Source organism: Magnolia sinica, chromosome 5 (assembly GCF_029962835.1).
Source record: "Magnolia sinica isolate HGM2019 chromosome 5, MsV1, whole genome shotgun sequence".
In the NCBI taxonomy this organism is placed as follows: domain Eukaryota; kingdom Viridiplantae; phylum Streptophyta; class Magnoliopsida; order Magnoliales; family Magnoliaceae; genus Magnolia; species Magnolia sinica.
In genome coordinates this window covers 19132679-19204767 of record NC_080577.1, presented here as the reverse complement: position 1 = coordinate 19204767, position 72089 = coordinate 19132679, and the positions used below count along the sequence as shown (strand labels likewise).

Sequence of the window (72089 nt, the reverse complement as noted above, 5' to 3'; positions counted from 1 at the left end):
CACTTAAAAATGAGTTCATTTCATGTCATTTTAGCTGCCGTAATTGTGTATTAGAAATTCTGTTAAGGATTAATTAGTCTTAATAAGCCATGATTTATTTATGATATTTAATTAATAATCTATACTATAGATAATGCAACCGAGTTTTTGGTGTTTATTGGGCCCACCTGAGTTTTGGATGCGGCTGAAACTTGGTCTGACCCCTCATCCAAGTGGGACACACACAATGGATGGGCTGGATTTGTGAACGACATTTTCGTAGGCCCAATAAATCATTATAAATGTTTTAATGGGAGAGTAACCCCTCTCAATTGTTGTATGTGGTGTGGCCCATGACTTGACTTTTAAGCCCGTGACCCACCATGGAACGGTGCATCTAACTGATGGGGTAGATGTTGGACACACATCAAGGTGGGCCCACATAGTTTGATTGGAGGAAAACTTTAAATATTTAAAAGATATGAGAAAATATTTAGAATTAAGTTCAGTGTATTTTATAAGGTTCATATTTCACTACAAGAAGTCTACGATGACTTAAATTTTACCCTCGTCTTTTCAATTCTTTGATGCGAGTAACCCATTCAAATTTGTATTCCTATCTCTGTAGCTTGCTTGCATTGTATTAATAGGGGATGGTGCAAAATGAATTTATAAGGCATATTGTGATTGTTCTTTATTATGTGAAATTCATACCATATATTTCTTGGGTCAACTCATGTTAATTATTAAGTTAAAGATAAGTCAAATTTAAAAATAAGTGGATCATAACATAAGAAAATTTGTATAACCCTAAACCAACCTAACATGACTTGACCCAAACACACGTGACTATTTTGACAAAGGTGGAGAGACACTCACACTATAAATAGGCCGGGCTTGATTTTCCGGTCCCTGGGCCAGACTTGATTTTTCCTGACCCCATGCGAGAATAATATATTACCGAGGCATATTTGCTGCTCTCAAGATTCAAACATAAGACCTTCCGCTCTAATACCATGTCAATCAATCATTTACTCTAGAAGTTTATGCTGTCAGAGAGTGTGGTGTATTAATGAATATCAAGGGACTTTATCACTCCACTACATGGGCTGACATCTTGTCAATATGGCCAAAAGGTTATGGTGCTACTCAATCATCTTTGACCCAAATAGAAAATATGTGTGTATGTGAATCAATTAGAGTGGTATAGATATCAATTTCCTAAGGTGCCGCTTATTTTTTTGGTTTTGCTGACTGTGAGTTTCCCTGCAAAACTTATAATTAGGGGGTGGCAATTAGAGTGGTATATCCAACCCATTGCCACCCTTTACCTAGAATTGTGTTTGGTGCCATCCTAAATAATGCTTGATTTAAGAATTCCTAGAGCCATGACCCACCTAAACCCAAATTCTGATGTTCCCACCAAAATGCCTATTTTTATAGCCTTTAATTGGATAATCAAGATGGACCCATATGATGTAAGTTACAAAAGAATGACCCTTGTTTAGTATAATCGAAATCCGTTTCGCATTTCATGGTTAGCATTATCTGGCAAATGCGGTTTTTTAAGGCAATGGAATATTAGAGGTGGGCCCCACATGATGGATAATCCAGATCAATGATCATATCTTCTCTAGTATATATAATGGATATGGACCATTTGTTTTCTTAATGTTTGTTAGGTATAGTTATAATAATCCAATCCAAGTTATTTTTAAGAGAAACGGTCAATCAAAACTGGGGTCCTCGTGCAAATCCATTTTACGGCTCAAGGTTCTTCCAATGTCACCCTTCTGCCCCACCACATGATGATCCAGACGGTTCATGTAGGTCAACTACTATATCATCAAAGCCGATCATCACAGTTGAACACTTGTTTCTGCGTCACTTTGATGAGATCTCTCATAACTGAGATAGTTTCACACCAACCATTCACGGTGGAGACTTAGGTAAACGGTCTCGATCATCAAATGGTGGGGCAGAAAGGTACAGTCTCTTTGAGGAGTTTTTGCCTAGCGTGGACCTACATGAAGGCCCACTAAATGAACCATCTGGACTGGGCAAACCATGAAGATCAGCTGGAACAATAATCAGGATGGTCCACTACCTAATACGAAATGTTTCGCATCTGGTCCCACCATGAGGATATCTGGCACAAAAATCAGGCCATCGACAAGAGGGTCCACCAGATAAACGGTCTGGATCAACAATATGTGGGCCCAACAGTATGGGCTATAAGGGGCTGGAATAAAAAGGGTAGTGATTGGAATGTTTTGTATATAATCTGGTAAAAGATGTAGGGAGGAGATGAGGGTTAGCAATCATACCTTGGAGACTTCCTCCACAACGTTGTCTTTGTTAGACTTTCCAAAGGAGTTGATAAGCTGACCAAAGATGACTGTCATCATAGGCATGGAAAGACCATTCCCAATAGCACCAATGGTCCCAAAGATCATCAGCAACACATCCAATCCATCTGCAAATGAGAAGAGCTTGTGGAATGGAACCTTCTCATCTCCACCCTTCAAACCACCATCACCTTTCTCTAATGATGACCCCTTCAAAACACCATCACCTTGTTCCGTTGATGACCTTTCTTTCATCTCTCTCTCTCTGTGGGTTGTTCTGTCTTTATATATCTCACCTGTTATTGAAGAAGGAATGGCAAGAAACTGTAAGGAATTGAGACAAAAGGAAAAGAGAAGGAAAAACATAAAGACATTGCACCATTGTAATACACCCTTCTAATATCTATAGTACAAAGTTGCACCATTGCTAATACAGTACTAGTAGAAAGTTGCACCATTGAAGTAATAACAGATGTAGAAGAAAATGGTGCATCTATCAACAGGGGTGTATTGCAAAGTTGCACCGTTGTAGAAGGAAATGGTGCATCTGTGAAGAGAGAGAGAGAGAGAGAGAGAGAGAGAGAGAGAGAGAGAGATGGGTACGCCACATACCAGGAAGAGGTTGTGATTGTGAACTGGAAATGGACGGATATAAAACGTGTTGGGCAGACTGCGATATATATATATATAGCGCGCATGTCTACAGAATCAACTCGTCTTGTGTTTTGCTAACAACCAAAGACGATGTGGCCACTCCATCTTCCATGAGTTTGTTTTACCTCATGCGACTCAGGATCCATCATCGTGTATCGCCACTCAATAGGGTCCACATACTGAGATGGTCTAATGAATTGAACCGTCCATATTTTCGTTGCTCCCGTAAATAAGCCACCACCACATAATCATGCTAATTGATGATTCTAGCTTTTGATATTTGGATTTGAACGCGAGCCATTGAAAATTTTCTTTTCTTTGTTCTAAATTCATCTATCAAATGACGATGGTCAAGATCATTCTTATCAGTTTAATTTTCTAATTTTGTCCCATATAGCATAGAGGCCAGAACATGGACAGTTCCGATCATCGTATCACTCAGAATGTGGGCCCCAGTAGGTGGTGATGCACGCTGGATCCTGTCTGCCAACAGAGGCATAACGAATTCTTCCAGGACCTTTTCTTAGTGACGATCTGACGTGTCATTTTCTGCTGCCAACTTAATTCCCATTCCCTTCTAGGATCCAGACCGCCCGTTTGGTGGAGCTATCCGGGGATGGCCTACTCCAGAAAGTCAGACGAAACGGATGATCTGAGCCATGGATATGGTAGTTTGGGATGATAAGGTGCGGTCACTGGGAAGTGGTAATGCAAGAAACTAGTGGCTCTGATCTGAAACTGTACCTGATCTATGGGCCCCATGTATCCCACCATGAATGTGCAAAATACAGCGATCAGGAAATCTTAACCATCCAATGAGCGCAAACCTGCAAATTGCAAAAGCAAGCAACGGTTCACATGTAAGCAGTAATAGTCCTCTAAATTTGAAGTTCAATAACATTCCATACGTAAATTTCCGGGCTGTTGCCCATCCACGATGGGGCCTAACCGCTCAACGGTCTAGATCTCGTTTATATGTGAAAGATACAGCGTTAGATAATTAATACATTTATAATTTTATTGCTCTTTAATCATCGAATGGACGCTTGCATGATTTCAGTTTTAAAAAGCAGAAGAGAAGGGACGTGGTTTGGCCAGTGACCCCAACACTAGCCAGATAGATGATGTCAAAGCTCTGTGGATCCCAACATGATGTATGTATTTTTCCACGCCGTCCATCCAGTTTTCCAGCTCATTTTAGTAAATGAGCCCAAAAATGAGGCCGATCCAAATTTCAAGTGGACCACACCAAAGGAAAAGGTGGGATTGAAGGCTTACCGTTGAAAACTTCCCGGGGGCCACAGAAGGTTTGTATCAAGCTGGTATGTGTGTTTTCCCTTCATCGAGGTCTGTGTGGCCTTATGAACAGTTTGAATTGACAAATAAACTTCAAGGTGGGCCCTAGGAAAGTTCCAACGGTGAGCGTCATTATTCCCACTTTTTCATGTGATGTGGTCCACTTGAGATTTGCATATACCTCATTTTTCTAATAATATACTAAAATGACCTGAAAAAATGGATGGACGGCGTGGATAAAACACATACATCATGTCAGGGCCCACGGAGCTTTGACATCAGCTAGCTGGTTGGCATTGGGGTCAACAGCCAAACTGCGTCCGCAGAGAAGCAGACACGTAGGCTCCGCGTCCTTTGCAAAGCCTGTCTTGCCTACCTACTCTTAAACATGTGTGCCAATGTGTGAGACGTGTGTGAAATCTAAGCTTTCCAATCACGTGGGCCCCACTTTTTAGGTCTCTTCTAGATCTGGTCGCAGCTTAGGTGGGTCATGATGTATAAAACAAACACACCTAAAACGATTTTTTCGAGTACTGTCCATCTGCTTTTGGTACATAGTGGCCCATCTTAAGAGTAAAATGATCTAATATTTTAATCAGAATATTAAAACAGCGTGGCCCACCTGCTGAAAAGTGCAGATGTAATACAGGTGAGGCATATTAGAATACATCATCAGATATTGCAATAGGATACGCTGGGACTTTATCATTTAGGTTCTGGGTCATCTTTCAATGATCCAAACCGTTTATATGATGGGCCTCAACATTAGTGGGATATCTCAAAAGCTCTTACGTTGGAATACTTCAATCTATATCATTTAGTTCTTTTCCTTAAACACACAGACTATCTACTTAACTCTTGAATAATCAAACGTATGAAATTATACTTAAACATGCGTTTTTATTTTGTGTATCCTTATTTTGCTGTGAGATCCACCCTATAGACGTCTTGGATCATTGAAATTCACGCCGATCCAATGGCTAAAGTCTTGACGTACCCCATTTTCATATGTCCCGATTTATTCTAGCAAATCTCCCACCGTTCAAGCTAACAAATCCAAATGTATTATTGTAAGCTTTAACCTGTCACGACTGCACGCGAGTTGCCTGTGGGCCCGTCTACATGAAGTTCCTGCCGTCAAAAGCTACGTGAGGCCCATCAAGATGTTGGCGAGAAATCCACACCGTACATCAGATTTTCCAGCTCATGTTAGGTCACGACACTAAAAATGAGCCATATCCAAAACTTGGTGACCACACTTCAGGAAACAGTGAGACGGAAATGCCCACCATCGAAGCCATCCAGGGGCCTAACATAATGTTTATATGCCATCCAAACCGTTAATAAGGTCATTCTAACCGGGATGATCTGAAACCAAACCACTAGCCAGATCCAAAACTTCTATGTCCATATAAAGCTTTTTGATGGTGGGCGTTCCATCCCACTGTTTCCTGTAGTGTGGCCCAGTCGAGATTTTGATCCGTCTCATTTTTTGGGTTCATGTTCTAAAATGATCTGTAGAAACCGATGGATGAGGTGGATTTATCACGGACAGCTCAGTGTCCCTAGTTAGCTTCTGATCACAGAAACTTCCTATGGGCAGGGATGCAGGCAACTCGTGTCGGTTCACCGCAACTTAAGCGCCAGTCTTAGTCATCTAATCACAACCGTATCATTAGAGAGGAAATCATAGATTAACCGGCTAAATAAAATTTCTGAAATCGATCAACACATAATACTATTATAATAAAATAAAGGAATTTTTCTATATTCCCTCACAAGCATCCCTCCAACCTCCGTAATTCATCATCTCCTCGCCTACTTACCTGGTGATTAGGCCATTATGGCTGGAGCGAATTAGGTACATTCCTTACCGTGGAGCCTACCCTTGATGTATTCATTCCATATCCATGCCGTCCATCCGTTTTTTCAGATCATTTTAGGAAATGATCCCAAAAATGAAACAGATCCAAGTCTCAGATGGACCATACCATAGGAAACAGTGGTTATCAACCATTAAAAACTTCTTGTGGGCTGTCAAAGTTTTGGATCAATATGATTTCTGTTTTTTACCTTCAGACAGTTCTTTGTGACATTATCACCAGGTTGGATGGAAAATAAACATTACGGTGGGCCCTGGGAAGTTTTTAATGGTGTGAAGTTCAATCACCACTGTTACCTATAGCATGGTCTACCTGAGATTTGGGTGTGCTCCATTTTAAGCCAGGAACCCAACAAAAGATCTTAAAATAAAAATGCATGGACGGTATTGATACAGAATACATATATTAAGGTGGGCCCCACAGATAGGGCCACACTGTCATTGCAATGAGGTTGGGCCGCACCTAATCCGGTCCCTATTTTGGCTAACCTGAACCATGTCGCGGTGTAGGTACCTAGCCTAGGGGTGTACACAATCCGAGCTAACTCGGTTAGCTTGCTTGACTCGAAAAAACTCGATTCAACTTGGATCGAAGCTGAGCTTGAGCCGAGTCAAGTTTTTGAGCTGGAAAATGAGTTCGAGCTGAGTTCGAGCTTGCCCCAGCTCGACTCGACTCGGATCGAACCCAACTTGAATTGAACTTGGATCGAACTAGTTCGGTGACTCGGTTTACTTTGATATTGATGTTGCTCTTGATGTTGCTCACTAAGCATTTGATGAAATGACTCAACAAAGTGTGGCTAGTGGCAAGGAAGGTATGTATATGGAACAAATACTTTTTTTGTAGAAGGTGTTTGATGAAATACATGTAAAACCACTACTGTTGTTTTACATACAGTGAGATTTTGAAGGTACAGTTCATGTGTTTGTGAAAATGCTACACAGGTGAACTCAGCTCGATCATCGCTCTAACTTGGCTCGAATTGGCCCAAGCGACTAACCGAACCAAGCCGAGCCAACCAGTCAGGCTCAAGGATCAAGCCGAGTCGAGTTTGAGCTAGGGTCAGCTAGTGGCTGAGCCGAGTCGAGCTGAGGCCAGCTCAACTCAGTGTACACCCTTGACCTGGCCTCGGTCTCGACTCAGTGTACACCCTTAACCTGGCCTAGGTTACTTTGGCTAACCGAGAATGATGTGAGTGAAACTTTCATGAGATCCACTCCATCCATCAGGTTCACACATGACAACACATGTATAGAAATTCACCAGAGTATAGAGGAGATTCGCATCATACATGTCAAGATGGTAGAAACGTTTCAGGCAGGTCAAACCCCGAACATTTTCCTACCCAAAAATCAGGCCCAGCCACTCATCATGTGAGGCACAAGTGCATGTTGGATATAAACAACGGGTCATATGTACGAATGGCGCCCTACCTGAAGAGTCAAACTGACCTGATTTTTTCGAAAGCGGATTGGCTGGTGTACCACACACCAGCTATATAGCTGCTGTAGGTACGTGTTGTGTAAAGATGAGCGTTCCTCCAGCTCCGAGTTGTACGAACGTTTCAAAAGAGATCAAAGTTACATGCTCCACAGTGATGGATTTGTTATATCTATACTGTTCATCTATTTTTAGAGATCATTTTAGAGCATTATCTAAAAAAATAATCATATCCAAAGAAAATCTAGACCACACCACAAATAGCAACGGAGATAATGATTTTCACCGTTAAACAATTCGTAGGGCCCACCATAACATTTATTTCCCATCCAATTTTTTCATAAGGTCACAAAGGCCGGAATAAAGAGGAAAAGCAAATTTCATATTGATCCAAAACTTCTGTGACCCCAAAAAGGGTTTCAATGGTAGACATTCAATCCCTCACTGCTTTTTACAATGTGGTCCACTTGATAGTTAGATCTATCTTATTTTTTGTCTCAAGCATTAAGACGAGCTCGTCAAATGGATGGACAATTTGGATATAACATATACCTCATGATCAGAGCCACATAACTTGTTGACATCAATACAGCAGCTATATAGCTGGTGTGAGGTACACCAGCCAATCTGCTTCCGATTTTTTCAGCCAGGCCATGTTGACTTCTAATGCGGATTGCATCCTACCTCGCTCGAACTGTAATCCGTAAGGACAAGGCTCTGTGGGGCCCACCGTGATGTAAGTGTTTTATCACCCCATTCATGTTTTTCTTAGATCATTTTAAGGTACGATAATAAAATAGAAGTAGGTCCACGGCTCCAGTGGACTATACTAAAGGAAGCTGCAGTCCTAATGACACTCACAGTTGAAACCTTTCTAAGGGTCACCATGTTTTTATCATCCAACTTATTCATAAGATCATGTAGACGTAGATGAAGTGGAAAAAAAAAATATTAGCTTGATCCGAAACTTCTCCCACAACCAAGAAGTTTTTAACGGTGGACGTTCAATCCTCACTTTGTGGTCTATTTAAGCCCTATATATGCCTCCTTCATACATTAAAATGATACAATAAAAGTGATGAACGGCGTGGATAAAATACTTACGTCATGTTGCCTTTCCCCAAATAGCCTGTCCGTACGGATTACAGTGGCGGGTGTAGGCCGCAATCCGCGTCCTGTCGACGTCTGAACCACGTCATGGTTGTTGGGTCTCACGTACGTGTGAAAAGTAGGCAGCTGTGAATCCCCCCTATCATTTCTCTTCAATCATTGGAATATCATGAATGTTGTTGGGCAGTCTACATTCCTTTAACAAAGCAGGTTGGCGTTAGAGAATAGAACTAAGATTGGCCTGCATCAAAAGATTCTGTCCTGCCCTTCTAACGAGACACGAGCGAGTGAGACATGCCAACATGGTACACGTGTCAATGTCTATGTCTGGCCATTCATCAAGTGAGAGTCACCATATAAGGAAAGGGCGCCGACTAGGTACTACCCTGCCTGTTCGGCGCTCGGGACACGTGGAGGCTCCAAGGGTCACTGAGGGGCCACCGTGATGTATGACTCTTATCCACACCGTCCATACCTATTTTCATATAATTCTAGATTACTGAACTAAAAATAAGACAAATCCAATCCTCAAGTGGACCACACCATAGGAAGCAACGTTGCTAGAGAGGGACGGTCATGTCAGGGAATCATTGGAACCCACCCCATAAATATGTTTTATCCACGCTGTCCATCTATTTTTAGAGATCATTTTAGGTCATTATCCTCAAAAGGAGTCATACCTGACCACACCATACGAAGTAGTGGGGATTGGACTCCTACCGTTGAAAACTTCCTAAGGTCCACCGTGATAACTTCCTAAGGTCCACCATGATGTTTATTTACCATCCAATCTATTCATAAGGTCACATATACCTGTATGAATGAAAAACATAAATATCAGCTTGATCCAAAGCTCCTGTTGTCCCAAGAAGTTTTCAACGATTGAATTTCAATCCTCACTGCTTCTTGTGGCGTGGTCTACTTGATCTTTCAATTTATATGTTTTTTTGCCTCATGCCCTAAAATGATCTTTCAAGATGAATGGACCGCATGGATAAAGTATATACATCACGGTAGACCCCACAGAATCCCTGACAGGACCGTCCATCTCTAGCTAGGTCCTGGTGGGGTAGTACCCAACCCGCGCCCGGTTCACTTATCAATGCCCTACACTCGATGGACACTTGACACCCATGCGATGAGGTCTACGACGCTGATTTTGGGATGCCACGTGTTCAAGGTAGGCCCCACCTGATGAACGGATCGGATCTCTCAAGAAAGCGCCAAATTGGCAAGTGTGAAACCTCTCACGAGTGGGCCCGGCATTCCCGGGTTGGAGCACATGGAATGACAGACAATGTAGGTTGGTTCCGTAGGAGGGTGTGGGTAGTCTTCACGAAGACTTATTTTAAAGAGTTTCATTGTATTTGGGAAAGAGTGGTACATCCAAACAGCACCTATGTAAGGAATGTAAACTCATTTTGTGTTATTTTATTAATTTTATATTTTACGTTTCTGGGAAACGTGTCTGTCATAAACGATGGTGACTACGGAATTGCCAACGATTTGACTTTCATGAGATTGACTTCCTTTTTATTATTATTTTTTTTTTTCTTTTTTGCTTTTTTTCAAATTCGGCTTATCATCTCAAATTTATCTCTACTATAAGGATGTCGGGGGACCACCGTGATGAGTGGGTTTTATCCACGCTGTCCATTCATTTTTTCAGATCAATTTTAGCGGATGAGTCCAGAAATGAAACAGATCCAAAGCACAAGTGAACCATACCACAGGTGGTGGTGATAATGACACCCATTGTTGAAACCTTACTAGGGCCACTGAGACGTTGATTTTTCATCCAACATGTTCATAAGGTCATATGGGATGAATGGAAAACACAAATATCAGCGTGGCTCCAAAAGAAGTTTTTAATGGTGGAAGTTCAATACCCACTTTGTGGTCCACTTGAGCATGTTATCTGTCTGATCTTTGGGTTGATAACCTAAAATGATCTGAGAAAATGAATGTACGGCATGGTTAAAACCCATACATCACAGTGAGCCCCACGGAGCCCTGCCTGTGCGGACTATGTACCCCCTACCTATTCTACATAATGCTGGCAGCTTTGGACACTTTTGCCCTTGAATCTTGTCTTCAGTCTTAGTTAAGCAACGGTAAATTCGTGTTAAAACTGTAGCTGTTGGCAAATATGGGTTAAGATTTCACCACACAATGTACGGCTTAGATTCAACCAACTTCCTTCTCTTATGGTACAAGACTCTGGGGAATTCATCATGCTGTACATATAAAATCTACCGCTCCTGATAAAAGACTCAAATGGACAATGTAGAATTTCTTTCAAAACTTATAAATTCACAGTGTTGCCCACCTGAGTTTTTATCAGGCTGTATTTTGTATATTCTCTTAATTCGGTGATGATTTAGATAACTTGATAAATGGGATCGATAAAACATAAACCCCATGTTAGCCCAAACACAAACCTCCATGTGGTGTGGCCCATCTGAGTTGTGGCTTTAGCTTATTCGTGACCTCATGACCTAACATCGACTATATATAAACTGATGAGTGGAGTGGACTTGACATTTAAAACACAGTGGGGCCCACAAACACAATAGTCTCTCTCCATCTTCATCTGTCACCTCTCTTTTTCTCTTTTTATCTCCTCCTCACACCATCCTGCAGTGCACATGCCAGACCTTAGTGTAGCTAATAAGTTCATGTAATATCAGGGCTGCCTGGTAGGTAGGCCCTCAGTCGAGATGGGATGGCTGAACAATTCATCAGGTAATTTTTATTGCCATCATCCAATAAATGCCCATCAATAGTCTAATTAAATAATTGAATTAGTGTAAATTTAAATTTATGATCCATCTAAAGTAGGGCCACTATAAATGGTTTAATTTAAATTACTAACATACTATAAGTATTTGCCAGAGCACCAAGGCTTTACTCTTTTAAATATGATAGTACCTTGAGCGAGGGCTGTTATCATACATCTTATGCTATGTCTCCACGCGTGAGGACAGTGCAATTTCAATTTAAAGCATTGTCCCACAAGTGCAATAGGCATTCCTCAAATAGGTAAAGCAAAAGCCAAATTGTTAAAGAGTTCAAGTAACGTAAATGAGAACTTTAATTTATTAAATTTCCACTATAGAAAGTGAAACTTGTTAAATTATTTGGCTTGAAACTTAGTTGTTAGCATGGGTTCATGTTGTTGGGTGTACTAGAGCTTTTTTATAGCTCAACCTAAATAGAACATATATAACCCCAAGTGTCCAGGTAGATAGAGAGATCATGAGCAGGGATCATGAGCGTTGTCTATGATTGAAACTGAAATAATTCAATTGTTTATTCAGTCATTTATATATAAAACATGGTGATTTGTGAAAGGAAGGGGTTATCTTTTTAATTAGTTTTTTCTTTTAAACCTTTCAATCAAAAATGACTTTTTTTTAATTATCATGATAGTAGAGACCTTTCAATTCACACAATGTGAGAGTAGAATGAATTTAATTGTATTAACTGAAATAAAAGTAAAGACTTACAATAATACCTTTTGTCAATCTGGCATTTGTGGCGTCAATGGTAAGGTGATAGATCTATTTTTTTCTAGATCCAGCAAATGTGCGTAGACAATGGATATTATACTACTAGAAAATAAGAGAAAATGCCATCCTTGCAATCTAGTGTTTATATTATACTACTAGAAAATAAGAGAAAATGCCATCCTTGCAATCTAGTGTTTGGTGTAGATAGAAGGGAATTACACTATTCCTAATCAAAGCTTTTAAAAAAAAAACAAAAAAAAAAAAAAAAAAAAGCAAAACAAAACAAAACAAAAACAAAAACCCCAAAAGGATGAGGAGTATATTTCATGAAAATGAGCCTTTACAAGACATTCGGGCCAAGGCCAGAGGATCAAGCCCAGGCTGAGACCTATCATAAAAGGAGAGGGAAATATACAAAGGGGGACTCTACTTTAGGATTGGACGGGAATATGATGAGTCTTTCGAACCGCTCCAAGATCTACCTTATCTAGCAGAATCAAGCCCCTAATTGCGAAAGATCAGACACATGATGGGCTAGGAATGAAGTTTGCAACTTAGACCCCAAACGGGCCATCCCATCCTCCGGGCCATTCCCTTCTCTTGGCACATGGCCGAATTTGAAGGACCCGGAGGACCTCAGCCTATCTATTCTATTCAACCAGCACTTCCAGCACCAGTTCAGACCGGACAACCCGTTGAGAAGAGCCACCATATATTTAGAATCAGATTCAACCTCCACCAGACGGATGCCATACTCCAAACAAAGAGTTAGACCATTGTAGATGGCCCTGAGCTCTGCTCTAGTGTTAGCTAGATGCTATAGCCCACCGAGAAAGCGAAACAAAGTTCAAATTCTTATGTCAAATCCGGTCTAATGTAGTAATGTAGACAAGTTATCTTAGTCTAAGATAAACCAAGACAAAATTTTCAAAATAGAATAGAAAACATTGCGCTGTAGATTTGATTTGTGTTGAGTTGGCAAAGGCCTGAAGCTCTTCTATCTTACTTTTATTTATAGGATTTTGAACCGGTAGTTGAAGAGAGATCATCATGTGAACCAGTAGTTGAAGAGAGATCATCATGCCCACTCCCCATCTCTAAGCCTGAAGACAATTATAGCCTATCAAGCAACCCGAAGTATGTTGTTCGTTTGTTATGGGTTGGACATTGGTTGTGCACACGTTTTACTCTTATTACGTAGATAAGAGTCTCTTGAGAGATGCTACATGTTGGTATCACTATCATTTTCACTACATAGATGCGTGTGGTATGTTGTGAAACTTGGACAACTTGTCCCGGTTGTTATTCCGCCCAACGTTTTCAGCGGTAAGGGCTCCTATGAGATGCTAAGGTGCATCGGCTAAATCCGTCACTTACCATAGTGTTCAGTTGATCCCTAACATATATTCGCAGCCTAGGCTGTAAATAAGGTCACAAAGACCTGGATAAATCGACCACACATATCGGCTTGATCGAAGCTTTTATGGTCCACAAGAAGTTTTAATGGTCAATCACCACCCTTTATCTGTGGCAGGGTCCACCCAGGATTTAGATGTGCTTCATTTTTTAGATCATGGCAAAAAATGAGCTGTCAAGACGGTTGGACAATGTGGATGTAAGGCACATGCATATCAGTGGGCTCCATAGTCAGGGACCTGGATCCACCGAAGCTGCAGCCACTTTTACAATAGGCTGCGCGCAAAGTCAAAAACGGATCAACGCTGCACGTTCACTAGGGCCCGTTTGGATGTACCCGTAAGTCGGGCCTTCATCAGATCCAGATTGTTGAGCGTTTGGCGGATATCGGAAAATTGAAACCGTAACAAGTGGGATTTTGTTTTCCCTTCTTCTCAAACCCAAATCAGTACTGGTTTCCTTACAACGTGAGTTTGGTTGAGAACATCCCATGCATTTGATGGAAGCATCACACCAAGGGATGGCAATCCGTTGAGCCGGGCCATGGGTCATCTGGCTCCGCTCACTTATGAGGCAGGTCGGGGCAAGCTGAATGACTAGCGGGTTTGGATCCGGATATAAAATGTGGCCCATTTTAGTAAATGGATTGGACTCAGATGGACCCACTTATATAAGTTAATAATGGCATCTCTGGGCCCACTTACGAGGTGGGTTCAGTCATGCTAAATGGATAGTAACTTGGACTCTGGATATAATGGCCCATTTAAGTAAATGGGTTGGACCCGGATTCAATTCTACCCAACCAACCCATGGAGGTTATCAATGGACTGGGTGGCCCTGTAGGTCAACTGACTCTGCCAGCTTATGATACAGGTTCAGGCCAATCTAAATGGGTAGTTTGTCGGGTAGACAATACAAAATGTGGCCCATTTACTCAGGTTCTACTCTACCTGACACTCCCATTAGTTTATCAATGGGCTTGGCCAGATAATCACACCCCAACACAATCCAAAACCCGAAACAAAATGATAGAAGATAAGTTTCAACATATCTGTGTGTAATTATATATCTATTGATTGGCCCCATATTTCATTCTTAAACCTCAGTTGGGTTGTGAGGGATAGGGTTGAGCTGGTTGAGCTATATTATAATTAGATGGGTTGGGCATGGGTTCATGTTTTAGGACGTGGCACCGATACATTCCTAGCATGATTGGATCAAAAGAAGGTGAGCAGTAAATTGGCCATAACTTTTCATCCGGGTATCATTACGGGGCACATAGCCTATCAATCTTTACTGCAATGAGCCATCCGGGGTGAACCGATACACAAAATAGGTTGTGTCTGTCCATTCTCTAGAAAACTCACGCTTTTAGCTTAAAAACAAATTTTTAAAGAAAATTACTATTTTTAGTAATTCCAATTTTTGTAATATTTTCTTATTTTTAAAGTTTAGATTTTTTTTATAGAAATAATTTGTAATCATGATAAGACTCTTCTAGTAAATGTTTATTTGGAATTTTTATTTTTAGAAATTAGTCTTTAGAAGTGTTTTACTATAATTATGTTTTTTATTATAATCCAGAGAAGCTCGGTGGATTCAAAGTAGTTATCCTATTGAAGAAGGCAGTAATCAACCTCATCACGTCCATCCTTGCTCGATAGGTGAGTTAGGTCCTTACAAAGGGTAAGGTAATTGGCTGAGGGTATGGTTTGGGTTCAGAGTCAGCTGACCCATTTCCACCCCTAATTAAAATGGCCCCTAGTCACTACTTCACGAGGTCTTGGAGTAATGCTACAAAAACATCTGTATCATCATGACCATTGATACACCATTTGGATGAGCCACATCCCAAAAATCAAGGAGACTGGACCATGATAGCCATCCGGTTGTGACCAGTCCACATTGATGGGATTTCCTCCTCATGGCTCGACCGGTCGAGGGTGGTGTTCGACCAGTCGAGGCCTGGCTCGACTCGAAGTCTAGCGACTAATTGTGTTAATTCTTCCACGCTGCTCGACCAATCGAATGTGCCGCTCAACCGGTCAAGAACCATTCTCGACTAGTTGAGGTTATATAGATTCAGTCCGGATTTGGTGCAAACTGCGTAAATTTGAAGCGGTTTCGCAAGAGGTGGGAAAGGGAATTTCCTAAACTATAAATAAGGGTCCCCAGGGCTTTTCTAGGGAGGGCAAGAGAGTTTCCTAAAGCTTTACAAGGGTTTGCTAAAGGTTTTAGGGCTATCAAAGGATGAGAGAAAGAGAAAAAGAGAGAGGAAGCTTTTGGAAAGGAGGTTCTGCTCGTAGAGGTGATCTACTTTGCAGTCGACGTCTCAGTGCTTCTACGTCCTCGTGATCGGTGAGATCTCTCCATTTTTCATTATTCTCTTATTATTCATCCGCTCCTACGTGAGTGAAGAAGGTTTGATCCAAGCGGTGTGTGCTTGTGATCAGTTGTAACGTTCTACTTCATAGTGAATTATTGCTCTGGATGAGGTCCCGTGGTTTTTACCTTTTTAAGGATTTTCCACGTAAAAAATCTCTTATGTCGTGTGATTTGTGCTTTAATTTATTTCATTTCTTTATTATATCCCATAATTCTGGTGTTTTAGGAGGCGACATCCTAAGGTTTTTGTGCAACGCTTCCAACACACACTATTTAAATAGCTTGGCAAGCACCTTTGGTATTCTACGTGCCACTTTGGAAAGAAAGGGATTGGGTCATCTCTAATGGTGCATCTCCCTCAGCCGCTAAGACCATGAAGATGAAGTAAGAGGCTTTTGGATTTTGCAATCTCATTCATCCTAAGATCGCCTCCTTAGATAAAAAGAAAGAAATTCTTCTCTTGTCGAAGCAAACTCGTATCTTTTGTGGCTCACCTTGTACCCACTTTTCTTTCTTGGTCCTTATTTGGGTTTCTCATGAAAAGGTGGGATTCATATGTTTTAACCATATGTGTGGGGTTATTTTGGTCTTTTAGCCAAGTAAAAGGCCCAAATAGAGTTCTAGCAACAATTGGAGTTTTTTTTTTTTTTTGTGGGAGAAAAAGAGGAGAAAGAATATAGATAATGTTTTATAGAAGAGGAAGAATAAGGGAGAAAAAGACGAGAAAGAAAATAGAAAATGTTTTATAGAAGAGGAAGAACAAGAGACTTTTGCGACTAAAATCTTGGCATTCATGTTTATGAGGGTTCATCCACAACATCGCTTTCTTCAATTGTCTTCTTCAAGGGTTATGTTGGGGTTTTTCTAAAATCCCTAGTTGGTGTGGAGATTCCTTTCTTTTGTTGTTGCTTGAAATCAATCTTTTAGGCGATGTATTTGAGCATTCAAAAGAGATTTTCTTGATGATTATATTTTCATTATTATTAATATTATAGATTTGTTCTAGACTAGGTCCAGTGGTTTTTTCCCATCACATCGGAGAGTTTTCTATGTAAAAAATCTCAGAGTCTCTTGCATCCTACATGTTGGATGATTTTCTTGTTTGTGTTAAAAGTGATCATCATCTATTAAATCTTTTATATTGTTTATCCCATTAATTTGCACATAGAAGGGAAAGATGTGTGGCTTCCTAATAAGTGGTATCATAGATCCAAGTTGGTTCTAATTATTTTGTGTACGAATCATGGAGGCTAACATAAGTCGAATAGTTAGTTTGAATAAAAATAGTTGAATGATTTAGAAAATCAAAGTGGAAGACTTATTGTATTATAAAAACTTGTGTGCACCTGTGGAAGGTGATCATGCCAAACAAAAAGATATGACCAATGATGAGTGGAAGAAATTAAACCAAAAGGCCGTTCGGTTTGTTTGACAATATGGTTGGATGACAGTGTCTTTCATTATGTATCCACATAAACTTCAGCACAATCACTTTGGAAAAAATTGGAAGGATTGTATGAGAGAAAGACAATGGATAACAAGGCTTTTATGATTATGAAGCTCATGAATTTGAAGTATAAAGAAGGAAGCTTAATTGCAGAGAATTTGAATGAAATTCAAAGTATTGTGAATCAGCTCTCTTATATGAAAATGATGCCAAATGATGAATTGCAAGCCTTATTACTACTCAATTCTTTACCCGATAGTTAGGAGACCTTGATGGTGTCTTTAAGTAACTTCACTCTAGATGAAGTTGTTACCATAAGTCAAGTAATGGGAAGCTTGTTGAATGAGGAAATAAGAAAAAAATAACGGGAAGCTTGTTGAATGAGGAAACAAGAAGAAAATCTTCGATTTCCACTCAATGAGATGCACTTGTCAAAAAAAATCAAGGGAGAAGTGGTAATTGCAACAAACTATGCTATGACCAAAATGAGTGCCAAAAGCCTAAAAAGGAGAAGAAGAAAGAAAAAGGGAAGGAAAAGCAAGAAGAGGAGGACATAACTGCGGTTTTTTTAAAATGATTATATTATTATCTTCTCGGGTTGTGAACAGGCATGTCTCAATCTCACATGTCAACATACAAATTGGGTTGTAACACTGGCGCTTCATATCACGCTACTCTGCACAAGGACTTCTTCACATCTTACAAGTCAAGGGGCTTTGGTGTTGTGAGGATGGGTAAGAGTGGCTATTAAAAATTTGTAGGGATGAGTGATATGCATGTTGAGACTAATGTTAGTTGCATGTTGGTTCTCAAAGATGTGAGGCATGTACTTGATATTCCACTTAATTTAATTTCTATGAGAAGATTGGATGCATAAGGCTACAACAATAATTTTGATAGCGGACACTGAAAGCTTACAAAAGGATCTCTTGTGGTGGCAAGAGGCAAGAGGTGTTGCACTTTATACAAGACGCAATCACAACTATTTAAGGCCGAGGTGAATACAATAGAGAATAATTCTTCTACTGATCTATGACACAAGCAGTTGGGTCACATGACTGAGAAGGGTCTACAAATCCTCGAGAAGAAATAGCTCTTTCCCAACATAAAAGGTACGCCTTTAAATAGTCACGTACGTTCATTACTTGGTTGGAAAAATAACATAGAATTTCATTTCAAGCCGAGCCCTCGACACATCCAAGGAAGCTTCCTTATGCTTTATTAGATATATTCTTTAGGGTTCCATCCCACGTCTGTTAATCCCTTCACCATGACCAAGAAATCTACTCTAGTTGGTCAATTATGATTGTTCATCGGTGGACATTTACTGCCGCTGATCTTGTCTACTTTTCACTGTCCATTTGAAGAGAACCGATCGAGAATTTAATCATATGATCGTTGTGATCTTTGGACCATGCCCCATCCACAGTAGGGCATACAACTAATACAGCCTGGATTGGCTACATGAACGCGACATGTACAGTGAGTATGATCCACACGTCTAGGATTGTCTATTTTCTAGCCAAAACTTCAGTAAATTCTAGCAACTCATCCACCACGTACATGGCATTTATGTATCCCAATCTAGACCATCCAAATCGCAAACCCCATTGATAATGGACCACAAGCAGGAAATTGCACTGATCAGACACTCTTGGCCATTTTCTTTCACCAATTGAATTCAAACAGTTGACCATCGACGTTCACGCTTTCCATTTGACGTCCCCAATCAGATGGTTACAATCATCCTTATCGCTGTCATTTGCAGTCTGTGCTCTATCCACAAAGGATCCCACAATTGAATTGGATTGCAAAATGAGTAAATTTCAGTTCTTCAGTATACAATTATTCATAATGAGGAACTAGCTCTTAGAATGCCGACGCTAACCTTTTCTTGAGGTTTTGGAGAGCGGCATTGGTAATGGCGGGGGATGTCTCTAAATGTGGTTGTGATATTGAAAGTTTTGCCCCACGATGTTCATCAACATCCTGATAATGCTGCAATTGAATTCAAAATTTCCATTATAAAGTAGCTTTGGATTACACAAAAGCATGCCACTATGTATTTTGTATAATACATGTTAATACATGTGAGACTGATCATTGGTTGATATGGGCTGTTGACACAGATGATGAATGTGATGAGGAAAACTACTCCGAATCCATGGAGCTTCTCTAGACTCCTCACAGAGACTTCTCGAATCCACGAGGAAAGAAAGCAGAAAATATAAATAAATTCGAAATTGATTAATTCCTCAATAAAAATGAGTTCACAACCCTTTAAATAGGGGTACCAAGCAATAGGAAAGAAATCAGAATCAAACTACAACTAAAACTCCTAGAATCCGCGACTTACTATAAATAGTAAACTTACTATTTGTAGACGGTCGTGATGTCTACTAGTGCGCAAGGTTTTTAGCCAAAAATAGTGTCCTATTTGGCTTCACCAAACCGTTCTCCTAATTATTCTAAGCTCTTTTCACGTTGGGCGCAACTCCTAAAGCCTGACGAATGAAGAGTTGTAATCAAACTAAAACTTACTATTTATAGTAAAAATGAAATTAAAACAAGGAAACGACCGTCAATCCAGGGGTATTTCGCAAATCCGGCTTGCGCAACCTAGGGTAGTGGGGTTGGTTGGCTAAAGTAGCTCGTTCTACCCCAAAATCATATATTTTACGCCTAATAACTCATTCAGGATTGTGAGATACACCCGATCTAAGGTCCAACGGTCCGGATCACTTCTGTCGTCGACCGGGCCTTTTCTGATCCATCTTGGCCATGAAACTGTCCGTGACCCGATCTACATCAACTGTTCAGTTGTTATACTTGTCCTTAGATTGTGATTGGACAAATCTAGCTATTCAATCAAGAGCTTGAAAATGAATGATGAATGAAGATTTAGTGGAATACATTGATCAAATGGTTGAGTTATATGATAAAAATTAGATTGATTAGATGGTCTAGACTTATTAAGGGATATGTCATTTTGTTGAACTAAACCATAGGCTAATTGTCTAGATTAGATGATGAACTAGACAATGGACCAAACATAGATGGGCAGGTAGTCCTCTCTCTGCTATTACCAAGGACAAAGGGTCGAATATAGATGGATAGGTAGTACTCTCTGGCGATTACCCTACTTGCAAGGAGGAAATAAGTCTGGGTTCGCATTATCATCTTTTTCCCTAAACTTGCCTTAATTTTCCATAATTTATCATGATTTGTTTTCATTTACCTTAAATTTCCTGGATTTTGCCTAATTCACCATGTGCCTTTGATAAATTCCTGTGATGTATGATGCAGAGCACATGCATTTTGCTAGTTTTAATAAAAACCTGGAGATCTTAAGACAAACATGGCATTAACTCATCATGTGGTTGTTTTAGTAGACCTTAAAATTGAGTCATTTTACAGTTATTCTTATTCCCCTAATAATGTTTTACTTGTGCCTATGTCGCAACTCAGAATTGCTCGCATGTATTTCCCAATTGGAGCCGACATGCTGAGATGGTCCGATGATAAGAACCACCCATGTTTTGAATGCTACTCTATAGTATTAGCAACAGCAAAAGCTTAGTAGTACATGGTTCTGACCATGACATCGGGCATGTGAATGAAGAACATTGAAGAGAACATTTTCAAATGACTCACATTCAACATCGTCTCAAGGAAATTTCAAAACATAGGCCTGTTCATACATAACTTCACATGGCTCAGCACAATACATTATTAGAATTGGAAATTCTCAGTTAGTAGCTTCATGGAAGCCAGAGAATGAATCCATAACAAGCTTATATTAGAACCATTCCAATCCTCACGCCTTGTGGTAGCCCAGAAGTGAGTAATAGGCAAGGATATTCAAGTACATCTTTCCCACCATCGTCCCTTTTGCTATGTCAAAGAGCTCGTTCGAAGTGTTGTTAAAGATGCGTATATTCCATCGATCATCTTCATCAGTGTGATGAACCAGAGAAGGCCCGATCAAAAGGCAGAAATTATCTGGACTGTCAGAACCTTAAATCAGTCATATCTGGTAAACTGGGATGAGTTTTTCCACACATTATATATGATTTTGGGTAGGAGAACCTATTTAAGCCAACCAATCCTGATATGCCAGGTTGCCCACACTTGATTTGTGAGATTCCATCAGATTGACGGCTAAAGGTCCCGTTGAGTTTCATTTTTCACTATAAATAGTAAGTTTTAATTCGAGTATAACTTTTGATCCCTTGAGTTCTAGAAGTTGTGACGAACATAGAAAGTTCTTTGAAAAATTAGGAGAATAAGCTAAATTGGACACTTACTATTTTTGGCCAAAAACCATGTGGGTCAAGGTTGGGCTTGATTGATTTTAAATGGGATGGATTAGGCCATAGGATAATGGGTCACAGGTGGGGTTCGGCTGAAATTCTAGACACCCCTGTCTGTACCAGTCTTTTCCCTTTTTGTTTTGGGTATTGGGTCAGATCTGATCGTGTCAAAGGGCCCACCCAATTGATAGCCTGTATGAGTTGAGCAGGTTGAGTCAGGTAGGGCTTAACCCAAGCCCGACCTCCTACCATTTGGCTTGACCAAACCAGTTTATAAGCAAGTCGGGCCAGTTGAGCAGTAGACAGACCCGATCCATTGCCACCTTTGTGCCATCACTCTTCAATATCCTCATGCAAATCCATTTTACTATAGGCTCTCCGGCTCAAGGTTCTTCCAATATCACCCTTCTGCCCCACCACATGATGATCGAGACGGTTCATGTAGGTAGGTCAACTACTATAACATCAAAGCCGATCATCACCGTTGAACACTTGTTTCTGCGTCACTTTAATGAGATCTCTCATGAGTGAGATAGTTTCACACCAACCATTCACAGTGCAGACTTAGGTCAACGGTCTGGATCATCAAATGGTGGGGTAGAAAGGTGGAGTCTCTTTGAGGAGTTTTTGCCTAACGTGGACCTACATGGAGACCCACTAAATGAACGATCTGGACTGAGCAAACCATGAAGATCAGCTGGGACAATAATCAGGATGGTCCACTACCTAATAGGTACGAAATGTTTCACATCTGGTCCGACCATGAGGATATCTGGCACAAAAATCAGGCCATTGACAAGAGGGTCCACCAGATAAACAGTCTGGATCAACAGTATGGGCTATAAGGGGCTGGAATAAAAAGGGCAGTGATTGGAGGGTTTTGTATATAATCTGGTAAAAGATGTAGGGAGGAGATGCTATATAATCCATGTTCTAAATTCATCTATCAGATGACGATGGTCAAGATCATTGTTATCAGTTTAATTTTCTAATTATGGCCATATAGCATAGAGGCCACAACATGGACAGTTCCGATCATCGTATCACTCAGAATGTGGGCCCCAGTAGGTGGTGATGCACGCTGGATCCTGTCTGCCAACAGAGGCATAACGAATTCTTCCAGGACCTTTTCTTAGTGACGATCTGACGTGTCATTTTCTGCTGCCAACTTAATTTCCATTCCCTTCTAGGATCCAGACCGTCCGTTTGGTGGTGCTATCCGGGGATGGCCTACTCCAGAAAGTCAGACGAAACGGATGATCTGAGCCATGGATATGGTAGTTTGGGATGATAAGGTGCGGTCACTGGGAAGTGGTAATGCAAGAAACTAGAGGCTTTGATCTGAAACTGTACCTGATCTATGCGCCCCATGTATCCCACCATGAATGCGCAAAATACAGCGATCAGGAAATCTTAGCCATCTAATAAGCGCAAACCTGCAAATGGCAAAAGCAAGCAACGGTTCACATCCAATCAGTAATAGTCCTCCAAATTTGAAGTTCAATAACATTCCATCCGTAAATTTCCGGGATGTTGCCCATCCATGATGGGCACTAACCGCTCAACGGTCTAGATCTCGTTTACATGTGAAAGATACAGCTTTAGATTAATACATTTATAATTTTATTGCTCTTTAATCATGGAATGGACGCTTGCGTGATTTCAGTTTAAAAAAGCAGAAGAGAAACACCGGCCAGCTAGCTGGTGTCAAAGCTCTGTGGGTCCCACCATGATGTGTGTGTTTTTACACGCCGTCCATCTAGTTTTCCAGCTCATTTTATGGAATGAAACCGATCCAAATCTCAAGTGGACCACACCACAGGAAAAAGTGGGATTGAAGGCTTACCGTGGAAAACTTCCAGGGGGCCACAGAAGTTTTGGATCAAGCTGGTAATTGTGTTTTACCTTCATACAGGTCTGTGGTTGAATTGACAAATAAAATTCATGGTGGGGCCTCGGAAAGTTCTGGTGGGCATCATTATCCCCACTGTTTCCTGTGATGTGGTCCACTTGAGATTTAGATCTGCCTCATTTTTGGGTTCATGATCTAAAATGAGCTGGAACAATGTATGGACGGCGTGGACAAAATACATACATCATGGCAGGGCCCACGGAGGGCAAGATCAGCTAGCTGGCGGCTGGGGTTGGGGTCACCCCTGCAGACACGTAGGTTCACCTGAGGTTTGCAAAGCCCGTCTTGCCTACATGCTCTTAAACAAGTGTGCCAATGTGTAAGACGTGTGTGATATCTAAGCTTTCCAATCAGGTGGACCCCACTTTTAATTAGGTCTTCTGGTCGCAGTTTAGCTGGGTCTGTACAAAACAAACACACTTAAAACGATTTTTTCGAGTACTGTCCATCTGCTTTTGGTACATAGTGGCCCATCTTAACAGTAAAATGACCTGATATTTTAATCAGAATATTTAAAGAGCGTGGCCCACCTGCTGAAAAACTCAGATGTAATACAGGTGAGGCACATTAGAATACATCATGGATATTGCAATAGGATAAGCAGGGATTAGGAAAATGACCAACAGTCCAAATTCAACAGGCAACATCAGATGGTTAAGATTGTCTGATTCTTGTGGTTTTGAGGCCATGCACCACCTACAATCTGATCCATGATTTGGATGGAATGAATTGGCACAGGTCTAGCACATGCATGGCAAGAAAATGGTGGCAAATACACACCATAATGTGTTGGGTGCAGCGACCGCCGTTTATTAAATGCTGGCAATTCAATTTCATGTCAATCCAAACCATCTGTGGATCACCTTGCAGATGGAACACAAACCCCCAAATCACTCTGATCAGACGATCCTAACCATCAAATACAGTTTGATTGCCATAGTCCAAAGTTTCAATGTTCCCAAATCAATAACTGTTTTTGAATCACAATCAGATACTGTCTCTAATCCAATGCAAAATAAAAAGCTTATTCAATTTCATCGTTAGAAAAACAGTAAAGCTGTGTAAATTACATCTCTTGCAATTCGGGTGCTCCCTTACTAACAATATAGCAGTCACTCATATTTGTCCTTCCTCAACTCATATGAGCTCTTAATAGCATCCCAGAAGGCGGGTATGACAACATTGTCTGGGATTTCCTTGAACGAAGGAAGGTAATTTACATCGACGATAACATGGTCTCGGCTACCTTCTTGAACCTGAAAATTTTCACAGAAAGAATGAGATCAGCCATTGCAAATGAGATTGTTTCCTCAGAGCTTAAAGTGGCAAAGAATGAGATATGTATGTTCAGGACCCTTCCGTACATCTCCTGTTGTGATTTGGAGAGGAAAAGAGAGGAAGACAGAAGTGTACTTAAACCCAGATCCCATTTTCAACACTGCCCTAACAATAAATTGCATATTGTTGGTCAGGGGCCCCACCAGAACTGGTATTTGGCCCTACAAGCAATGCTACCAAATGTCACCGATTGGGAAAACTAAAAGAAAAGAAACAGAAAATGAGGGAACAGTAATCCCTAAACATATGATGAGGGAAAAAGGTACCCATGTGGGCATTCAGATATGCAGATCCAAGTGCCCCACAAGAACCAAATCAAATGGCATGGGCATTCCCCCAGATGATCAGATGGCATTGACTCTTTGATTTCTTAAGATAGAATTGGGTATTGACAGTTGGAAGCAGCATTTTTATGCCTCCATATTGTATACCACAATGTGGCATGTGTATGATCCAAACCCGGCATTTGTATGATCCAAACCCGGCATTCTGTGGGCCCAGCCATTGATTGGCCCGTAACCCCATTTTGCTATCATTGGGCTATCTTAACCATCTAATAAATGTTCCTTTCCTCAATGGGAGACGTTGCTGATTTTTGTCTTCTAGAATTCATTTGAATGCCGCAATTTAAATGCTAGAATCATCCAAACACTGATTTTTGAAGCAGCATTCATCCATTCTCGTTGTCGTCATCTAAGCCTCGTCCCTAACTGGGGTCAGCTACACAAGTCCTATTCCGCTATTCCACTCTATCAAGGACCATATCCTCAGTTAAATCCTAGGTCATCAAATCTATTTTGCAACTACATCACGTGTAAAATTACGACTGCCTTTCTCCCTTCAATGTTCCTGGTCCATGGATTTGAAGCACACAACTCAGATACAAACATAGAATATGGAGGCCAATCTTGTCCCTAAAAGTTGTCCAAACTATAAGGTAGAGGTTAGAGAGAACAATGAATATTTGATGGCTTCCTCATCACGCTTGAAAATTTTATCTGTCACCATGCATGCTTAAAACTTACCCCAGCTAAATAAATGTGACCATACTAGAAAGCAGTTCAGATCGACATATCTAAGCTTTATCCCAGCTAACTGGGGTCAGCTACACGAAATCTTGTTCCACCATTCCACTCAATCAAGGACCATACTCAAACCATTGGTCATCAATTTTTTCCTCACAACCTCCACCCATGACTTCTTCAATCTTACCCTTGCCCTTTTAGAGCCTTGAACTTGAATAAACTCACTTCTTCCGACTGGTGCAGTTCTTGATCTCTGTTGTACATGGGCCAAACCATCTAAATCTACTTTCCCTCATATTACTACCTATTTGATGCTGCTCCTTAATTCCCTTGAACACATTCATTTATATTTCCATCCTTCCTCACCTTGCCACTAATCCATCTCAACATCCTCATTTCAGCAATCCACATCCTATGAAACACTGTTCCTTGACTGCCCAACATTCTGTACCATAAAGCATGGTTGGACTTATAGCTACCCTATAAAATCTTTCCTTCAATTTAGTTGTCTGTGATGATCACATGAAACTCTACCAACACATCTCCACTTCATCCACCCAGCTCTAATTCTATGAGCAAAATCCTTCTCAATATATCTGCTCTCATAAATTATCGACCCACCCAAGATATCGAAAATGGTCATTTTTGGGGTATTAGGTTAGCAATCTTAAATGATTCCTCACTTCGGCTCATACTATTACTAAAATTGCATTCTGTTTTAGTCTGGCTGATTTCAAAACCTATAGATTCTAAAGCATCCCTCCATAATTCTAGCTTTGTGCTTACCAATCACTCATCTCATCAGACAAAACTATCAATCCAAGCAATCTTAACTAATTCCACATTTCACTATTGGAAATACAAAATTAACGGTTTCAAGCCCATCCATGTGCTCCACATGCTCAAAGTGAAATGGAGGCACATAATTCGCTCCCTTGACTGCTATAACATTGGATAAAAGTAGTTTTAGTAAATTAGGAGGGGGAAAAAAACCAGAATTGGACAACTTACAACAACATCAAATCCAAAAATGGTGAGACCGAGCCTGCCTCTCAGCCAATTAGCAGCATCAGTTACTAAATCCACATCAATTGATTGCTTATTTGTGTTTCCAGAATGCTGACCCTTGTTATTATCAGTGGGGAGAGATTTCAAGCTGCATAGGGAAAAAAATGGAGGTTATACATTGCCCCAATATATTCTTGAAACTTTAAAAGAAACGGAGCAAAATCCAAAATGCCCCACATGCTACCTGTCAAAGATGATTGGTTGGAATCCATTCTTTTCTGATGACGACAACAAAACATCAGCGTTGGGCATAGACTTCTTAACAGCATGGAAAACTTTCTCACCCAAGACGTAGAATTTGAACAGCAAGGACGAGTGATCAATGTATTCCTGCATTTCCAGTATTTTCAAGCTCCCAATCATGAAAATACAGTCATGAACACATCATAAAATTTAGGGTGTGTTTGGCTGCACTAGTTATTGACCAGACTGAGTCAAACTCAGAAATCAGAAGCCCAATGTGTTCCCTACTACAATTTGTTCTGGTACTTGTGCTCTCAATGTAGAAAAGAAAAAAGGACGGGACAACAAATATGGCACCTCAACAATGTAAGAAAGAAACCTTTTTTGTGTACCTGAACAATTGCCGGAAGAGGAACTCTCAGGTCCTTGAAATCTTCTGTCCTGAAGACTATTGCCTGTGGAACAAGGAAAAGGTCCATTAGAATGACAACATATGAGGAATATTCTCCATCATTCAGTCTACAATTTAACTTTTAAGCAATCCTTGTTCATCTGCATTATGGCCTTTCTCCAATTGAATTGAACCATGAACAAGATTACAAGAGTGGGAAAAGATTTCTGAAAAGGCACAACTCCATGATTTCCCATCCATAATTACAGCCTTTAACAGGCATAACTGCTTTCAAAGAAACTATGAATCTCAAGCTTTGCTAAGCCCACACGCGTGCAATAAAGTTCATGTACATGCCACACATGTGCCAGCATGACATGATAGGTCCGAGATCCAATCCATCTGTCAGAATGGAACAACTATATTGATGCCCTAGCCCAAGAATCAGGTTGATCCACTGGTCAGGTGGTCCACAGTTCGCACAAAAAATGTACAGTTCTGATAAAATTAGGTGAAGTTTTCCAACCCTTCCATCCGTTTCTAATATTGTGGCCCACTTGCTGATTGGACCAGATTTTATTTTTGGGAAAACATGTACAAGGGGTGGACCAACCTAATGGATGAATTAGATCTCACATGTATGTGCCATACTGGCACATGTGCAGCGTGTGCACAAGCTTTATTGCACATCACATGTTTATTACTGACTCGATGTTCACATTTAGAAAGCCTCTCAACAAAAATTTATTTGCTGAATATCAGTTCCTTTTTTCCAGTTTTTTCTACAGATTCAGGAGCCTAGTTGTGTACAGAGGACCAAACATTTTATGCGAGCAATGAAACATATTTTAAATGGTTTTTCTCCAAAAGAAAAGAAATAAGAGGCAAGGAAAAATGCAACTGTACATCAAAGGCTCACAGAAAGTATCTGGTGTATCACTTAAATCTGAGTCATTGGGAAACCTATAACTGTGCATTTGCATGGAAGTCTGCTGAATCTGTTACGTAACGGCTGTAATGGCTGTTATGTAATGGTATCAATGGAGCCCATTAGGCGATACGGGGGCGTAACGGTCAGATCCCCCCACCCCTGCCTGTAACAGTCGGAAAACGGCTTCTTTTGGGGCTCTATTTAGCATTTGGAATGTTTTTCACTTCTTTTCAATTCCCTCACATATTCAAGCAATCCTAATCCATTTTTGACCTTATTTACAAGGTACTTACAGACTAAAAAAACAAGCTTTTTTAGTAATTTGGGTAAAAATCGAAGCTCCATGGTCCATTTTGGGAAAACTTCAAAAAAGAGGTTTTTTTTTTTTTTTTTTGAAATTTCTTATTGGATTAAATGTAGTGTGTGTGTGTGTGTGTGTGTGTGTGTGTGTGTGTATTTGAAATTTCTTATTGGATCAAGTGTAGGATGCTTAAATGTACAGATTCATGCCTTTTTTGTCATCTTAATCAGGACTGCCTTTTTTCTCTTTTTTTTTGGATGATTATCGAATGAACAATGTATTTTATGAAGAAGCCCAAAAAAGCTTTTTTTTTTTCTTTGAAACTTAATGTGGATGGATAAAATATATGTAAGATGCTCAAATATGCAGATTCATGTCTTGTTTTGGATATGTAATCACAATTGCTATTTTAAAATAATAATAATAATAATTTCATCTAATTTTCAAACGAAAAAAATGCATTTTCCTTTGAAACTTAATGTTGATGCATGGAATAGAAGTAGGATGCTCACATATAAAAATTCATGGCTTTTTTGTCCATCTTAATCACAAGTGCTATTTTAAATTTTTTAAATATTAACTGAGTTTAGGATGAAAGTGTATTTTATGAAAAAAAAAATCTAAAATACATTTTTTTAAACTTAATATTGATGCATCACATAAATGAAGGATGCTCAAATGTACAAATTCATGCCCCTTTTGTCATATTAACCACAATTGTTATTTTATTTTATTTTATTTTTTTCGGTTGATTTTTGAATAAACAATGTATTTTATGAAAAAGCAAAATAAATAAATTATTAAGCATATTTTTTTCTTCGAAATCGTTCTCAGGACCTGTAATTCACCCGTAATCGTTCCGGGACCTGTAATCTGCCCATAATCATTACCAGGACCTGTAATCAGACCGTAATTGTTCCCAGGACCTAGAATCGGGCTATAATCGTTCCCGAGACCTGTAATCTACTTGTAATTGTCACCGGGATGCATGAAATAAAGGTAAGATGCTCAAATATACAAATTCATGCCTTTTTTTGTCATGTTAATCATAATTGTTATTTTTAACTTTTTAATTTCAGTTGATTTTCAGATGAACAGTGTATTAGTTTATAGCCCTACCATGGATAGGTAGTACTCCAAAAATCACATAGGTAGTACTCCAAAAATCACATAGGTGGATGATCCCAACCACCAATTGGAACAATTAAAAAAAGGAAAACATCCAACCAATGGTTGGCAGTCAATGGGTGAAAATCCTCCTCTCAAGGGCTAGGATGTGATTTTTGTTTGTCATGATAGAGCCCATACGTACGGAGATCCAATGCTTTATGACTAACTTAGATATAACTGTTTAGTGCCAAATCCTTTCCCTAGAACATGAAACTTTGTACAGTGGATAATGAGCCTTTAAAAAAAAAAAAAAAAAAAAAAAAAAAAATTCTTTTTATGAATACTAAGTAAACAGAGTGGAACTTCAAACTTCAAATAAGTAGCATTAGGAAAAGCTCTTTTTTTTTTGTAAATATTTTTAAATATCCTTCCAAAAGCAGTCTTGCCTTTCTCCTCTTTTGGTAGGTAGCCGGAGTCAAATCCCATCCTCAGGTTGCGTGGAATTGGATTTTCCCTTAAATTTTACAAAGCACGAGGAGCAGCAGGAGAAAATTCAGGTGAGAAGGCAGGAAAACATTTGATTTAATTCTAGCAAGTGTAAAAGCCTAGAAAGAGGTAATTTCAAGTGGGGGAAGCAACTTGGTAGAAGAAGCCTGAAACTAAGGTTTTTATTCCAAGGATGACTTTTTCAAAGATGAGAACACGTAAAGATGGAGGAAGTTCATCTATAAGATCTTACCATGCTATGAGCATCAGCCACTCCACAAGCAACTTGTGGCTTTACAATATTTGGAAAGTACAGTTGAGCTTCCAATAGTCTTTCTGCAAGATTCTGCTCATGGAAATAATCAACCTGCACATATAAGGACCATATGTAATTGGAATGAAGGTCCTTCAGTGATAAATGCCATGGATTTGCAAATGCTTGAGTTAAACCACAAAAGGTGATGAAAATGAACAAGTTACCAAGAACAGATAGGGTGGGAATTGGATGAACAACAGTAACTTTTTATTTTATTTTTTGAAAGGCGGCATGTTTTTATTATTATTAAAAAGAGCTGAAAAAGGCTTGCGAATCTAAACAAAAAAACAAAGATGACAAGAAGTCATCAGAAAAAACAAAGCCAAAGCCATCCCCTAAGAAACATGAATGGACTCCCTATAACAACCAGTAAAGAACTTATGCCCCAAGGCCCAATTAATAAACATGCTCCTTGCCCTGTGAAAGACTTGAAAAAGAAACAAGTAGGCTTTGTTACCAAAGGTTCCATTATTATAATCTCTCAAAACCGACCACAAGACAGCAAGGTGGGATAGGTGCCAAATAACTCTTCTTTTTTTTCCAGTCAAGCTTGGAAAGGATTATGAATTCACACTGGCATTACTCATTCTGTTTCAAAGAGTCTGAGAAATCTCCACCAAATTTCATCAACGAATATAAATAAAAACAAAAAATACATCAAAGCAAGGGCAGAGTTTTTTTTTTAACATTAGTCCTAGAAACTTTTCATCTTGCCAGACTATTCACTGCCTCATTAGCCCCATGAGGAACATGAAGAAAATCGATAACCAAATCTCTACCTAGATCCCAGATATCCTTTAAAATATTCAGTCTTGAAGAACCCTTACTCTTCCTAGAAGCAATGGTCGCAGAAATTTATTTGAACCAAAAAAAAAGTGTTTTCTGCACATGCATGCAGACAATTATAGTTGGCATTCCCTACAAAATACAGCGGATCTCTTGGGGGACTGGCATCCGTAAATTTTGATACCCAAGTTGTGAAAATAGATAATCATACAAAATGTGTCAAGAAGATTGTAAATGTAATACAAGCACGTCAATCATCAGGAGTTATTTCATTCATTTAGATAGTGCAATCTAAGCAGCAAATAAATACCATTATGGCTAAAAGACCTTTAGGAAATGCGGTGCTCGGATTCTACAGCCACTTTTTGTATTGAGATCCTCCAATCCAAGTAGAATATGGTGGATCCTGAGCCGATCCAGTAAAGGGTATATACTATTAAGTGGGTCAATTACACAACAATCCGGACGATCCTCAATATACCTGCACAAGAATCAAGCCTTGTTATAAAGGAACTCAGCTATTTCTTGTCTAAATTAACCGTTGAGAATGAATGATTTTGAAAGATGTTTTTTTTTTTTTTTCTTTGAATCAAATTAGCTATCACAATGAAATTGGTTATATCTAAAAGATGCGAGTTTGTTGCTGAGATATTGTCAGGTGATAGATGACTTGTTCATTTTCTAACTTCCACAAAATGACTTCAGTTGACACACGTATCAGGTTATTCTTACACACAAACAAGCATCCCACTATGCGTAGAGAAAATATACAGCGTTCGATAAAGCATTTGCTCGGCCAATAAACTGGAGATGTGGGATCTACCTTTTGGTGATCCAACTTGTTCACTGATGGGCCCCATGCTGGACGAGACCACAAAAAAGCTCCCCCATGGTATGACCCCAACTGTGATATTGGGCCCCGTTAAATGTGAGCCATGGTTATGACTGTCTTTTCAATTTTCATTATATGGCTGGGATGGCAATACCATGATGAGGCCTGTTAGATCAATGGTTTACGTGACGAAGAGGTGGGGGGCCACAGGTACCATTGCTGCATCAAACAAAGAAAATGCCATTTCTTTCTATTGAAAATCATATACCACCTCCTCTGCACAATAGTTCCACAAAACATGCTAAATGCAAATGATGCAGGTGGGCCCTACAAGATCACATATTTGACTTGGATATAATCATGTCTGGTGTAAAACATGAACATGAGATATCAAAACATTTCAGCCCCAGAAAAACCTGGCATACTTCCATATTCGTAAAGTTATAAGATGATATTGGAAGAGAAAATATTGAGTTATCACTCATTAATATTACAACAAGGCAGAAAACGTTATTTAAAAAAATATAAAAAATAAAAATCAAAATCAAAATACATTGAAAGCTTGTCAATAATATGACCAAAAGAAAAGGAAAAAAAGATTGACATCCAAGGTTTAAAGCGGTGTATCTGGTATCGAATCATTGACCACCAATAAGGCCCTTTATCGCCCAGTATCGTCATGTATCGGCCCGATACAGGCTGATACAGCCGTATTGTTCATGGAAGAGATGAGATATGTACCGTGTTTTGGACAATACTTTAAACCTTGTAAACATCTTGTACTTGAGATTGGGATGGGACAGTATGAGCTACACTAGGATTGCATGATTTTCAGCCTAAAATGCACTAAAGAAAGCAATGAAAAAGGATAGAATGACAAGCAAATTGTTGATCCAGGTCTGCAAACCATATTTAGTATGGCATCAATAAAGAAAGTATACAGGCTTCTGGAAAGCACCTTTCCAACTCTTGCATGCCCTTGGAGAAAGAAATTCCTTTAGAAAAATCTAGGAAACTGCCCGGGTCAACGCTGACAATTTCATCAGTTGCTTTATGGAGAATCACATCCACTTTTTGTATTTGAGATGCTAAAGGAAGATCGAATGTGAGAGGAACAAACATCAATCCATTTTGAGTAGGATACATGGGGAACGCACCTCTCTGCCAAATCAATGAACCAAGCAAGAAGTCTGAAAATGATCCCCAATCATCTAAGTACTTCAATGTAGAAAACTCACCTTTGAAAAATCTTCTTCACGGGAAGGTTTCATTACGTACCCAACAGTCACGACTGATGTGTCACGGACTGCCTGAAATCAGGTAACAAGAAATATCATTTATATTGTGTGTAAATTGAGCATACGGTTAGCTTGAATAATCGTACGTTCAATTAGTACAGAAATCATAATCTCTTTGATGAATGACCATTTTACTGAAACGGCAAAGAGTGATGGGAAGCTCTTCTAGCTTATTGATAAAAAGCACTCCTGTATTTTCTCTTGCAACATCCTCACCACCTATAGAGAATGAAGAACTTGGGTTTAGCAGTTCACAAAAGCTGAAGTGCTTGGGTTGAGCATTTTGTCCCACCAGAATGTAGTCAGCAGGGGTTCCCAAGCACAAAAGGATACATAAGACACTTGTGTTTGTAGCAGCATGAAAAGCGGAACTTGAACCAGACAGGTTAGCATTTTCCCACATTTTCAGCCCCAAATCTCAAGTGATAAAGGTTTGGTGCTATATCAACCACAATTTGGTGGAAGCGCACTTGGGAATCTAAGAAAGTGAATCAGATCAGAAGACTACTCAGTCAAAAGATTACCATAGGCAGGGAAATAAAAAGAGCCAAAAATACAGAAACCAGGGATGTAATTCCTAAAAGAACAAGGTGAAATTATACTCACTTTTAACAATGATTTTCCAACACTGCTTGAGTCTAAGAAAGAGGCCTTCATCTTTTTTAGAAGTAACATAGACACAAGTCTCCCCAATGCCACTCCAAGCTACCAACATTCTGTTAAAAGTGTCATCTATACAGGATGCATTCAACACAATGCTATCAAATGAATATGCCGTTGCCACCCTTGCAAGAAAGGCCACCTAGAATATGCAGAAATGGTTGTCAAAAACATTACCATAAATGAACAATTAATATGCCACCAGTGAGAAAATTTCAGGTGCAAGATACACCATCAAATCAAATTTGATATCGACATCATTTAAACCGCCCAATATATGGAGAAGGATAAAATTCACAAAATAGTTTAGAAAGTCAAAAGACATTCCGAAGATGGTTATACAACATGAAAGGCATGAACTTTCTAGTTTCACGAGTGAGAAGTCCTTATTTAAGGATAACTCAAAATTTTATTAAAAAAACAACAGGAAAAGAGAACATGAAGGATGACGAAAGATAATCCACCTACTACCTAACGGACAATCCTTGGTGGCTCTAGCCCATCCCACTAGTAGCCATCTAGCATTGAAGAACACTTGCAATGGAGAAGCAGACTTTTTGTTTAACATCCTATTGTTGTGCTCAAGCCATGTAGCGAAAATAGTGGCCAAAGAGCAAGAGGCACCAAATTAATTTCCTCTTCCTTACTGACCATGAAAATACCACAGGGCTAGGAGGTCCTTATTTTTATAGACATTCCCCAAGTGATGTCCAAAAGTGCAAGGAACTTCTCCCTAACTGATGAGGACATCATGCGCACGCGCACGCCCCCCACCTTGCACACATACTCAAGGAGGGGCTGTGCTATAGAGCATTGGAGTGGACCCGATCATCATGTGGATTCCACCATTGGATCTCATAATCGTGGCCCACTATCCTAGATGATCTAGAATTTTGAGTTTTAGTTATTATCGTTATTAGAAACATCATGAATGGTTTTGATTGCGTTGATTAGTTGCTATTTTTGTTACTTCGTCTCTAAGTATTAGTGTGCACACGTGGCGCAGCTTTTGGGGTTTAGGGTTTTCTTATAAATAGGCCACCCCCTATAGGTTTTTTTTCATTGAAGTTTATGAATAAAAATTCTACGTTTTTCTTCTTCTCTCTCTTTGGGTTGAAGAATTGAATTGGGTGTGAAACCCTCCCTTCCTTAAAAGAGCTAACTACCGTGGTGCGAAGCCACAACCATCCCCAATCATCCCCACTTCTTTATACCTTATATCCATCATCTTCTACATCATTCCCATCTTTAGATTCACCCTATTTCATACCCAAGTTCTCTTCTACAACAAATTTTCAGATTCTGACCCATTGGAGGGGCTGAAACTTCGGCGGAGCACCACGTACAAACCATGCATATCGACACAAATTTTGGTATGGAAGCGGTCCTACCCTGTCCGACCATAGCCTAGGAATCGCTTTCCGATTTCGTGGGCCCCACACACGTGCGGACGGGTGATCACGTACATGTGCCCAAGGCCAATTGTTGTCCACACACGTGGTTCATCTCAGGTTCCATCTTTCCTCTATTTCCTTCCTCTTTAGCCTTAAATCCAAGTCGCTAACCCTAGAGAATCTCAAATCCCAAGTATTCCCAAATTTGCAAACCTTAGATTTTTCCCCGAATTGAAATATGGTGAATCTCTTGAATTGGGGAACAATCCTTTACAAGAATGGATGAATCTTACAATCCTTTGGGCTTGTTTGGTTTATAATTTTATTTGATCAAGCCCTAAACTTGTGTAGGCTTGGACCTCCATAGATTCCCCTTTTTGAATGTTTGAACATATGTAGGATGTGGAATTTTGTGATCATTTAAAATTGGTATGATCTAAAGCTTGAAATCATGCAAGTCATATTTAATTTCATGTCCTACATCACTAACCACTCTAGTAAATTCACAATGAATGAAAAAGTTGTCCACTGATTCATCATGCAAACACATGATGCATTCATTAGTGAGAGTCCTATGTTGCTTCCTCATGTTGTCAATGGTTAGAAATTTGTTCTTACCCACCAAACCACATAAAAGCCACCATTCTGGAAGGCGCCGGGTTTTTCCATATGTGACTTGCTGGACTCTGGTCTCGTTTTGGAGAATACTGTGGAAGGATTTGGCCGGAAAAAAAAAAAAAACTGGACTTGCATGAGTTCCAAACCATCCTATGCTCCTCCGCAACTGAAAACCTTGTTGTAGTATTTCTCCATCAATCTAACATGGTCATTGATCATTTCACCGAGGAGATTTCTTCTTAAAATTGGGTTCCACACTATTTGGCATCTCTTCGGAGCAATGCACTGAGAGATGAAAACATCTTCTCCCTTGTTGCTCTGTACCACCGTGGGAACTCATCCTTTGAAAGGCAATCCCTACACCAACTATCCTCCCAAAATTGAACATATGCTCTCTGAATGAGTTGGCTACCCCCAGAATTGCATTCCATAGACTGGACGCTATGTAGCAAGAAGATGACATGGTAAACCATCACCCTCTCTCTCACCATATTTGCATGAAATACCCAAGGAATGAGAATGGACATGTCACAGCCTGATTGGACGACTGGTCAATTTTCCATCAGCATGCGCTAAGTTCAGAATGCGAACCGCATAAACCCCTCTACTGATTTCCCACACCACGCTGCCAGTTGCAGAGTGAGGTGGCATGCTGAGGTGGTATGGTGCTTCTATCTTTAGTTGAGTGCAGAATGCTGAAGAGGTTCAGCACTGACTTAATAACCTTGGCAAGGCTCATTCGCAGATTGGTTTGCAGGAAGAAGATGGCATCCTGTGCTCCAGCTTTGAAAATAGCACAGCCAGATCATGGAATAGTGCGCCCTTGCTTTCTCGGAGTGCGAGGCAATTTCAAGGTTGGCGTGGCATGTCGCAAAATCAGCGCGAGTCAAACTTGGGCCATTTTTTTAGGTGTCAACAGACAATTGATAGGACAGATATTAGGGCATGGCTCATCCCATGACAGGACCAACAATGACTTAGGTCCTTGAAAGGTGGGCCCAGATTGCAGAATTTATGGGCCAAACAAATAATGTCATTTCTTTTGGTTATCCATCATAATACCTTAAATGGAAAAGAAAGCAATTGCATGTTTGAACTTGATGATTAAGCCAGTACCCAGATGCAATATATGCACAAGAAATTAGGGAAAAAGTGCACCTTTTGAGATGAAGCACCCTCCCCATAAGAAATTCCCTGCAATAAAAATAGGAATATGGGTCAAAAACATCTTGTCCCAAGGAATTGCATTAGATCACAACTTTTTGGAATTTGCACGGCACAATGACAATCATTTGGGAAATCAAAATGGATTGATATTAAAAACAAAAAATAGACTGAAAGCAGAATGATATATGCATGCAGTGTTTTTTATACATTCAACTTTTTCTACTTTCGTTTAGAATAGTACCAAAAAAGCGTGTTATTCTAATTCCAATGGTTTCAGAGTGGAGAATGCCAATTTCCATATATCACATCTCCAGTTTGCCAATGACACTATCCCTTTTTGCAATGCCAACATAATCCAGGTGGATAATATGAGGAAAATCTTAAGATGTTTGGAAGTTGTTTCAAGCCAGAGGTTTCTGGATGCAAAGCGGGCAGCCTACCTTCAACATATTTGGGCCTCCCGGTGTGCATCAGTAAACCGATGAAATACCTGCAGGATAAAGCAGTTGAGAAGATTGAGCACAAACTTTCAAGTTGGAAGAGAAGGTGCATATCACTTGGGGGAAGGATTACGATAATCGAGGTGGTATTGTCCAACATACTGATATTCTAGGTCTCTTTTCCATTTTCTAGCATTCTGGAAAGAAGCGAGGACAAAAAAAAAAAAATCGCAGTTACTTCCTCTAGAGAGGATCAGAATACTAGACTAAATTTTGTCTCATGCAATGAAGTTTTGTAAACTAACTAGGGATGGAGGTGCTTAGAAGCATCCTTGACTTGATATCTCAAAAGAATATAGCCTCCAAAACATAAAGACTTGAAGAAAGAATAGACTTAACTTATACAGAAGTAATAAATAGTAAAAGACTCATTAAAGAAGTAAAAGAAAGTTTGTGACTTCCAGAAACATATATGGGAGCTTTAGAAGAACTTGGAAAAGCCATGGATGATATTAATCACAAACTGAATGAATATAGTCATCAGCTAGAAATCCTAATAGCAAAAACTGACAAAATAGAAAATGTTAGTACTATAACAATGAAAGAACAGAAAAATGAAGCTCTTGAGATAAAGACAGCGATAGCGAAGTCTATAGTACCAAAAGATCAGCGACTCCTTGAGTTAGGGACAGAATTTTAAAAAAAACGATATACACAGTGTTGAGCAAACGGTATTAGCAAACCTAGAAAAATACTTGGAAAGTTTCAAGCAAGGATCTCAGTATTGGTATAGACTTAGAAACGATATCTACCAACTAAGCCAAAACACTTCAGAGAAACTCGATAATATTCTACAACAGAACAAGACAGGACATGCCCCTAGAGAGACAGTGGGAAGCAATCGAATCCAGAACGACGGATTAGATAAAACTCAAACTTTCGCACCAAGATATATCCCTTTCGGGAGACAACATAGGATTGGAATGCTCAAAACTCTCCAAAACCAAGGGCTCAGACTAAAAGTCCATTTAGAACCAAAAATGTCAGAACACCTTAAGTGGGAAAAGTTTTCAGAACTAGAATGGAAAGCTATCTCAGACCAATGTGAAAGATCTAGCCTTCCCTTAGCAGATTATGCAGATTTGTACTATTACGGTAAAAAACCAGTAACTAGTAAGTATCAAATTACGCATAAAACTAAAACATACAAAGTAACTAATGTCTATGAAAAAATCCCAGTTTTGTCTCAAACTTGGATCAAAGATAAAAAGAATCAAGGATTCAACTATGTAAACTTTGAAATGTTCCAAGCACGCATAGAAGGACTACATACCCCAGATATGGAGATAGAAATCCTCTATTGTCTCGTAGATGAAAGATAGAAGTCCTTTGATAAAAGCCTTCTAGGAATAGCCCAACTCCATCTCACAGAAAACGTCAGATACTTTAACACAGTACCTGGATACACCATGCCTATCGAAGCCACCCATAATATTAAGCTAGTCATAACATCTAAAGGATATGAAGATTTTGACCTTATTTATGGAAATATAAGTATAGAATTTCAAATCTACGCCCAGTTCAGCCAAGAAATGATAAAAGGACTCCATAACAAGTTTCAAATGGGGAAATTGAATGAAGAAATATTGGTTAGAACCAATGACTCTCGGTCTAACCATACGTACATTCGAAAAAAGACAGCCGAGATGGTGAAAGATTCGTCTAATCTCTAGGAACTAAAAGAAGCCATCCCAAAAACAAAGCAGCAGAAAGAGCTAAATTCGAATCCTCAAAACGGAAACATTACTCTTCAGTTCAAACCCGCTAAGTATTTATCTAATGTAGACCAAGAAGAAGAATTTAGGAAAGCACCTCACAAGTTTGTAGAAGCAAGAAGATCATGCTATATAGAAAAAGGAGAATCCAGCACAACACAAAATAAACCTACGTCATATGACGATATAGACGTAGAAAAAATCAGTATACAAAATCTTGGAGAATCACTTAGCCCAGGGCCGATCAGGTGTTTCGAAAGAAACCTTGAACGAACTAGATCACATAGGATAAATATGGTTCGCGCCATCAAAGATAGCAAAACCTTAGAAGAATTAGAAAAGAATCTAGAATTAAGACTTAAACCAAGACAAAAAGACATTCTTAAGAACAGTAGCGAGAATAGCTATGGCAAAAACTATAGTTTCCGAACAAGCAGGGCCGAGCATCCAAGCTAATCCTATCGGTATTCAAAATAACGATAAAAGGGAAACTGAACCAAGAAGAAACAGAGATGCATATATACCCATATATGAACAAAGGAAAGAAAGACCTAGGTATTTTAAAGAACTACCAACTGAAAGCCAAGCATTCCAAGGAATAAAAAAGATGGCTCAAATTCCTATCAGCCCCCCTAGGAATATATCTAAACCTGGATGATATTAGAAATGCAAAAGAAGCTATCGAAGCATGGAAAAAGCAAATGGAACAATGTTTCGACCAAAACAGCGACGGGAGTATAGATGCTTGCCATGGTTATGCAGAAAAATTGTTACAAGGAAACATAGCAAGATTCTTAAAAACATTGAAAACGGATACCAGCCCAGAATGTACAAGACAATACGAAGAATTTACTAGGCGCTACGCCAACAAAAGAAATGTAGACGGATACATAACCCTATTCGAAAAGGAATTCACTGGGGGCAAACCGATTCACTAGGCAATCGGAATCAGAAGAAGCACCAATAGCCTTAGCTAAACTAAGCATCTGTGACATAAAAGATATTATACCCTACTCAAATAACTATCAAAAGCTAATAGAAAACCGCAGAGAAGAACTCAAAGACGAATATTTCAAAAAAATACCCATTCTTAGTAGTGTCTGATTACATAAATACCGCGAATGGCAGGGAATTGAAGGAGAAAAAGCAAACACCCTAGGAGAACGAATAAATTTCGCTCATGATTATATAGCAAAACACACACACACACACACACACACACACACACACACACACAAAAAAAAACAAAACAAAACAAAACAAAACAAAAAAAAAAAAGAAAAAAACAAAACAAAACAAAAACAAAAAAAAAAAACAAATCAAAGAAGCTGCGCTAATCGAGAGAACTTTTGCTAATCTCCCTATGTTTAAGGAAGATAGAATTGACATCCTTCCGATACAATGAGGATATCGAAAAAAAGAAAAAAGGCAAGCATTTAATAGAAAGTATCGTCAACGAAAATCCCTTACATTTAGAGAACCCGAACTACGTAGCAAGCATTTGCAAAAAAAAAAAAAAGAAGATGCCGGAAAAAGAACGCATCCCAAAAAAGTAGCAGCAAATTATAGAAGAAGAGAGCAACAAAAGCCTTTTGGGAAAAGAATAGAATGCTGGGCCTGCGGGGAAACTGAACATATAGCACCAAAATGTCCTCATAAAGAAAAAAAAAAGGTAAAAGGAATATCCATGGTAAACACCATATAGACACCCTGGAAGAAGCAAAAGCCTTTGATATACTTTACCCATCAAAAATACAAGATTACCTTAGCGATGATGATGAATCAGTCTATAGTATAGTAACCATAAGCTCAAACGGATCAGAAGACTTAACAGAAATACCCTATCAAAGCAAAGAAGAAGAAGAAAACTTAGAGCAACCGCAAGTAAAAAAATTGTATGATGAGGAAAATAACGATACCCAACTTAAATATCAGACGATGGTTCATCAGAAGAAGATGTGATGCAGGACAATTAACCACTTGCTCTAAAAGCTTGAACTGTTAGAGTATGGCAAATTAATCTCTTTATCTCATAGACCAGGCTCCACATCTCATGGGTTTAGGACATCGGCCGAACCCCCTTCGTAGGCCCCAAATCACATGGACCGCCCACCCCAAGTGTGTACCCGCATCCCACGGGCTACCTCACTCGAGCCCGGTGTGAAATGCGAATTAATCACCCCTAGTGAGGAGTCTCAAATACGAGACCTCCCCCATGGGCCCCAAATCACAGGGTCACCCACCCCGAGTGTGCCCCTGCATCCCACAGGCGACTCCACTTAAGCCCAATTTGAAAATGCCACTGCATTAATCACCCCCGGTGAGGAGTCTCGAACACGAGACCTCCCACTCTGATACTAATTTGATGTAGGACAATTAACCACTTGCTCTAAAAGCTCGAACTGTTAGAGTATGGCAAATTAATCCCTTTATCTCATAGCCCAGGCCCCACATCTCATGGGTTTAGGACCTCGGCCGAACCCCCTTCGTGGGCCCCAAATCACATGGGCCGCCCACCCTAAGTGTCCCCGCATCCCACGGGCTACCCCACTCGAGCCCGGTGTGAAATGCGCATTAATCACGCCTGGTAAGGAGTCTCGAACACGAGACCTCCCCCGTGGGCCCCAAATCACATGGATCACCCACCCCGAGTGTGCCCCTGCATACCACAGGCAACCCCACTTAAGCCCAGTGTGAAAATGCCCTTGCATTAAGATGACGAACCAGAAAGATTTAACTATGAAGATGCCATTTATACCTACACGGTAAAGTGGAGACCTAAACAAACATATCAAGAATATGATTGGGATCCTCCACATCAAACAGACCCCGCTCAATGGTGCAAATTCCAGTTAATCGAATCAAAACAACAACAGACATGTTCTCATTGCTGATATAAGATTGGAGGAAAATATGGTGATGATGAAGAAAGTCTTTACATGTCAGCTAACTATTGTTACCTTCACTATTGCAGAAGCTGCTTTTTAGTCGAAATGAGAAGAGAGAAAGGCAACACAGGATATGAAGCAGTCCTTAAAGGATATGGGCAATTCTGGATGGAGGTTGAAGAAAATCTTGTAAAAAAAACAAGAATTATATCAAAAATTCCAAGAGACAAGAATAACCGATAAAGTCGTATACAGCCCTCCATGCCTTAGACCTTTATCGCACAGAGATAAGCGAATCTTAGCCGAAACAGGCCAACTTCCCGATCCATTAGATAAAGGGAAGAAAATTGTTGAAGAAATAACCAATGAAGAGCCCTCAGATGTCGAAGAAATAGAAAAAACAAGAACGAGATCGTTCATGGCAGAATGTCAAAATTCTCCATAGCTCTACACAAGATATCGATACACCTACTATCATATCAAAACAAATCCCTACGTAGGCGTATTGATATCTCGTGTAGAGCTATGGAGAATTCTGACATTCTGTCATGAAGGATCATTCTTGTTTTTCTATTTCTTTGCAATCCGAGGGCTCTTCATCAGTTATTTCGTTCTTGTGGAAAAGGATGATAGGGTGTAAATATAGGAAAACATAGGGTGGATGGTTCACTAAGGAATTGTCCCGCTACGAAGTATCATTGGCTTGGAAAGACATTGTGCAAGCGACAGAGCCCGTCAAGAAAGGCATATCGTTTTCAGTTGGAGAGGGATCCCGCGTCAGATTTTGATTGCACTAGTGCACATATAGGCCCTATGGCGAGATGTTTCTTGAACAAGCTACCATTGCTTTGGACAAGGAAGCTAGAATCTTTGAGTATGTCGAGGTAGTGGGACCTCAAGTGGTATGGATTTTGGCATGCCATACAAACTTGTTAGATTCAAAATCTGATGAAATGACAAATTTAGGAGCTCCTTCAGGTCCAGTCGTGGTTTTCATCTATTCACAATGCTTGGTTGTGGAAGTGGAAGAGGGACAGGAAATTTTAGATTGAATCATTCTATGAGGCAGTTCATGCCCTGATCAGGAAAGAATTCAAAGATCCAACTGAGAAGGTGCGGGGTTACAAAGGCCCTCCTAGGATAATGGCTTATGCATGGTTGGTGAGAAGAATAGGGTGCTCGAAGTAGACAATCGATTGATGAGGGATATGATCATTCCAAATGTCCATACCATGTGTCTTTGGGAGGTAGTGTTGGTGGAACATTTCTTCATTCACTGCATTTTTCGAGAGCATTATAAAAGCAGTTCCTCAACATATTCCACTGTAGTTGGGTGATGCTTGGAACTATTGACGGTCTCTTCCTAGTTTAGCATGGAGGGGGGGTTAGCTTTAAAGGATTCTTTCGAGGCTCTCCTTCATGGCCTTGATTTGGTCAATTTGGGGCGAGAGCAATGAAAGATGCTTCCAGAATCACCAGCATGATCTTGTCGAGGTGTTCAAGAACGTTAAGTTGGCCATCATTTCTTGGGTTGTCTCTTACCTCCTTTTCTTCTTTTCACAGCAAGAGAGTGTGATTCAAGGTCTTGCCACATCAATACGATGTCAGGAGGGAGGGCTTGAGAGTCGGATGAAATCATGCATGCTTGCCACATGGGGAGACAGTTCGCTCCACTGCAGTGGTGGCAAAAGAGAGCGGCTCGAGGCCTCGCCACATAGCTACGTTGTCAAGAGAGAGGGGCTTGAGGGCGGTTAGAGCCAGGTAGGCACACCATGTGGCCCAATAGGTGGCAAGCTTGCAAGAGTTGTAATGATGGAGGCTAGGCTTGTAAGGGTGGTATGGCACACCTAGGAAGAGGCTCAAGTGACAATCGTTGGTTCAAGTAGGTGAAGTGTGATTGTTGGAGAATCTCACACGTGTCCCAGCCCTACCCTAGCTCATGCAACCATTACATGTGCCTTACCTGAATCATGCGAGTGTCCCTTATGAAGTGACTTGTGTGGTGGAATAGCCCTTTTTTCTCACATGTGCATCCATAAGGCCTTTATCAACTAGAGGGAAGGAAACCAGGTCTTTTGCGTTGGTGGTCTTTGCTTAGAAGGAAGATCAGGCAAAGGAAGGAGGGGCGTTTCTTCTTGCATGGCAGGATGATTCGTTCAACAAAAGGCTCTTAAGGGAAGCATTAGAAATTGAAGCAATCCAAGATACTAAAGGAAGCATCTCTGAATATGGTCTACCATAGCTAGCCAGAAGATCCTAACTTCAGCATGGAGGTTACAATGGAAGAGGCAATGAGCAACAATCCAACTAAGTAATGGATCATGGATGCGATGAAGTGTGTAGGAAGAAAGATCAATGTCTGTTTTAGTGGACGCAAAGAAGACTATGTCACATTGTTGCAATGGGTGTCACATGACAATCAGATGTGTCAAATGGCAAATCAAAGGAAGACTCAAAGGTCCCCGAAAGGTTATGGGGGGCTTATAAGCCTTGCTTCTGAGGTTAACTACAACTCAAGTAGTATCTCGAGAAGAGAGAGGAAGGGAAGGAGGTGAAGATTGGTGCCTAAATGAAAATCTTAAGCTTGAACGTTAGAGGGTTGGGTTCTCAAGAGATGAGATTGCATATCAGAGATATATATCAAAGGTTGAAGGCTTAGCTGATCACCTACCAAGAGACCAAGCTTCAGGACATCAACTGGTCTCTTTTAGACTCATTGTGGGAGCTAAATCAAAAGCGCAGGTTTCTCTTGACGTAGTGGGGTCTGTTGGGGCATCCTGGTTGTCTAGGATTCAAATGTATGGACAAAGGAAGACTGGCGGTGCAGTGCTTTCTCTATCTCAGTGGTACTGAAGGATTTGTCTTCCAGTTTCAAATGGATGTTCATGACAGCATACAGGTCGAACCAAGTTGAGAAGCAATCGAATTTTTGGGTAGAGCTAGGTGCATCTTGTGGCAAATTCAACAGTCCTTGGTGCGTGGGAGGTGATTTCAATATAATCAGATTCACATCTGAAAAATTCCAACGAGTCCAGCAAAGGAAGATTAACATGTAGCATTAAGGACTTCTTAGCATTGGTGAATATATTTGAAATGATGGACCTTCTGATGGGTGGGAGTCGGTCTCACTTGTCCAATGGGCAGGAGAAGGCAGTCTGCTCCTAGCTTGAAATAATTTTGGTGTCAACAAGGTGGGTGGAGAAATTTCCAAAAGCTTCACAGCTGGGCCTTTCACAGCCTGCTTCAAACCACTGCCCAATCCTGTTAGAGGTAGACAAGGATGACTAGCTGATGAGGACATCAAACCCTTCAAAGTTTATCAAAGATGAAGGCGGCCGACGAATATATCTTTATGGCTCGACGATGGTTCGTAGTACAACCAAGGAGGATTTTGAAGACCTTACATGTGTCCCTGTATTAATTAAAGGCCCCACATTAGGAGGACACACGTGTAGGATGAGTTAAAAGATTGATATGTTATGCAGGATTTTTATTATTAATATATATTTTTTTAGAAAGCTTTATTTTGAACTTTTTTTTTTCTTTTGTTATAGGGGTAGTTTAGTCATTTTCTTTTAAATCCAAATTTTATAAATAGAGTGTTTTCTACCCTAAACTTAATAACGATTTTTTTTTAATTTTTTAATAAAAGCTTGGTGCCTCTTTCTTTGTGGTAAGATCTTCTCTTCCTCTAATCTCCCCTCTTCTAAATTCTATTTCTAGCCCTCCAACCTTCTTCTTTTCTTTCAATGCCTAGTATTCTTTGATTGCTATTAACCCTGAAAATCTGAGAATTGATCCCAACCCTCTCAGATTTTTCAGTCGTCCATATTCCAGAAATCCTTTGATTTCCTAGACTAGAGAAGCTGTATTGATTGTTAAATTGAAACCATGCAAGATTGGGAGGTCTCATCCCTCGCTAGATCCAATCCACGCATGATTTGAATACGATACTACAGGATTGTGATGATGGTCTGCAACTATTGCATGTTTCCTTTGTTATTATCTTTACTATGATGTGAAATGCTGAATATTTCAATTGATTTGTTTAATTTATTTCGCTGGATTATTTCTGCACTCACACATGCATTCTAGTTTAAACCATCCTGCATCACTAGCGTTTGAACTCATGTGGCTTGAAATGGAGGGATTTTCAGACTCAATCTGGAAATGGCAATCATCCTTCAAGGTGGATTGTTTTGTGGGCTTCCGTTTAAGCCTAAAGTTGAGACTTTTAAAAGGAAAAAAAAAAAATTTAACGGGTGGAAGAAAGAGGTCATGGGGAACCGGGAGGCGAAAACTAAAATTATTTTGAAAGGCATTCGAGATATCAACATAAAAGGAGTTGAGTTAACAGACGAAGAAAGGATTTTGAGGACTGAACTATCTCTTGAGTATGCTAATCGCTTAAAGGAGGAGGAAATCAAATGGAAGTATAGGTCAAGAGCAACTTGGCTCAAGGAGGGAGATAAAAACACTAAATTCTTTCACAACATAACAAGTGCCCGAGCTAGAAACAACAAAATTAGTGCCTTAGAAGTGAGAGGCAAGAAAGTGGAATGGAAAGACAAAATATGCAGGGCACTGGTGCAGTTCTACAAGGACCCCCTAAGAAGCGAAGGGTGGAAAACACCAAGGTTAGACAACCTAAACTTCAACCACCTCTCTAGCACTATAATTGAATTCCTTGAAAACCCCTTCTCTAAGGAAGAAGTCAAAGTTGCAGTTGACTATTTGGGGACAGACAAGGCTTTGGGTCCTGATGGCTTCCCAATGGTCTTTTATCATGTCTTGTGGGCCTTTGGTGAAAGGAGACATGATGAATTTCATGAAGGAATACTACGAAAGGGGCCGCCTCTTAGCAAAGCTTTTTTTTTCATTATAGAGAATGTGATATTATTGAAAAAAACCAAAAGGCAATTAGCCCACCCTCTCAGCAAAGCTAGGGGGCCTCTTTATTGCAATTATTCTTAAGTTGGTAGGTACGAAAGAATTAAGGATTTTTTCGACCGATCAACCTCATTGGGGGGGGGGGGGGGCCTATAAATCCTTGCAAAACCCTTAGCGTCCAAATTTCGAAGGGTCCTAGAGAGCATCATCTCGAAAAGCCAAAGTGCTTTCATTGAAGGAGTGCAGCTCATGGACAACACACTCATCAACCACGAATGCATGGATTTTCGTCACAGGGATGGAGCAAAAGGAATAGTTTGCAAATTGGAGCTGGAAAAGGCATATGATCATGTTAATTGGAATTTTCTAGATTACATGATGGGTTAATTGGGCTGCAGTTTAAAGTAGAGAGGTTGGATGCAAGAATTCATGCAGTCAACCTCCTTTCCTGTGTTGGTGAACAACCCCCCCAAAGGATTCTTCAAAAGCTCACAGAGCCTTTGTTAAGGGAACCCACTCTCCATGTTCCTCTTCCTAGTGCTAGCCGAGGTTCTAGGCAAGATGGTGAAAAAATGCAGGATGTTAATCTCATTTATGGTTTCAATGTAGAGAAAGCGAGTCCCCCAATATCCCACCTTCAGTTCACTAACAATACTTTCCTACTTTGAGAAGCAGATGCTAACGCAATAAACAATTTAAAGAGGTTATCAAATGCTTTACGATGGTGTTAGGTCTGAAAAGTTAACATTGCTAAGAGTGAAATGCTAGGGATCCTAATGCACAAGGAGGAGGTGGAGAGGATGGTCTCCCACTATGCATGGAAAAAGATGGCGAAGCATTTATGAGATGTTGTGGTGGAAAGGACGGAAAGGAGGAGGTAGAAAGGATGGTGACTATCTTTAGGTGCAAGGAAGGGTCGTTCCCCTTGACCTATCTTGGTCTTCCCCTATGCATAGGAAAGCCAATGAAGCATTTATGTGATGTTGTGGTGGAAAGGAAGCTATCAACATGGAAGAGCCTATACTTGTCTTTAGGTGGCACCTAACACTAATCAAAGCAATCATGTCAAACATGTCTGTGTGATGTAGGATAATAGAAACTTTAACTACCCTAAGATGCAAGATGAGATATCAATTTACACATTAATTTCAGCAATCAACATGTAAAATCAAGCATATCCACATAATAGATTCAGAAATTCAAATTTATAACATGAAAGTCCCAGGCTATCAAAACGCAGTGCACGAAAATATAAAATAATTCAAGAGTGGCCCGCTTGGAAGTAGGGACTTCCAATCTAGCGTGGGTAGTGCAACAACCATGTGGATAGACGATGATGCAATCAAAATTCTAATTTTGAGAAAGTTTCATAAAAAAATCATATTTTTATTAGAATTTTGGATTCAGGGATGGAGATTTAGGAATTGGGTTTCTAGGGATTCAAAGGAAATATTAGGGAGGTTTTGAGATAAATCAAAGAGGGAAAACACCAAACGGAGGTGTTGAGACTCAAATATTATATATTTAACCCTTCAATTACATTAGTTATCCTACCATTTAAGTGTTAATTTGATTTAATTATATACGTTTTTGTCATGAGATGTGATTCAAAAGCCTACAATGAATATGCGTTTGAAAGGATGGATTTAGAGCTCAAAACAAGATAATGAAAAATTAGAGATTTGGAAGTCATTAATGAAGAATTCACATGTTAAAGATCCAAGGAAACCAAGTGAAGAATGAAGGGAATCGAAGATTTGAAATAAAGAAACTAAGGAAAATGAATCCTAAAAATTCGGGGCCAGAAAAATCATATTCTGAAATTCTGGGGTCAAAAAAACATAGTTCTGAAAAAAAAATTTATAGAAACAGACTTCGATGACATCGAAGTAAGTTTCGATAACATCGAAGTAAGTTTCGATGCCATTGAAGCTAACTCCGATAACATCGAGAAAATCATGAATTTTCTCAGTTCGTTGCTGGACAAATTCATACACTCTTTGATGTCATCGAAGGAACATTCAATGTCATCGAAGGCGCCATGAAGGAGCTTCGATGTCCTCAAAGGTTCTATCGAAGCCGCGATAACTGCATAAATTCAAAGTCGGTTTACAAACTTTTCCGAGGTGGTGCAAAAGATTGAGTTCCAAAACTATTTAAAGGAGTCCCTAGGCTATTCCAAATCATCTCCTAGGGTTTGGAAATGGAGAGAAGGCAAGGCATATATAGAGCACCGACAATGTTCTTCTACTTCGGTTTCTTCATGAGTTCTAGTAAATCTTTTAGTTTTTCTTTTGTTTTTAAGTTAACTATAACTAGTTAATCTCTTAGCTAAGGCCAAGGGATGAAGCTTGTAGTTAATTTCAATGTTTAATTTGTTAAATTCAATGCTATTACCTTGAATGATGATAGTAGATTCGTTTGGTTTGAATTTACTTTGAAAGTCTTTCAGTTGTTTATTTCTGGATTCATTGTGCACTCTGGGTACAATGGATGCTCCGATTTAGCAATTGTTTAGCCTTGATCTAGAGAAGGAATTAATATGTATAATTGATTGATCCAATGATGCCTAGGGGTGCATTGGATGCTTTCAATTCCCTGCGATTGATGTCCGAGTGCTTAATGGAAGAACCAGTCAATTGAAATCATATTCATCTTAATACTTAGGAATGGTTTAACTGCTCTATCATCCGACTGGATAAATTAGGACTTCGATTCCAATTGTGTTATTTTATATTGAAGCAGCAAATTGATGTTGAAATTATTATAAGTGGATTCCTGGATCCTTAGTGTTTTATCTTTATTATTTATTTTTCCTTTCATATCGTTAGATTAAAATCCAACCAACCAAGTTAGACTTAGATTAGCACTAGACCGTGTTCCCAATTACCCATGGATTTGACCTCAGTCTCACCGAATTATTACTACAGCGCAACCCTGCACTCGGGGTTAATGAACAGGAGGCCCACACATGACTGCCCATATGGATGCATGCGCGTGTACGTGCGGGTCCACACGTAGATAGGAAAGAGGAAAGAGAGGGAAGGTGGATTGGGTTTTTAATGGGTTGGGAATGTTGTATGGGAAAGGAAAAGAGGATGAAAGAGAAGAATAAGAATAACTTGTTAGAGAGGAGAAAGAGTACGAGTGTACCTTGAGGAATCTACCATCAATCAAACCTCTATCCTTCCACAATTTAATTGGGAGGGAAGGTTTCTAAAACAAACATTAAAAAAAAATGAGGAAAATTCCTTTTCACAAAAGAGATTCTCTCTCTTCTTCTTTTTTTCTTCTCAAATCTCCACTAGGATTCTCTCCTCCCATCCATAAAGAAAGCTGCGTTGATGTGGATGGTCGCCTCCATCTCTGGCAGAGTAAGTCCTCTGATGTCCCCATCACAGTGTACTTTATGTCCCTCCTTAAATGTTCCAAATACGTCTTGCACAAGTTGGAAAAGCACATATGGGATTTCCTTTGGAAAGGAAGGGAAGGGAGGGAGAAATTTCACTTGGGAGGGGGGAATTTGGAGTTGGTGAACCAAGCCTTGATGCGAAAATGGTTTCAGAGATTTGGGGAAGAAAAAAACTATGGAGAAAGGTTAGTATAAGTATGGATGTCAGGAGGGAGGATGGTGAGTTAAGACCTCATCTCTTTACAGAGCATCACACATTTGGAAGTCAATCTCTAATTTAAAGAGCAAATTCCACGAGTAAATCAGGTTTGAAATTGGTAGTGGAGGAAGGGTGCAGTTTTGGGAAGATGCGTGGTTGGGTGAGAAGCCACTTCAAGTGATATTCCCACGGTTAGCAAGCCTATCATCGGAAAGCAACATTCCAATCTTGCGGTGCTTCTCCATTAGGGCAGAGTTATCATTTGGTCTCTTCACCGTAGAAACTTGCTCGATGGGGAAATTGAAGACTTTGTAAAGCTCCAGGGCCTTCTTCAGGGCTGCACCTCGACCTAGGAGGAACAATATAGAATGCAATGGAAGGCAGATAAATCGGGGCTTTTCTTGGTTTGCTACTACAATCTAATTCGGACCTTGGCAGTGGGAGGAAGTCATGCATGCACATCCTTCATCTTGTCCCATGGTATGCCCCCTAAAGTGATAGCGTTTGCTTGGCTAGTTAGGAGAAAAAGGATGTTAATGGTGGATAATCTCCAAAAAAGATCTATGGTGTTGCCCAATATATGTGTGATTTGTTACGATGGATGCAGAATCAGTCACCCACCTATTCATTTATTGCCCTTATGCCCAAATAATGTGGAGGACAATTCTAAGAATATTCACTATCTCATGGGTAATGACGGAATTAGTTAGGATCCTTTTCTTCACTTGGCATAGCGTTGAGCTAAGGAAGGATAGAAGGGTGTGTTGGAGATTGGCATTATTAGCAGGTCTTTGGGCCTTGTGGGGGAGAGAAATGCTTCCGGAATTCGAGCACCATGGCAATCAAAGTATCTAGCAAGGCAAAGCTCCTTGTAGCGGAATGGACCTATTATGTAAAGGAGTTGGTTACTTGTGATCTTTCTTCCTTTTCGAGGATGTAATTTTCTTTTATGTGCTTTGTATTTTGCACCATCTCAGCGCTTTTCTTTTCAATGAATTATCATTAGCCTTCAAAAAAAAAAAAAAAAAAATCTTTAAGTCCTCTTGGTCTTGTTTGTAATCTTTATGAGGTTTTTCCTCCCTTTCCTGATAAAATTGTTGCGATTGCTCAAAAAATTAATAGTAGGAAAAGAATAACAAATTAAGAGTACTTACGATGCGCTCAATAGCACTGGGAGTTACATATTATCTCCTACCACTAAAAGGCTTGGCAGGAATCTAGCAACTAGCAAGCACTCAAAATGCTAATTTCAAACAGCCATTTTGAAATGTGTGTTAAGATTCCCACCCACCATTATTGGAAGGTGGGAGCTATGTGCGGCCCAACTCCAACTCCATGGAAAATTGTACTCACACAATTTTTTTCCAGAGCAACCACATATTCAGCCAGCAATTAAGAGGATAAATTCTAAGGAAACTTAATATATAAGATATTCCATTGTATGAAGCTTCATTTATTAAAAGATAAAAATGAAAAAAAAAAAAAAGCCCATTTCCTTAAATGTATCTGTGTTATCATAATGTTAATATACCAAAAAAATAGTGCACTCAAACATCAAATTTTAACGGAAATTTCATGGAATTAAAAACATAGAAAACCTTTGATACTGAGGCAGAGTGCTATAGTTGATGCCTAGACACTAAGATCGCAAGCATGGCATGCAATTAAATTAAACCGTCCAAATAGCAGGTCCTTATTTAGATGATTCAGCAACCTGAAAATTATACTAATTTGATTTCCTAGCTGATGATTGGTGGACATTTACCAAACAAATGCCCATCAATCAGCAGTTAGGATTGTTCAATCAATCTGACTTTTGGATGATGACCTATCTACAGTAGGTCCCGCTATTTGGACAGTTGAATTTAGCTAATACACCCAAGTGTACAATTTCTGAGTGCCTGCATATCAACCATCACACGATTCCAGTATGAAGCTCGGAAGAAAGACCCATTTCTTTATTTTTAAAGAAAAATCCATTTCCTCAGATCTATCAACACGCTTATAAAATTAAAGAAACATGAGAAATAAGAATCCAATCATCGATAATTTGTTTTCTACCCTACAATCTTGTACAAGAAAAAAAAAAAAAAACATTTTCTCGGCGTATTAAGACGCTTGAACATTTGCAGAAATGTCAAATAGTTACATATTCGATCGTCGATTGGGAATAGAAATTCTACCATATATAACAAAAGAAATTTTCTTTTCTTTTTCTTTCTTTTTTTTTTTTTTTTTACCGTGTGGAGCTTTGAATACTGAAGTCTACGGAGCAAAGCCTCAGCGCCAGGAAGGAAATGAGTATTTCCGTCGTTGTCTTCAGCGCAGAGGAGGGATTCGTCTAGCAATACTCCTCGTACGGCGCCCATTTATACGTATTTGTCTACAGTCTGTTTACGCGGAGAAACGAGAGCTGAGAACTGCTGCTTCCTCTTCCTCGTCTTTTTATGTGCGGAAAGGAATACTGTTGCGTCGACAGTACGCATAGTGCGTTCAAAGCTCTCTCTTCTCGTCTGGCTACTGAAGTGACGTCACCACTTTTTGTGGGCCCACTACGATGTATGTGATATATCCACACCGTCCATCCAATTGAAGAGATCATTCTAGGGCATGAGATAAAGAATTAGGCATATCCAAAGCTTAAGTGAACCCCACGGTAGAAAATAGTAGTGATTGAACGACTACCCTTAAAAACTTCTTAGGGCCACAGAAGTTTTCGATCAAGCTGATAATTGTGTTTCCTTTATTTTCGTGTCTTTTTTAACTTATAAACAGGTTGGGTAATAAACATCATGGCGGGCCCTACGAAGGTTTCAAGGGTGGGGTCACTGTCCCCGCTATTTTCTGTAATGGGTCCAATTGAGCTTTGAATCTGACTTTTTTCTTTTTTTGTCAGCTTGTTTAGTACACAACATAACACTGTAAGTTCACACTTCACTGTTAGCCACCCCTCACAAAGCTTTGGATCTGACTTATCCTTTGGATCATGCCCTAAAATGATATCTCGTGGATATAACACATATATCATGTTGGGCCCAGAGAATGTGGTGACGTCACTTCGCGTTGGCTACCGTCGGGTAACCGATCCGCGTCCGAGACGCGGATTAGCTATTGAGTAGCGAGACTCGCTGCTGATGGTGAGGTCACCAAGTTCTGTGGGACGTATCATATTGTATGTGTCGTATCCACATTGTCCATCCTGGAGAGATCATTTTAAAGCATGATCAAAGAATGAGGCAGATCCAAAGGTGGAGTAGACCCCATCACATAAAACGGCAGGGAGAGTTGGCAGGGAGAGTTACGCCCAGGGTTGAAACCTTCCTAAGGTCCACCGTGATGTTTATTTGAGATCCAAGCTATTTATAAGTTAACATATACATTAAAGAAGGGAAAACACAAATATCAGCTTGACCAAAAACTTTCTTGGCCATTAAAAGGTTTTATCGGTGGGCATGACTCTCTCCACCGTTTACTGTGATGGAGTCCACTCGAGATTTAGATCTGATTCATTCTTTGGCTCATGGCCTAAAATGATCTCTCCAAATGAATGGATGGGGTGGATAAAAAACCATGCATCATGGTGGGACCCATGGAACTAGGTGACCGAAGGGGCTGTTTGCGCTTGGGTTTAAAGGGAGCGGGTTTTAACATCCCATGATCCTCATCGCAACGTCACAAAGCCGGGAAGCCTCATCTTGGAATCCGTACCCGGACATGGGATTTCCGCATTCCTAATTCCTACTTGGGTCGGTGTCATTTAGAACCCACCATAATGTATGTGTTTTATCAACGCTGTCCATCCATTTTGAAATATAACTTTGGAGCTTGATCCCAAAAATGAGATGGACATAAATCTCAGGTGGACCACACCATAAGAAAAAAGTAGTGATTGAATTCCACCATTAAAAACCTCTGGGGGCCAACTGTAATGGTTATTTGACATCTAACCCATTGATTAGGTCATGAAGACTTGGATGAAGGGAAAAAATATGTATCAACTTGATCCAAAACTTTTGTGGCTGCCAAAAAGTTTTAAATGGTGGCCTTTCAATCAACACTGCGTGGTCCACTTGAGACTTGGATCAAACTCATTTTTGGGCTCTTACCATAAAATGATATGGAAGAACGGGTGGATGGCATGGATGAAACACATACATCATGGTGGGGCCCACAGGGCACCAACTGATAGTGGTAGGGTGATTTGCCTATCCATTTCCACTGCAGATGCCAAGCCACGCTATTAAGCGACAATCCCTTACACCGTGTAAGATTTATCTCACTTAAACCCATGTAATCCCATGCACCCAGGGTGGCACAATCCCTTACACCGTGTAAGATTTATCTCACTTAAACCCATGTAATCCCATGCACCCAGGGTGGCTCAACATTTTTGAGGGCTTTAGGCAAATGAGGCTTTTTAGTTTAAATTGATATTAGAATTTATTTTTTTGAAAACTTAATTAGCAATAAAGTAGGTAATTGTGGTCTTAGGTTATAGGAGAAGAATTTATTGAGAATGATGTTATTATTTTAAAAAGAGACGATAGAGTTAGGCTGTTATTATTCATAGTACTAGTTTTTATGATTTATTTTTTATTTTCAATTTCAAATTTGTAAACTAATTTTTAGATGTTCCTATTTTTTATGTCTTTCAATAAGTTTTATTTCAAAAATTTTAGGCTTTTTTTTTTCTTCTTCTTAATTTTAATTTTGATATAATATAGAACCTTCATAATTAAGAAATTTTAATTTTGCTATAATATAGGGCTTTCATAATTAGGGGGCCTTAAGTGATTGCCTCACTTGCTTACCCCTTTGAGCTGCCAAACACCCCCTAACTTCAGTAGTGAGTCTCCCTACACAACCTATCAGTGGCTAATCTGCTTCCGATCCATTTAGAGTCTCTTTATCTCGTCCAATCAAAGCTCCTCTGTTTGGCATCTCTATTAATTAGACCTTATTTACTTATTTTAAAAAATATAAAGCCCCATCTGAATATACCAATAAATAAGCAAGGCACAAGTAGCTTACTCATAGGTGAACAAAAGTAACAAATAATATTATTTAAAGATGTAATAAGAGGATAACATATAACTTCGCTACATATAATAAGTTATATATTAATAGAAACTAAAATTTGAATTAGAGAATCATTGAAAATTTAGATTGACACATTAAAAACTTGGATGAAATTATTACATTTTATTAAGACCATATAAATAAATAGTTTGACTGATTCTCTAGGCTAAACTAATTAACTGGTGGGTCATAAAAGCGAGCTCACATTTTCAAAATGCTTATAATGTGGGGAAAAAAATACTTAGGATAATATATTCAAGCCAAAAAAATTATTTTCTTTGCAAGATATATTTATAATGTCGTAAGGGAAAGAAATGCAAAAACAAATAATTTCAAACTAAAGTTATTTATTTATAAATCATATTCTCCAACATACGTGCCTCATCAATGATTAAAATTCGGCTAATTCAAAAGTAACTTCAAAGCTGTATAATTATGTCTTCATCGATAATTGTCATTGTTGGCTGCTATTTTTGGCACTGGGGGTGTACGCGGGCGTTCCAGAATTGAAATTGCAGCTTCAATTCAAACCGAGCAACAATGACCCCAAGTGCTAAGATAGGCAGATGCGTAGTGTATGACCGAGATTTGGTGAGATTGATCACCTATTCAGTCACTCACTCAATGTGTAAAATCAAATCAAACGATAGTCATATGATGGAGTTCATCCTCTGATGATGAGTTGCGCATTTGCCTTTTATACGAAAGGATTTTTCAATACAAATAAATATAAATGAGAAAAGGATTCTTATAATAAGTCGCGAAGAGCAGCTGCAAAACACCTTTTCGATTGAGGAATTGATTCCAGCAGACGAGCATATGCTCAGATTACAACTAAAGATTACCAACTACTTGGTTATCTCTACGGATTACACTACGGGATGTAAACAGCAAGCTGAAAAGCAAAAGATTGCACTATGACATGTAATTTGCTTATCAAGAAAAGCAAAGGATTACACTATGGAATGTAAAATGATTAGTAATTTGAAATGGTAATTGAAAGATATATTTCGTTTATTTAGTTTGGTATGAGATGGTTTTCCTTGCTAAATTCTTCTTCTATTTATAGCTTTAATTCATTCATGTAGATCCTTTTCATGTTCCAACGGTTACCATAATTGTTCAACACTATTTGAACTTCTGCTTCTCCTCTTGCCACCTATCCGATAACCGCTCGCACACGATTGCTCCTTCATCGGCCGCTTAAGCATTACACGACACCATCTAATACGCTCCAGCTATGGTTATCGAGAAATCTTTTCCGAACATATCTGCAAATCTTCAAATGCACCATGTGTATCCGTACAGATCACATGTAACTCCCCCTGATTGGTTATTGCAAGAGATGGCGATAATGAGGATGAACATTGCCCCCCACGTCGCTTTGCATTTAGAAAAAGGTAAAAGCGACATGCGACCCCTCATTAACGTGGCATTTATTGCCTAGACATGTTATCAAAGCGTTAACCGACTTCGGCCAACTCACCGTAATATGTTAGTGATGGTTGCACTTTATCGAAAACAATGGATGAATCCCATGTAGACATGTGTATTCATCTGGTTCCTAACAAAACCATAATGATGCCCTAATAAATACTTCATTCTCTCGGTTGATATAAGCACCATTTCATATTCTTCTTTCCTCCTTATGCTTCCATTTCTTTACTCTTCTTCTCTATACTCCATATTCTCAATCTACTCCTCAAGCAACGGTCACATCTTCCTTTTCTACTCCTACCTTTCATTAAACAGATTTGATGGCAGTGATGGATGCACTTGCCAACAAGTGCGTCGACAAAGCAATGTTTTAATCACCCCTGGGAGATTATCTTTGCCCGGGTCTCGCGTTTACTCCCTCGACGAAAATGGAGGAAGTCTAGATGATGGATCTTATATTCACTCTCTCCCCTAGGGAAACATTGCTAATTCAATCCGGTTTCATCCCTCATGTTGCAAATGCTCTGAAGAATCCTCGAGCATGGCCGAGACCACTCCTAGAATGGGAAGCCTGGTTCACTCACATTCCTCCCAGCATGAAGCAACTTGGAGAGAAATAGGCATTTAAGAACAAATCAAGCTCTCCATCCATGATTACTTCGCAGTTTCGGCTCTTCTCCTTGCAGCTTCAGCATTCTGGAGCACATTGACCAACACCTTCTACTTTGGTTGTAGTCTCATGAGCCCAACTATTTTTTATGTTACGGCTCTGACTCAATTGCTTCCATTTTGCGAAGCAGTATATCCAAGTTTTGCACATAGAGCTGGCGAAGGCTTTCCAAATAGGAGTGTGAAAGCTCTTCATGATTGACCGATCTGCTAAGATTACAATAGGAGAGAGGGAAGGAGACGCTGAGAGAGGGAGAAGGAGACGTTAGGTCAGAGCAAGTAGGTGCCCTTTCAATGCAGCTGCGTTTCCACTACCCTCTCCCATATTCAAAATGGATAGCTATTGCCTGTAACAAAGTAACCTGTGACTTAAAAAACACCTAATTCCTCCGTAATTCATTAAGCTCCATTTGTGGTTTAGGTGGACCACATGATTGAAAGCAATGTACAGGGCAGGGCAATGCTCTCCCTCCAAACTATTTCCATTAGTCTGGCCGGTGGCCCCCTTGAATTACGGATGGGTATGATATTTAGGTCACATGCCTAAATATTTGTAGGGAATCTAATGGTTGGAGTAGATTTCATATAATCATTACAGAGAGCCCCGTAAAAATAAGCGTGGACGTCTTTATGTTAACTATTTGCTATTTGCTCTGTTGTGGTCCACCAGAATCACAAGTCGGCCTAATTTTTTTCGCCAACCTTAATATGAACTAAATATCTAATGCTAGTAGGATCTTATCGTAAATATCATGGTGGGCCCATTAAAATCCAGAGGGCCATTCCTACAATTCTTTTTTTTTCCCTTAATAATTTCTCTGTAGCGTTGGAGATGGCTTGCTATAATGTCTATAGGAAATCTACTCAGGCCATTAGATGCCTAAACCTAGTTTAGGCCTAGAGCCAAACGATCAGTTTGGCTTGTGATTCAAATGGGTACCCTTGATTTTATAAAGCCCATCTTGATTATTATATAAAATCCACTGATCAAAATTTGGGCCTAGGGCCTAAACCTCAGGCCCATCTGTGATTCAATGGCGGCATAACAAGGGAAACAATTTAGAGGGCGATCTTACCTTTTGCACTATTTTCAATCATGTGGTCCACTTGAATCACAGATGTGGGTGATTTTTGAGCTTCTAGCTTAGCATGAGGTGATTTTTGGGCTTCTCATGTGTGATTCACTTGATGGTTGGGGCGGATTTTACCTGGACATCATAGTGGGATCTGCCCAAGCAGCTGCCTCATTTGCTTGCACACCCTCACAACCAGCCGCTAAAACGATCACCATATTGATTGATACGGTAGCTTGGAAGAAAATGTATAAGAACATAAATTTTATATTAATTAGGTTTTTTTTTTTTTATTTCCGTAAAATTTACTTTTCTAAATAATCTCTTTGTTATTGGAGAGGACACGCAGGGACTTGATTTTTGGTGGGGCCCTCCATGATTTGTATGCTAAATTCACTCTAACCATTAGATGTAAAATCTCAATCTAGGCTCAAAGCCAGAAAATCAGGTTAACTTGTGATTTAAATTTGCCATGCCTAAAAATAAAATAAATAAATAATTAATTAATTAGAAAAATAAAAAAGCAAAACAGTCGAGAGATAGATGTCCACTTAATTTTTTTCAAAGCCCACCATAATGATCATATGAAATCCACTCCACCCATTAAATGTTGCACCAAATTTTAGGCACGGGTCCTAAAAATTTAGGCCTATCCATGATTCAGGTGGGCTATACCAAGGGAAATATTTTGGAAGGCGATTGTTGCCTTGTACATTGTTTCTAATCACATGATCCACCAGAATGACATTATTACATTGCTTCCAATCACATGGTCCACCTGAATTAAATTATTGCCTTGTACATTATTTCCAATCAAATGGAAGGTAATTGTTGTCTTGTACATTGTTTTGAATCACATGGGTATTTTTGAGCCCTTGGGTTAGCATGGTGAATTTTACATAGAACTAGAATGTAAAATCTATGTTAATCAAGTACTTTTTTTTTTCTTTTCTTCTTTATATAAAATTCCTTTTCTTTCTTTTATAATGATCCAGTTCTCGGTAACCCTACTTGGATCCGGAGTCATCCTTCAATGATCCAAACGGTATATGATGGGCTTAACTTTGGATGGAGGTTGGACCACTCTTAGATATATGGTAGATATATGGATGGTGCCCTTATGCTTTGAATAGTCGAAAGGATGAAAGCTTTCAATCTGACAGTTGGTTTTTGTTCTTTTTTGTTTTTTTTTTAAATGTTATTTGTAATAACTGTTGTGAGGCCCATTACGCAAATGGTTTGGATCGTTGAAAAGGACACCGAGCCAACGGCTGAAGCCCCTGATGGGCCCCATAAGAATTCACTTATTGATTGATCCGGACCTTCCCAGCGATGGGTTTATAATTACATAGTTGGACTGTAAAGATTGTCCTTGTAATCAGGAACCCCTCTTTTGAAAGAGGTGTTCTGTTAGTGAACCGCAGGGCTCATTGATCGAAACCAATGGTGTGATGGGCTCATTTGACCCGCTGCTGTATTTTCTCTCGTAACCGTCTATTCATTGGCCAAGTATTGACGGTTGGGATTCTTGCAATCTGGTTTTTTTTTTTGGTGCACGAGCCATCCACCATGAGGCCAATAATATCTCAACTGTTTGGATTACTAAACTGTGGTCTCCTCTTTTTCTTTTTTTTGTTTAGCATTTAGTGTAGCCACCCCCACTGGGGATTGATACCAAGACAAGTGATCCACCGCCCAGACATTACCGTCCGGGCAGGGCTCTGTGGGGTCCACCGTGATGTAATAGTCTTATCCACACCGTTCATCGTTTTTCTCAGATCATTTTAAGATATTATGTAAAATACATGGCAGGTCCAAGGCTTAAGTGGACCACAAAGTGATGATTGAACGTCCACCATTAAAAACTTCTTGGGAGCCGGAGAAGTCTCAGATCCAGCTGATATTTGTTTTTTCACTTATCCACGTCTAAGTGACCTTATTAATAGGTTGGATGGTAAAAAAAAAAAAAAACATCATGGTGGCCCTTAGAAAGGTTTCAACGGTTGGCATCATTATAACTGCAGCTTCCTTTGGTGTGGGTCACTGGAGCTATGGACATGCCTAATTTTTAGGATCATAGCTTAAAATGACCTAAGAAATGTGATGAGCGGCGTGGATAAAACTCTTACATCACGATGGGCCCCACTGAGCCCTGTCCGAATGCATTACTGTCCGGGGGTAGACTCAATCCGCGTTCGAAAGAGAGGGCTGCCTCTCTCACGGCTCTTCCTAATTTGGGTTTAGTACTCTTGTATTTTCATTGAAATCTTCATTTTTCTATTGAATTTCATAGATTTGATTTTCAAAATCCTATCAGTTTTAGAAATGCTTTCAATCAGAGCTTCTTTTAGAAGAAAAACGCTCATTATTCACAACCCCTCCTTCCTCAATCTCTCTCTATCTCTTTCTCATGCCATCTCGAGTGTGTTATGGTTAATCACCTTGGAGTTTCGACACGCTAGCCGCCGATAGCTGATTTCCGTACATTGAAGTCTATTTCATCCATTCCTCCCTCAAGGATTCAGTCTATTTCATCCATTCCTCTCTCAAGGATTCACTCCCTTTATAGGTTTAATCAATAAGAGCATACATTAGACTATGAGAAGAGTATTGTACTTGTGATTCATTTAAAGATATCTTCCACGTTTAATCAATAAGAGCAATGAGATGGAAAATTTTAGTAGTTTTGGAAGGTTCTTGTGTGGTAGAGAAAGCTTCAAGTTATGGTTTTATTAATCTTTTATGGATATATTGTGTTTTATACCAATTATAAAGAGACATTTTGGGTTTCATTTCTCAGTTGTCAGCTAACTTCCCTCACAATTGCCTCCATATCAGGAGCAATGTAGTTAATGTTGGGATCTTTGGCAACTTTGCACCATCTACTCTTCGATACTGATAAGTGGGCCAGACAGCTTATTAATCCAAATCATTTTCTTTTTTGTATCCCAAACATGGATACACCATGCCCCAAAATACTACTGGGGTTAAAGATCCTAGACACCAATCTTGGCCTTTTCTCCATTAAATGTGAACCTCTATTATATTACTCTTCCTAAAAGTCCAGTAGTAGACCATTAACCATAAGGTTAGGATTGTCCTATTCAAGAGATTTGTAGGGTATAGTCCATCCATCACAAGGCCAATTAACCAATAGTGTAGATCACTGGCCCATGGACCCCATTCATCATAACCGAAATCCCCTTTACGAAACCTTAGATTAAGGATTTTATAATCCATCCAATTCCATTAAGTCCCTTGTCATCTGTAGGACAAACAACTAAAACTTCCCTATTGGCCAATTCATGGTTCAATAACCATATACCCCTAAATTCACGTGTAAACAAAATGTGTGTTTGGTTGCACTATCGGTTTGAATTACAATAATTAGTCTTAAGCGGAAGTAACCAGGTTGAAATGCCATCCTTGAACTTGAGCATTTCGGCCAACGGACTGGACTCCAAATTGCAATTACATCTCTTTCAAGTGGGGCTTGAATGCCCAAGTTGAGTTGGGGAATTGTAACTCTTAGTTTAAGGGTTGCTTCCTAATATTGACGAGCATGTTTGGATGCACTACTATCTTGGATTGCAATAATAGTTTATGAAACTGAAAGCGACCATATTGTTATTACCTTCCTCAACGTTGATATTGAGGGATTCGCCTTAAAATTGCAATTACCTTTCTTTGAAGTTGGACTTGGAAGGAATATAACTACAGTTGGATAGTTGTTCCCTAGTATTAATATGAGGAAGAGGTCGCTTCCTCTATGACATTTATAGAATAAGCTTATTCTACAATGCAGTGTGTGGGACCCACGTGATGTATGGACCACATCCAATACATCTATGTGGTATGTCGTTGAATCTTCACCCAATATGCCGAAACTCAGGCCAATCCAAGTCATAGGTGAGATGAGGATGCCCACAATTAAAACTTTCTATATTGTTTTGCGCTCAACATGCTTTGTGTAAGCCATCCAATCCATTCAAAATATGCACTCCACCATGATGAATGGACACCCAAAAATTCAGCTATGCCAAAACTCAAGTAGGCCATATCATGTAATTTTAGAGGTTTTAGGCATGATTATACTTGGTGTAGCTGACATGAGTTTTAGATTAGCCTAATTTTTAGAATCTAAGGAAAACATGAGACATCGCAGATGGATGGATAAGATGTCATTAAACATTATAATGGATAGGAAAACCACTTGAATTCCACATAACCATTAAAAGAATCCAATCATAGTTCAAAATCATTCAAATGTTCAAAGTGTGAGTACAAGGCTATTAAGATGTATCAGACTCATAACCATTTGACTACCGTAGAAAAGCAAATGTAATGTTAAGCTAATCAGTCAAGTTACATATCCTTTATTCATTAGTGTTATCAAAACATCCATCGAACCATCTAATGCCATGATCTTACAACACTAATGGAAGAAAGAAATCAAGAAAAAGGTTTTAGGAGCACATGAAAATTCCAAAGAACAAAAAAAGAAATGAGAGATATTTTCCATAACTCTCATATTTTCTCTGCTTGCACCCCTCACATGTCGTGGGGATTTGTACCTAGGACTTAGTCGCAAGCCTAGGTTTTTCTCCCAGGCAAGCTGCATGCAATGAAGATGAGTAAGGCAAATGCTTAGCTCAGCTCAACACAAGTGATCAGGAGAGCAAAAGCTGTGACGAGGCTATGAATTATGATGTTAATAAGCAAGGCACATGCTTAACTCACCTCAACTCAATGGCGCATCCACAACGTCCATCATTTCTTGGCGATAATTTAGTGCATGGGAAAACACATATATAGGCTTGATCAAAAACTTCTATCACACCAAAAAAGTTTTCAATGGTGATTCTTATCCTCGATAATAATAAAAAACTTACTATAAATTTAAAGTTTTCAATGGTGATCCTTATCTTCGATAATAGTAGGAAACTTCGTATAAATTTTATTGTATGTCAAAGATTTTTATATCTTATATTATTACTTTATTTGTTCATCATTGTATATTTGTCCTTAAGAAGGGGTCTATCCTTTTAATTTGACAAGTTCTTCAAGGTATATTGTACTTAACATGGTCAATTATTTCTCCTAATGTATCTGAATTTTTTGATCAAATTTTAAAATGAGATATAAAAGTTATGTATAGCCTTAATCGTTATTATTTTACATGATTGCAGGGTGAGTCATTTCAATCATAAAATTATGATTACAGCACTAGATGTACTCCATCAAAATTCTTTGATTTTATCAATCAAATTAATTTAAAAGATGAATAGAAAAAAGTAATATCAACCATTCATTTTAAGGAATTTTTGCTTTTTCTAAGGTCAGCAGTTCAACAGACATTTTTAAATATTATTTTACGTATATGGAATAATGAAAGTAAAAGTTTCATCATTGGAGAAAATATATTATTTATTAAACCCCAAGACATTACTTTGATATTTGAGTTGAGTATGAATGAAGAACTTATAGATATGAAGAAGAAATTAGATGATTGCGATAAAAATCTAAAAGATAAATATTTTTCAAGTGCTTTTATATTAAGGAATTTGATTGAGAAGAATATTAAAAGATTGATAGAAGAAACTTTGGATGATTGTTTAGATGATTTTAACAAACTCTTTATTTTGTATATATTTAATACAATTTTATTTCCAACTTTAAATCATGTCACACCTAAATTCTTGTTACACTATGTGAATAACCTGGAAAGTTGCATAGTTATGACTGGACGACTGTCATTTATGAGTTTTTTGTTAGAAATATTTTTAAATTTATGAAGGAGAAGAAGAGCTATGTGAACGGATGTGTCATAATACTAGAAGTAAGTAAACAACAATTTATATCAGTTTATTTCTTATCGTTCTCGTGTCTTTCTCATATGAATTTATTTTATGCATAGTCATGGTTATAAGAACACATCATTTATCAGTCAATGTTAACAACAAAAACGGTGTATCTACGTTTATTACGATGGATAGCAGGTAGTTAGTTACCAATAAGCTAACACATATAAGAAGAATATAGATAATCTCATCTATACTCAAGTAATTAATTATTTAACTCTATTAAGATTTTAAAATTAATAATTAATTTGTTCAAAGAAAGTATATACATTTATATATTTATATTTATTAGGTTATTGAAGAAATAAAGCCTATGTATGAAGAAATAAATCTACTACTTCCTCCTATAAGTGATTCATGTTTCTTTTTTGTACTTAATATGATACTGATTATATATTAAAAAATATTTATATTTTTTATTGGCATACATGATACATCAAACACTATGGAAGAAATATGCCGGCATTTAGAACCTAAATTGCTCAACAAGTTAGAGAAAATTGTAATTGTTCTCCACTTAATAATTATTTTATATATGTGTATATTTTTTTAATCATGTTATCTTAAAATACTAATTTCTTATTATCTTTGTTGTAATTTGCATATAGGCATCAAATATCACCCAAGAAATATGTCGTCGTTTGGAACTTATATTTTAGCATAATAAAGAGAAAAATGTAATTATTTTGCGTATAACAATTATTTTTAGTTTGTATATATTTTATAGATCACAATGCGCGAGAATACTAATTTTATTTCATTGATTCTTGTGATTTTTATACAAGAGTGTAGTCAAAGAAATATGCCGACAATTTGAACCTAAATTTTTGAACATGATAGAGAAGTTAAATATACATGTAATCACAATAAACTTTTTCATATGTGTGTATTTTTCATTCATAATAATTAGTTATGCTCTAATCTAAATAAGATATTATTTATGTTTTTTTTTTTTACTATATAGAATAAGAAAAATGAAGATAATAGTGAGTATAGAGAATTACTGATGGAAACAAAAAGTTAAGAGATAAGATAGTTGATAAAGAAATAATCATAAAACGGTTGTCTGATAAAGCGAAAGAGTTAAAGAGAAACTACGATTGGGAAGCTATGTCATGTGAGTAATCAAGGACATGTAAGTTTCTACTCCTATTCATGTGAATACGAAGATAAAAAAGACTTTTGTTAAAAGTCAAAACTTTTTGGTGAAGCGTGTCAAAGTGCAGGGTAGGAAGAGGATTCCTTTAAAAATCTTACAATCTCTATACACTGAACTTTTATGTAAAACCAAAAGTAAAAGTATATATGAAACTCCTGAAAACCAATCACGTACGGAAAAGAGTGTCAAATATATGTTGTCATAAGAAGAGGTGGATGCAATTACGACTCTTAAAGCTCAGAATAAATTCAAGTAAAATGTATTAAGTAGTTAATTTATAATCCACTCACTTTAAAAAAAAAAAATTTCTTTTTGTACTAATACGATAATTAGGAATGAAACATTTGGCCCACTTCATGTTGAAAGGAGATTCTTAGAGTCATTGTTGAATCCAATGAAATGAGTAGATGATGAGGTATGGTTTAAATGTTATATTATGATGAAGTATAATCCATCATTCATGGATATGACTTAATTGATTAATATGATAAATTTTATGTAGGTTATATCCAAGTATGATGAATTGTTGGCTATTCAAAAAAATAGAGGTGGACATAATTTGTTAAAATATCACTTCTTCAACACATGATTTCATGTAAGTTTTCTCATTTATATGTGTAACAAAATTATCCTAAAAGTAATGTGTGTTTAAATCATGTTAATTTTATTTAAATTGAACCATTTCAGAAATATGTGTGTACACCAAGAATTATAATGAAAGAAGACAAGAAATTTGAATAGATATATCATGATGGTAATGATGAACAAATTAAATATATTATAAGAAAGATTCTTTACGAGCTATAAAGAGTAAAATAAAACTTATGATCCCACTACATGAAATGTCCCATTGGTACTTGTTTGTCATTGACTTAAAGAGAAAAATACTTTCAATTTATAACTCTCTCAAAGGTTACCAAATATTTACCTATATCAATATTATGGTACGTAAATTAATTTATTCAATGAAAAAAAATTTAACTAAAAAAATATGATTGTGAAAATATTTAATACTTCTTCATTGTAAATGCGGGTTTCATGTTTGAAGATTCATTTATTAAAAAATAGTAAAATAGATTATGCTGGATTTACTATCTCTATAGACTAAGAATGCCCCTAACAACCAAATTCGTAAGTCATTTTTCATTTAAAATATAAATTTACTCTTATTTAATAATATTTACTTGTCTCTATTTGGTATTAACAGGGTTGATTGTGGTGTTTACTTTATGAAATTTATGGAATACCTTTCCCGTGGAGATATATTTGATTTCAAATCGGTAAATTTTTTTTATTGGACATAATTTATGAAACATACTTACGATCTACTTTCATCATCAGGAGTTGATGAATTTTGAACGAAAAAAGTTGGTCGCACAACTAATGCTGGGGAAAATGATTACACCATAGTAAGGTAAATGTAAAGGTATATCTGCAGACGTTTCTGTTTTTCTAAGGAAATTAGAATTTGATTATTTCCATTTTTTTATTAGACCTACAATGATTGTAATTCATTTTTATAATACATCCAAACTAGCCCCAAGATACCTACTGGTCTCATGTTCATTTGATTAGCTGCCCTTATGTCTATAATCTACAAAGATAACAAGGATCTGGATGACTTTTTATACATGACTTTCAGTGTCAATATTGATTTTTCTGGATTAGTCCAGGCCAAATCCAAATTCAAATCAGTTCAAGTATTCTGGCTTTCATTTAGTTATTTTCCTTTAAACACACATGCTATCTCCTTAACTATTGGATAATTAAACGGATGAAATATTTAAATGTATGATTTTTATTTTTTTTTGGTATCCCCATTTTGCTGTGAGGCCCATCCAAAAGACGTCTTGGATCATTAAAATTCACCCCGATCCAATAGCTAAAGTCTTGACGTACCTCATTTCATTTGTTCCGATTTATTCTATCAACTCCCTCCTCGATGGAAACGGATTGCCTACTCCCTGCCACTAGCCCGGTGGTTAGTGGCTAATGGTTGGTGCTCTGTGGGCCCCACCATAATGTATGCGTTTCATCCATTCTATTAATCCATTTTTACAAATCATTTTAAGCTTGATCACAAAAAATGAGAGGGATATAAATCTCAGGTAGACCACACCACAGGAAAACAATAGTGATTGGATATCCACAATTAAAATCCTCCTAAGGCCCACTCTACTGTTTATTTGAAATCCAATCTATTGATTAGGTCATACAGACCCAGATGAAGGGAAAAAAAACAAAGATAAGCTTGTTCCAAAACTGTATGGCCCCGAAAAAGTTTTTAACGGTCGATGTTCATTCAACACTGTTTCCTGTAATGTGGTCTACTTGAGATTGGTATATCTCATTTTTGGCCTCATATGGTAAAATGATCTAGAAAAATAGATGAACGGCATGGATGAAACACATATATTATGGTAGGGCTCACAGAGCACCAACCACCAGCCATTGGCTGGTGGCAGGGGGTAGCCCATCCGTTTCCCCTCACCGATCAACTAAACATATCCAAACGTATTATTACAAGCTTTACCCTGTCACGACCGTGCGCGAGTTGCCTGCGGGCCTGTCTACATGAAGTTGCTGCTGTCAAAAGCTACGTAGGCCCATCAAGATGTTCATGAGAAATCCACACCGTACATAATCTTTTCCAGTTCATTTTAGGACATGATACAAAAAATGAGCCATAACCAGAACTTTTTCAGCACACTACAGTAAACAATGGGATGGAAATGCCCAACATCTGAACCGCCCCCGGCCTAAGATGATGTTTATATGCCATCCAAACCGTTCATAAGTTCATTCTAACAGGAATGAACTCAAACCAAACTTTTGGCCTAATCTAAAACTTATATATCCCTATAAAAGTTTGATGGTGGACGTTCCATCTCACTGTTTTCTGTAGTGTGGTCCACTTGAGCTTTGAATATGGCTCATTTTTTTCTTAATATCCTAACATAAGTTGGAAAAACTGATGGACGAGGTGGATTTCTAACAGACAGCATAGTCGCCCGGGTTAGCTTCTGACTGCAGGAACTTCCTGTGGGCGGAGATGCAGACAACTCCTGTCCGTCCGCCGCAACTTAAGCGCCAACCTCAGTAATCTAATCCCAACCATATGATTAGAGATGAAGTTAGAGATTAACCGGCTAATAAAAATTTAAAATGGGTCAACACATAACATTATTATAATAAAATAAAGGAATTTTTCTATTTTCCTTCAAAAGCATCCCTCTAACCTCTGTAGGCAACCGTGTCCTCGCCTCCCTACCTGCCGCATCGGTAATTTTGGCGGGAGGACATTTGGTGCGGCCCTTACCGTTGGGCTTACCTTGATGTATGTATTCCATATCCATGCCGTCCATCTGGTTTTTAAGATCATTTGAGTAATGATCGCAAAAAATGAAATATATCCAACTCTCAGCTGGACCATACCATAGGAAAGAGTGCTTATTAACCATTAAAAACTTCTTGTGGGCCACCAAACATTCCGATAAATATGATTTCTGTTTTTTCCCTTCATCCAATTTTTTGTTACATTATCAACAGGTTGGATGGAAAATAAACATTACAGTGGATCCTAGCAAGTTTTTTAATGTTGTGGTCCACCTGAAATTTGGGTCTGCTTCATGTCTGGGTTAATGCCCAAAAATGATCTGAAAAAATGAATGAACGGTGTGGATATAAAATAAATACCTTAAGGTGGCCCCACTGTAAGGGACGTACCTCATCAGCTCCCTATTTTGAGTTACTGAGAACCATGTCGTGTAGTCACCTGGCCTTGGTCACTTTGGCTAACTTAGAGCGATGTGTGTGAAACTTTGAAGAGATCCAACCCGCCCATCAGGTTAACACATGCCAACATATATATAGATATTAGAGAGTGTAGAGGAGATTAATTATTTGCAGCACACATGCCAATATGGTACAAGGGTGCAGGACTAAAAGTTTCAAACACTCATCAGGTGGGTCCCACCCTGAATATTTTCCTACCCAAAAATCAGGCCCAGCCACTGATCATGTGGGGTCACAAGTGCATGCTGAATATAAACAACAGGGTCATCTGCATTTCTAAAGTTCCATTTTTCTGATACGTGTGGCCTACCTGCAGAAGAGTCAAACTGGCCTGATTTTTTCGGTCTGGCCATGTTCACGTCTGAACCACGTCATGGTTGTTGGATCTCACGTGCGTGTGGAAAGTTGGCAGGTGTAAATCCACTCTAGCATTTCTCTTCAATCATTGGAAATACGTGAACGTTTGTGGCCAGTCAATATTAGGCGGGTTGGCGTTGGGTAATAGAACTAAGATTGGCCTGCATCAAAAGATTTCTATCCAGCCCTTCTAACGAGACACGAGCGAGTGAGACATGCCAACATGGTACACGTGTAAATGTCTGGCCATTCATCAAGTGGGAGTCACCATCGAAGGAAAGTCAGACTGGTTCACTTGGGTGTGGATCAGGTACTACCCTACCAAGACCTAGCTAGAGATCATATTAAGTGATCTATGGGCGATGTATATGTTTTATCCACGCAGTCCATCTATTTTAAGAGATCATTTTAGGGCATCGGCCCAAAAAGGAGTCATATCTAAGATGTAGTGGATCACAACGAAGGAATTAGTGGGGATTGGACTCCTACTGTTGAAAAGTTCCTGAGGCCCATCATGATGCTTATTTACCATCCAATCCCTTGATAAAGTCACATATACCCGTACGAACGGAAAACATAAATATCAACTTGATCCAAAGCTCCTGTGGCCCCAAGAAGTTTTCAACGGTAGGATTTCAATCCTCACTGCTTCTTGTGGTGTGGTCCACTTGATCCTTCAATATATCTTTTTTAATCTCATGCCCTAAAATGATCTTTCAAAATGGATAAACCACGTGGATAAAGCATATACTCCACGGTGGACCGCACAGAACCCCTGACAGGACCGTCCATCTCTAGCTAGGTCCTGTAGGGATAGTACCCAACCCGCGCCCACTTCTCAGGTATGCTGTGGAAATAGAAGAAGAACGGACATTTGAACAAAAAAGACCAATGCCCTACACTGAATGGACACTTGACACCCAAGAGATGAGGTGTACGACGCTGATTTTGAAAGGCCGCGCGTTCAAGGTAGGCTCCACCTGATGAACGGACCGGATCTCTCAAAAAGTGCCAAATTGGCACGTGTGCAACTCTCACGAGTGGGCCAGGCATTCCTGGGTTGAAGCACATGGAATGACAGTATGAAAAAACTAACAAACACAATCACACACTTAACATGGTTGGAATTTACGTGATTCGGCTTGGTAGCTTACCTCCACGGGAGAAGAAGAGAGAAGGATTTCTTATTTATGGTTGCTCATACGAGAGCACCTCAATATATAAAGATACAAGAAACTTCTAGGCTAAGAAAAGAACCAAAAATAGCACTACCCATATTAGCACACATTTCATATTAACACTACCCATATTAGCACATATTCCATATTGGCACCACCTATATTGGCAGCATCCATATTAACACCACCCACAAATATAGAAATATAATCTTTCCTCTCCACAACACTCCCCCCTCAAGTTGGAGCATAGATGTCGATTAAGCCCAATTTGGACAAGA

At 39.0% G+C, this 72089-nt stretch overlaps 2 protein-coding genes across 6 annotated transcripts in view; both read right to left on the bottom strand.

The window, feature by feature from the left end:
• Positions 1-3127, bottom strand: part of LOC131246973 (ABC transporter B family member 9-like) — a 12031-nt gene extending 8904 nt beyond the window's left edge. The window contains exons 1-2 of the mRNA XM_058247425.1: positions 3107-3127; positions 2307-2651 (exon numbers count right to left, since the gene is read on the bottom strand). Of these exons, the coding sequence (XP_058103408.1) occupies positions 2307-2651; positions 3107-3127 (366 nt within the window). The remainder of the gene's footprint in view (positions 1-2306; positions 2652-3106) is intronic.
• Positions 3128-24639: 21512 nt separating this feature from the next.
• On the bottom strand, positions 24640-53692 carry LOC131245658 (inositol-tetrakisphosphate 1-kinase 6). 5 transcript variants are annotated; one of them, XM_058245260.1, is made up of 14 exons: positions 53444-53571; positions 38202-38236; positions 38040-38089; positions 37591-37626; positions 34367-34562; positions 33888-33979; positions 33701-33772; positions 33421-33623; positions 31958-32111; positions 30782-30895; positions 27702-27764; positions 27311-27456; positions 27070-27214; positions 24640-24951 (listed from the first exon to the last, which is right to left on the bottom strand). In XM_058245260.1, the coding sequence occupies exons 3-14, from the start codon at positions 38046-38048 to the stop codon at positions 24808-24810; spliced, it is 1374 nt and encodes a 457-aa protein (XP_058101243.1). In that variant the 5' UTR covers positions 38049-38089; positions 38202-38236; positions 53444-53571; the 3' UTR covers positions 24640-24807. The 5 variants fall into 5 exon arrangements, with proteins under 5 accessions (XP_058101243.1, XP_058101244.1, XP_058101242.1 ...); XM_058245261.1 differs by lacking the exons at positions 38040-38089; positions 38202-38236 and adding an exon at positions 39373-39512 and having other exon boundaries at positions 53444-53583; XM_058245259.1 differs by lacking the exon at positions 38202-38236 and having other exon boundaries at positions 53444-53579.
• Positions 53693-72089: the final 18397 nt, after the last annotated feature.

What these genes read in the sequence shown, in the direction of transcription:
- LOC131245658 (XM_058245258.1), bottom strand. Translation starts at nt 53,572, where the DNA reads ATGGGCGCCGTACGAGGAGTATTGCTAGACGAATCCCTCCTCTGCGCT. An exon ending in GTGAAGAAGATTTTTCAAAG is followed by an intron (nt 33,624 to 33,700) that starts GTGAGTTTTCTA and finishes TTGATTTGGCAG; the next exon opens with AGAGGTGCGTTCCCCATGTA. An exon ending in TTTTTGGATTTGATGTTGTT is followed by an intron (nt 24,952 to 27,069) that starts GTAAGTTGTCCA and finishes GAAAATTTTCAG; the next exon opens with GTTCAAGAAGGTAGCCGAGA.